Source organism: Dermacentor silvarum, chromosome 1, assembly GCF_013339745.2.
Source record: "Dermacentor silvarum isolate Dsil-2018 chromosome 1, BIME_Dsil_1.4, whole genome shotgun sequence".
In the NCBI taxonomy this organism is placed as follows: Eukaryota; Metazoa; Arthropoda; class Arachnida; order Ixodida; family Ixodidae; genus Dermacentor; species Dermacentor silvarum.
Window position 1 is genome coordinate 331429122 of NC_051154.1, and position 55313 is coordinate 331484434.

At 46.5% G+C, this 55313-nt stretch overlaps 1 protein-coding gene and 1 non-coding gene across 2 annotated transcripts; both read left to right on the forward strand.

Moving 5' to 3' along the window:
* The first annotated feature begins 24306 nt into the window (after positions 1-24306).
* Trnat-cgu (transfer RNA threonine (anticodon CGU)) lies at positions 24307-24378 on the forward strand. Its single transcript has one exon. It is a non-coding gene; the product is annotated as a tRNA-Thr (tRNA).
* A 14726-nt stretch (positions 24379-39104) lies between these two features.
* LOC119453476 (uncharacterized) lies at positions 39105-50756 on the forward strand. The gene is made up of 4 exons (XM_037715515.2): positions 39105-39187; positions 39668-39729; positions 49095-49234; positions 50376-50756. The coding sequence occupies exons 2-4, from the start codon at positions 39678-39680 to the stop codon at positions 50691-50693; spliced, it is 510 nt and encodes a 169-aa protein (XP_037571443.1). The 5' UTR covers positions 39105-39187; positions 39668-39677; the 3' UTR covers positions 50694-50756.
* Positions 50757-55313: the final 4557 nt, after the last annotated feature.

The following is a 55313-nucleotide window of genomic DNA, read 5'->3' on the forward strand; positions in this document are numbered from 1 at the left end:
AAACCACAAAAAAAAAACGGCGAAACTGGAGAACCACTTCGGGCCTCTCGCATCTCGTCTTCTCGTTTTTCTCTTTGGATGGCGCTGACGCCACCCACTCCCCTGCCACTGGTGGCGGTGCGTGTCAGCGAAAAGATAAAAATGCAAGAAAGAAAACACAAGGAAAGGGCGGTGGGAGCACACGTAAACAGCCTTGCTCGCATCACGTGCCGTCGACGTCACGGTGCCGTGACCCACAAGCAGTAGCGGAAGAAGGGAGGGAGGGGGTCGGGCCCGCTCCCTGTCGCGTGGGGCCGTGCATTGTCATTCATATTGCCGCGTTTCCCACGCTTTTTGTGTGTGGGTTTTTTTCGGTACCGCTGACGCGCCGCACCGCAAACAGAAGCGTGCGTTGCAGACGACGTGCGGCCCGTTGGCCCGTAGCCATGTTGGCTTTGCAAGCTTGTTGCTTCAAACCGGTGGGAAAGAGTGCGTTGGCGCCACGGGATCGGCGGGTGGAGGGGTACGTTTTGGGCGAAGAGGAATATAAGAAGTGACCACGCGGAGGTGTGCGGGATCCACTAATGACAGGCGCACGCCAAGAGTGCGACACGTTAATAAACACCGACTCTGGGAGCCGCACGCGGAAAACTAATAGCCGGTGTCACGTGACGTGGTCTCTTGAAGAAGCCGCCAGGCGTAACTGAATGCGCCTCGGAGCATGCCATGGTCTTGATGAGGCACGAGCAGTCTCCTGCGGAGTGTTCTCTGAACGTTTGGCCCAGAGAAACCTCATTTCGCTGTCGCAAATGGGCCAGTTGTCAAGTCCCCAGTGGTTAGGTGCACATTTAGTGAGCAGACTAGCCGTGCCCTTATTTCAGGTAAATGATACGGCTGCGACTTTCCGCGCAACTCTATCATCACGGAAGAGTGCGTGGTTGCATGTATCTGGCGCAGAATATGCAGTAGTCCATCGAGACATGTCGGTCCTATTGTGATACCTGAGCCAGGATAAATGTAACGTACGATTTATCCCCATCCCTAACACAGCATTGCCAAAAAAAAAAAATCGCGTTTTGGAGTGCTGACCCTCAAAGCCATCGCAGAAGTGGGCTCCGAATGCTTTGTCGCAGTTCATAAGGACAACAACCTGCACAGGAAAGTTCAGCACATCAAAGGTGGACTCTCCATCCTGTCTGGTCAAAGGTTGTGATCGTGTGTGTGTGTTCTGTATCTGAATGTGCTGAACTTTGCACAATACCGGTTACCGGAGGCTTCTAACGTCAGTGGTTGGTTGGTTGCGCCACCTCGTCATCATCTCAGTCTATATTTATGTCCACTGCCAGAACGAATGCCTCTCCTTCGATCTCCAGTTACCCCTGCCTTGCTCTAGCTGATCCCAACTTGTGCCTGCAAATTTCCTAACTCATCACTCACCTAGTTTCTGCCGTCCTCGACTGCGCTTCCCTCTATTGGTATCCATTCTGTAACTGTAATGGGCCGCCGGTTATCCATCCATACGCATTACATGGCCTGCCCAGCTCCATTTTTCCTCTTAATGTTAACTAGAATATCGGCTATCCCCATTTGCTTTCTGATCCACACCACTCTCTTCCTCTCTCTTAGCGTTAGGTCTAACAATTTTTCGTTCCATCGCTATTTGTGCTGTCCTTAACTTGTTCTCGAGCTTCTTTGTTAACCTCCAAGTTTCTGCCCATATGTTAGCACCGGTAGAATGCAGTGATTGCACACTTTTCTTTTAAACGACAGTGGTAAACTCCCAGTCATGATTGGCAATGCCTGCCGTATGCACTCCAACCCAATTTTATTCTTCTGTAAATTTCTTTCTCATGATCAGGGTCCCCTGTGAGTAATTGACCTAGATAAACGGACTGCTTTATAGACTCTAGAGGCTCACTGGCGATCCTAAATTAATGTTTTCTTGCCAGGCTATTCAACATTATGTTTGTCTTCTGCATATTAATCTTCAACCCCACTCTTACACTTTCTCGGTTAAGGTCCTCAATAATTTGTAGTAATTCGTCCCCATTGTTGCTGAATAGGACAATGTCATCTGCCAACCGAAAGTTGCTGAGATAATCGCCGTTTATCCACGCTGCTAAGCCATCCCAGTCCAAGAGCTTGAATACTTCTTCTAAGCATGCAGTGATTAGCATTGGAGAGATTGTGTCTCCTTGCCTGACCCCTTTCTTGATAGGTAACGTTCTACTTTTCTTGTGGAGAACCGAGGTAGCTGTGGAATCCTTGTAGATATTTGCTAAGATATTCACGTATGCCTCCTCTACTCCTTGATTACGCAATGCCTCTATGACTGCTGGTATCTCTACTGAATCAAATGCCTTTCATAATCTATGAAAGCCATATAGAGAGGTTGATTGTACTCCGCAGATTTCTCGATTACCTGATTGATGACATGGATATTATCCATCGTAGAATATCCCTTCCTGAAGCCAGCCTGTTCTCTTGGTTGACTGAAGTGTTGCCCTGATTCTATTGGAAATTATCTTGGTGAATATTTTATACAATACTTAAAGCAAGCTAATGGGTCTATAATTCTTCATTTTTTTAACGGCTCCCTTCTTATGGATGAGTATAATGTTGGCGTTCTTCCAGCTTTCCGGTGTGTTGCCAGCAGTGTTGCCAGGTCGGACGTGGCGGTGTAACCCAAAGTTAGAGAAATAGTAGCCCAAATGTAGCCAAACACAAAAAGAGAGCAAAATATTTCGTAGCCAAACGTAGCCAAATGCAGTTTTATTAGTTTATAATTTCAACTACGGGAATCCTTTTTTTGCACAACCCGTTGTAACCAAATGTCCTTGCCGCTATGACGGTCGACACCACGATTCCACACAGAACACTTGCACACAGAACTGCAGAGGGCGAAATCATAGTGCTTTAATTTTATGACAAAGAGGACTGAGTTGTTATATTTAGCTATATATAGTAATATTAACTACGAACTCTGTTTTTTAGCTCACGTGAACGCAAAATAATGTTCCGAATCATTGAGCTCCCGTATGACCCCCCCCCCCCCCCCCCCCCCCCCCCTGCCAACGGCGTAGAAAAACATCAGCTGTCCAGGGGTCTGCGACGTTGACGCGCGCACGGCTTCTTTTTTACGAGCGAACACCAGTGTATCGCGCTATGATATCTCGCGTTATTTGTCTCATCGTCCTATCTTGCTTTCTCGTTAATTAGCTTGGCCCGGGTTATCTGCGACAGACTCTATGTAGTTTCCATTTACATCAACCTGGCCGCCATCTTCGGTCTATAGCACGCCAAGAACATTCGTTAAAAAGAAGTGAGAGACAACAGATATGCCACACGCTGTCACAATCGCTGTAAGCGAAGCTTTGAACGGTTACTGCGCAAAACGGCACTCCAGTGTGAAAAGCGCGCAGTCGTTTGCGGCGACGAGCACGTCCCGAACGTAATTCGCTTGGAATGGCAAAAGCCGCGACGGCTTACAAAGAGCAAAGGTCAACGACAAATTGATAACAGTGGTAATCCTGTGAAATCCGGTTACTGTCAAAAAGCAAACCATGTTAATATACTAATAATTACTGGAGTTTTACGTGCCAAAACCCCGATATGATTGAGAGGCATGAAGCAGTGAGGTCTCTGGATTAATTCTGACCACCTGGAGTTCTTTAGCGTGCACATAAGTCTAAGTACACGGGTGTTCCTACATTTCGCCTCAAGCCAGCAGCGCGACACCTCTCCTGCTAAGCTAACACACTGGGTTATGTTCATGTGACGTGGCGCACTGATGGCATTGTGGCAAACATGTTTCGATATTAGCACAATAAGTACCTTCATCTGTCACGTTACGGACAAACCATCTATAAGTAAACGCACCAGGACCTATTTTGGGCTCGGGGTCTTGCTCCCATTCTTTTTTATACTTTCTCGCATACTTGACCCACTTCCCCATGGTTCGATTCTCCTCTCCGAGGAGGATTCGATCTTAAGTCTAACCTATGGAAATGAACATCTAATGTAAGCACAAACAAAAACTCATCTCTCAGGGAAAGGAAAATGGCAGTAAAGCTTAGCGTGAGAAACGTGAAGCAGGTCGAAAGCTGTGCCCGGCGCGACAGTTCACCAAGAAGCCACGGCCATGAACACACTGGAGCGTGTCATCTACCCGTGCTTCTTTCATGTCGGCGCCACGATCTCCCGACCCTATTTTATTGCTCAATGAGCATAGCGATGTTAGTACTACTGTGTACTGTAAAAACCCCTCTACTCCCAGGCTCATCCCGATGCCCGGGGATAGGGTGTCTTACGGTGAAGCGCGATGTAAGTTTAAGTACATCAAAGATCAAAGCCAACGGCGCAGAGAATGGAGGGGGAAGGGGGGGGGGGGGGCGGACGGCATTTCGAACACGCACACACGCACAGGCGCGCTGCCGACTCAGCCAGCTAAAACATAGCCATCGAGATTCGTTTCTACTCGATCAGAGCGACCTCTGGAGCGTTGATTAGGGCGCCACTTATAGCCCAAACAAAGCCAAGTCGCAGATTTTCTGTAGCTTAAATATAGCCACGTAGCCAACTCGTCAAAGTAGACAGCAAATTTTTTTTTTCTGTAGCCCAATTTGGCTATATATAGCCAAACCTGGCAACACTGAAGTCTTGAAGTCGTGAGGCATTGCGTATACAGGGCCGCAAGCTTTTCAAGCATGATATCTCCTCCATGTTTGACTAAATCGAGTGTTATTCCATCTTCTCCGACAGATTTTCCCCTGGTCATGTCTTGAAGAGTACCGAATGAGAAGAAGTCTGAGAACATCGGAGGGAGCGGGGGGGATTGAAGAGAATAAATAAGTTAAATATGGCGACATGGCGCTTGTTTGATCTGTTTGATATGTGCGGGCTTATTACATATTTTGGCGCAGCCGACAAGTGAACGAAGATGTGGGGGACTTTTTTCGTACAGAAGTACAACGACCGAGTGGTATTCAAAGGCTACCAAGTCCAGGATGATTCCCCGGTCGACCTCCCTTTGGACACAACAACGCGTGAGCTCCTGGATGTTGTTCTGGATCGAGCTTCGGTGTCGTCCGAAGAGCTTGTTAAACGAGGTTCGGCGAAGGTGAATATCCCAGTATTTAACCAGCTTGTACTCGGACGACCATTCGGTCGTGCAGCATCATGTGACGAGATATCAACAATTCTTCGGGCCATAACGACGCAACAGCAACAATTTTTGCAACAGAATGCCATGACGGAAACTCTCCTGTCTGCTTTACGCCACAAAAGAAACCACCCAATTGAAATTTTACGGCCTGAAACTTTTGACGTGTCTTCGGATAACCCGGAAGGGCTGATGACATTTTATGAGGCCGCAGCGAAATACAACGGATGGCTGTCTGACCAAGACCGGGTCTTAAACAAGCGACAATTTCTCAGCGGTGTAGCAAGAAAGTGGCATGAGTTGCGGTTCTTAGAGCATGTTTGCGAACCTTGGTGCAAGTAGAAAGAAAACTTCCTGTCTACATTCAAAACAAATAGCGTACAGCGATGGGACCAGGTGCTGGTCTACCGTTTTAGGTCTGGTTCACCGCTTGAATACTTCCTTGAGAAGCAGCGACTGCTTCGACTTGCTGAACCAGTGTTGCCATTAAGATCAGTCTTAGCACTTGTAATTCACGCACTCCCGAGAGATTCGCAACGGCATGCACAAATAAAAGGGCCGGAAACTCTCGAAGCTCTACTAGAGCTGCTACAAGTATTCCCTCACTACTGGTATGAGAGGAGCTGCAAGACCCGGCCAGATGTTCCCCGCCAGTCAGATACTCAGTCGAGCAACTCGGATGCAAGGTCGCCGCAACTTAAAGACAGTGCAAATATTATACTTTGAGCGACCGACTCACGACCCGTTGACGCCTTGCAGTCACCAGCACAGTTCAAACAGAAACAAATGCCACAAAAGCCTCAGTGTGTTCAAACGAAACTAAACGAGACCATCCTACTGATTTCTTCAAGTTTACTTCGCATACGCCTTGAAGTGAACGGACATAACCTGCAAGCTCTTGTCGACAGTGGAGCTTCACTATCAATACTCAAGAGAAGCAGAACAAATGCAGAAGACATATTCACAGGCAGATCAGTCCTTGTACGAGGGTATGACGCTCATGAAAAGGAACACTGCAAATGGATAAGCTTAAAGCTAACATATCAGTCGCAGTACGCGGAGGTGATACCTTGGTGATAGAAGGTGTCGAATACGACTTCCTTCTCTCTCGCCCGGACATGAAAGCGTTGAGGCTAAACATTCATTGGGATGACACTGTGTCTGTAAGCCCTGATGAAGAGAATTCCAAACCTTTGACTGATGCAAACCAAATTCGCAGGCAAAAGAAATGGAGACAGTATTCCGAAACTCTACCCGGAATTGTTCTGCTTGGGAGGCTATCCTACTGGTACCACCAAGTTTGAAGTCCCCTTTAAATTACAAGACATGGTCCGATAGTCCGGAAAAAGCCGTACAACCTATTGAGAGAAAAGAAGACATGGCTAAAAGAGGAGCTTCAAAAGATGTTAGGGGGTGGTATCATCCGTCCATCTGTATCGCCATTTGCATCGCCAATCACCATTGCCCCAAAAGAAGACCGTAGCCTCAGGCTGTGCACTGGCTATAGAGCGATCAACAACCAAACGCATTTGATCCCATTTCCATTGCCTCGGATAGACAGCATCATTGACGAAACAGGCGGCTGTACCTGGTTTTCCAGGATAGATCTGTGCAAAGGCTTCTGGCAAATGCCACTTCAAGAAGAAACCAAGCAATACACCGCCTTTGTGACTCCATTTGACATTTATGAATATAATCGTCTGCCGTTTGGTTGGAAAAACTCGCCCAGTTGGTTTCAGAAGATGATGAATACAGTTCTGAACCCTTTTATTGGTCGCTTCTGCAATGTATATGTGGACGACATCATTGTATACTCTAAGAGTGAGCAGCAACATGAAGAACAGTTTGCGCATGTTCTCACTGCTTTGTCCGAAGCCATGCTCAAGGTAAACTTCAAGAAGAGCGAGTTCTTTAAAAACAAAGTTACCTTTTTGGGTCGAGTATTGGATGGTACCACTAAAAATACCAAAGAAGAGTCCGTGGCGCGCATCGCTAAACTTGTGAAGCCTTCTGACGTCCATTCAGTTCGCGTGTTTATGGGACTAGCCGGCCATTTCAGAGCATTTATTCGAGACTACGCTATGAAGACACGGTGCTTAACAAGGTTGACGCAAAAAGATGTACCTTAATTGTCAATGGACAAGAGAATGCGATTATGCATACGAAGAACTGGTACAGCTAACTTCTTCTGACCCTGTGCTTTGCCTTCCGGACTTTTCGCTTCCATTTGAACTAAATACAGATGCGTCGCATTATGGAACGGGAGCGGTTCTGTATCAACGAGACTCCACCCGGGCAGCCAATCAGCAGCTTCGCGTGGTGGGTTACTACAGTTACACTTTCACTAAGACGGAAGTAAACTACACATCAACTGAGAAAGAAGCCCTCGCTGTCATAAAGGCCATTCGGTACTTCCGCTCCTACTTAGAAGGATAAAAATTCAAGCTTTATACTGATCACGAAGCACTGACACACCTTTTGAAGTTGGCGGAACTTAAAGGAAAAATCGCATGCTGGGTGAACGAGCTTCAGCAGTTTGACTTCGAAGTCAGTCATCGCCCGGGAGCTTCCATGAAAGACGCTGATGCTATGTCGAGGTTGGCGGTCACGCCTGTTTCATTTCACCAAGAAGCAATAAACGCCGCCAAACTTTGGGAAGGAACTGAAGCACTACAACCTACAGTGACGGGGAAAATTACAGTGTCTCCCACACTTGTGCCGAAAATCTTGGGATCTCTACCATGATAGCCCCCATACAGGTGGACACGATGGATTTTGGCGAACCTACATGGCCCCACATGAAACGAGACGGGAAGATGTATGTGCAATCATATCACGAATGTCAACTGAATAAGGTGCAATTCAAACAACCAACTCAACAAATGACATTGCCGAAACATTCAGGGACACCATTCGAAGTTGTCCACCTAGACTTCGCCGAACTCCGTAAGAAGTCGGAAGTTGTGAAGAAAACGCAAGCGTTCCTTGTGTGCGTGGATGAGTGCACAAGAATGGTAGCAGCGACGCCAGGAAGAGAGGACGCCAACAGCGTGATCTCACTGCTCAACCACAAAATGTTTGACAACGTCAAAGTTTTGGTACCGGATAATGGTCCAGCCTTCCGAAGCCATAAACTGCCAGGGATGGGCCGAACGACGAGGAGTAACACTGAGATTCACTGCCCCGTACCATCCAGCAGCTAATGGATTGGCGGAACGAACTATTCGGGACCTGAAGCAATACATCAACATGTACACAAGTTTTCGGGAGGATGGAAGTGCTGCCTTGAAGCAGCAGTATCTCATCATAACCGATCGCACACAACTGGTCTAGGATGTACACCACTCTTTGTTGCTACTGGAAAACCAACTTATCTTCCCGCTGATGTATCCTTGGGAGTCGACAAGATGGCACAGCTTACAGAAAGAAGAAGGACAGAAGACAGCCAAGCGAAATACCGTGAAAGAATGAAAAGAAACTTCGACAAGAAGCAAAACACAACGTTGCCAGAGCTGGAAGTAGGAGACTTGGTTCTCGTGAGAAAGGGACTATCAAATACTGGATCTGTCTATAAAGGACCGTATCGTGTCGTGAAAACTGCAAGTCAGCAAGGCAACTTAAAAACTGTCTGGTATATCGGCGCGAAGGAAAATGAAGAATCGGCTTCCATAGCAAATGTGTTTAAATACCATCCCAGGAGGGATGAATCAAAAAGGTGGGGGGAGTGTAGCGTACCGAATGAGAAGAAGTCTGAGAACATCGGAGGGAGCGGGTGGGGGGTTGGCGATTGAAGAGGATAATAAAGAAGTTAGAAATGGCGACATGACGCTTGTTTGATATGTGCGGGCTTATTACATGTCTTTCAATGCCCTTCTAACTTCATCGCTAGTTATAGAAGGAGCCTCTGTATCCTGTTCATCACTACTTCGAATGAAAGTAGCTTGGCTGCTCTGGGAACTGTACAGGTCAATATAGAATTCTTCCGCTTCTTTTACTATGTCATCGAAATTGCTGATGATATTACCCTGCTTATCTTTCGGCATATACTTTGCCTTGTCCTATGCCATGTTTTCTTCTCACTGATTTCATGCTGCGTCCATATTGTGCTGCTTTTACAATTATTTCGACGTTATAATTTCGGATATCCCTTACTTTCTTCTTGTTGTTCAGTTTCGACAGTTCAGCGAATTTTATCTGATCTCGAGTTTGACATTTTCATGTTTTGTCGTTTCTTTATTAGGTCCTTGGTTACTTGGGAGAGCTTACCGACTGGTTACCTTGGTGCCTTACCTCCCACTTCAATTGCTGCTGCTGAGATCAGCCTAGTTACGGTTTCATTGATTATACCTCTATGTTATCTTCATCTTCCCGTTCTAAAGCTGCATATTTGTTGGCGAGCACCAGCCTGAATTGGTCTGATTTTACCCTCACTGCGTCTAGGTTGGCCTTTTTCTTTTTGACTAATTTTATTCTTTCTCTCTTCAAATTGAGAGAGATCCTAGACCTGACTAACCTATTGTCACTGCACTTTACCCCACCTAACACTTCTACATCCTGCACTATATATGCTTGGATAGGCAGAGAATATGAAACGTATTTCATTCCTTGTTTCTCCATTAGGGCTTTTCCAGGTCCACTTCCTGTTGCTGCGCTTCCTGCAGAAGGTATTCATTATTCGGAGCCTATTCCTTTCCGTGAATTCTACCAACATTTCTCCTCTAGTGTTCCTATAGAATCAATGTCGTAGTTGCTAATTGCTTGTTCACCAGCCTGCCTTTTCCCCACTTTTGCATTGAAGTCGCCCATGACTACAGTATACTGAGTTTGCAGCTTTCTCATTGCTAATTCAACATCTTCATAAAACTGTTCTATTTTTTCATCATCGTGACTGGAGGTTGGGGCGTAGGCTTGTACTATCTTCACTCTATACCTCCTATTCAGCTTTATTACGACGACTGCTACCCTCTCTTTAATGCTGTAGAATTGACCAATGTTGCCCGCTATGTCCTTATGGACTAGAAATCCGACTCCGAATTTTCTCCTATCTGGAAGACCTTTGTAGTGGAGGACGTGGCCGTTGGTCAGCACTGTATAACCCTCACCAGTTCTTCTAACCTCACTAAGACAATAATATCCCAGGCAATACCTGATAATTCTTCAAGTAGTCCTGCTAAGCTAGCCTCACTCTATAGGGTGCGCGTGTTGAACGTTGCCAGGTTCAGTTTCCAGTGGCGGCCTGTCCGGACCCAGAGATTCTTAGCACCCTCTGCCGCGTCGCAGGTCTGACCGCCGCCTTGGTCAGGTTAGCCGCTGGGGACTGAGGGTACAGTGCCTAGAATCTATTCTAGGCACTGTACTGAGGGCCATGAGTGCGATAATGCGCCACCTATTGGCGTATTATCAAACCGGAGAGAACACAGAGCTATCGTTGCAGTGAAGAGAGAGAGAAAAGGTAAAGGAAAGACAGGGAGGTTAACCAGAGGTTATGTCCGGTTGGCTACCTTGTACCGGGGGAGGGGTAAAGGGATGCAGTGAAGAGCCATAATTGTGCTTATGTGCTGGTATAAAGCGTCGGCAGCGATGCAATCCTTAACGTGATGATTTTCTTTATTTTGCTTTTACAAGAACACCCATTTTTACACGTAAACGTGTCTAAGGCATTGTGGTTGCACAAAGCGCCACATGACGGCATTACGAGCGTTGCAGCTACATTTCAACTGGCCAGTTACACAGTATTCCGCAAACGTTTACGGACAAGCTAAAAGTCTCTGCTTTCACTCTTACATTTCTGCCTTCCCAGCCGCCTATAGCGTGGCCTATTTTAAGAAAACAAGCACGGAAAATGAAAATAAACCGTTAGGAAATAAGCAAACATTTACGCGCCCACTTTTTTTTTTTCATTTTTTTTTTCAATGTGAGGTCTATATCATTTACTAGAATGGGCTATAGGTGGCAGCACCGTCGCCGCGTTAGTGTGGATGGGCGGTCAGCGGCGCGCATTAAGATGTACAGTCAACCGCAAAAGTTTATGGGATGCGGTTCCCCCTGCAAATGTTAATTATTGCACTGTTAAGTCATGGCACTTGTGATTTAATGAATCACTGTGCATGTGGCGAAGGCTACTAAATGCTGGAACATTTAATTCGAGATTGGGTGACCACGTTTCGCGAGAATTCGGCTTCTTGGCAGATCCTGGGCGTCCCGTAAATGTTTGCGGTTCACGGCGGCGCTTCGATGTGAGAAGTTTGGGCCTACTTTCGGTAATGAAACGTGCTGACTGCAGTGAACTCATGACAAATGGCCCTCCAGTGCCGTATTCTTGCACGAAACGCACTGAACACTCCTACTATCTGTGAAAGGAGCGCAAAACGCAGCTCCTGTTCCTGTACATCCATGGTGCGTTTTGTTCGTGTTCGGCTTGCGTTCACCCTATTCCGTTGGCGCTGCTGTTGTGAAACTCAACTTTCTGCTATTCTAGAACTGGTTGTAAAAATGCTGCGCAATGAAGTTAAAGCAGCTAATTATTGTGGCTCTACTTCACCGCTTGTACGCATACATAACTACATTTTACTTCTTTTTCGGTTCTCTGTCAAAAACAAGATAGTTAAGTTAAATAAGGTACGCCACTACGAGTGATAGCGCAGTGGCAGGATCGTCATGGTACTTCACACACGTTACTGTATTTTTTTTTCTTTTTCTCTTCTATTTTTCATTTTTTCCCTTTCTGGTTGTAGCAGTAAAAACGTTGCATTTTCGCATAATTATGTTTTATGATTACGTGCATGAAAATGAGAATAATTTTGAATTATATTATGAGCCAACCTTATTACATTGTTTTCTTTAATTGTAAAAACAATATATGGCCGCTAATGAGCGCATTATATAGCCACTAGCAATTAGTTTTACGACGTTCTGTGTCCAGTGACTGCAATGGTATACAAGTGATCCTTTTGTAATACTATATTTCAGCTTCCCTTTTATATCAAATAATCAAAGTACCAAAGCACGAAAATTCACTTACGAGGCAAAATGATATTTGCGTAGTGGGATATATGCACATAATAAAAAAGCACCTCAGAAACAGCTAAGGATGGTCACATAACCATGAGAGTCACGTAATTATTCGCCTAAGGTCAACTGCATCCTGAGACAATATGAGCACTTAAGATTTTCTTTCCTACTGCTGAGTGATATCTCACGCCACGTCGTTCATGTTTCGTGAACATCATCAACACATCAACACAACACCGCAGTGACAACAACATCAACACATAACCGCAGTGAATAGCTAAAGGGCAGCGTTCAGGTATTGCAGCGACCACTCCGTTTGTTTCAAACGACGCCAAGTGTATTTTGCGAAGTGCTTGAATAACAACGCAGGATTAAAATTTTAACGATTGTGACTAACGGAGGGGCGCGAGGATCACAGATGGCGCGCTCAACACGTGCAGTCACTGAATTTATTGCAGCGCAATGGCTACAACGCTAAGCCTCTACATCGTGATAAAATACGCATACCACCATTTACGATTGCGCTACAACCACGCCACAAACAGACTTTGAGGGATGTGTGCGCGAACGTGTAAACAAGTACAGCGGCTAGCGGACGAAGCTACGCGTCATCCACACTATTGCGCTTCAGCCAGACTCCACTCGATCTCGCGGCCAATAGCATATCACCGTTCCAATTAGTTAATGACGTGGCCATGCGCTTTCCTCCAGTTGTGAACCTAATTGCTACGTATATGTACCATAGGTACCTCGATCCATATGCGGTTGTTGTTAGTTTCGAGGCGAATGATATCTGACAAGAACAATATATATATATATATATATATATATATATAATCATAAGAAGCTAACAAACAGTGACACCACGGACAACATAGGGGAAATTACTTGTACTTACTAATTTAATTAAAGAAATGATAAATTAATGCAAATTAAACATGGTGAAAAAACAACTGGCCGCAGGTGGGGAACGAACCCACGTCTTCGCAGTACGCGTGCGATGGTCTCACCATTGAGCTACCGCGGAGCCGTTTCCCCCATCCACTTTCTGGGGCATTTATGTATTACCACTAGAATTAACCCTGGGAGTGGTGTTAGCCAGCGCCACCGCTCACAAACCATGGCGGCCGATGTGGAACATACTTTCTGCCGCAGGCGTCACGAGTACGTGATCTTTTGGGGTGAAGGCAACTGATCAATAAACCCACATATGCTACCTGAAGGCATCAATGTTGCCGGATATATATATATATATATATATATATATATATATATATATATATATATATATATATATATATATATATATATATATATACAGTTTATTCCAGCTGAGCTCGAGCTACGACGCAGAAGAAGAAACTGGGCGGCTGATTATGACAAATACAGATGAGGAATTAGTACAAGTGATGATGATGTGTAGAGACGAAGAAGAGTAAGTCAGGGGTCGCGCTCACTATATATATATATATATATATATATATATATACAGGATGTCCTAACTATCATGCACCAACGTGGTTGCTCAGTGGCTATGGTGTTGGGCTGCTGAGCACGAGGTCGCGGGATCGAATCCCGGCCACGGCGGCCGCATTTCGATGGGGGCGAAATGCGAAAACACCCGTGTACTTAGATTTAGGTGCACGTTAAAGAACCCCAGGTGGTCCAAATTTCCGGAGTCCCCCACTACGGCGTGCCTCATAATCAGAACTGGTTTTGGCACGTAAAACCCCATAATTTAATTTTTTTTATCATGCACCAAGATTTTAAAATAACCAAACGCCACGTAGCTGGACAGAAACACGGTAATCTTGTTTGCCGTCGCTCGGACATACTCAGATTATTTCTTGCATTCCGCCTCATCAGATAATTAGTCCTAAATAATTAATAAACTTCTCAAATATTATGTTTGGATGAAAAGTGTAGATGGGAATATTGCAGAACAACATGAGAAACTCCCGATACACCTTTCTGTTGCTCAAAACGTACTACATGAAAGTGTTTTTCCGCGTGTGGAAGAAGCCAGCGAATACACGCAAAATTGTCGCGCGACGGGCCGCTCGAGTCACTTGGTTGTGATATATATATATATATATATATATATCATATCATAAGAAGCCAACAAACATTGACACCAAGAACAACATAGGGGAAATTACTTGCACACACTAATTGAATTAAAGAAATGATAAATTAATGGAAATGAAAACGGATGAAAAAACAACTGTCCGCAGGTGGGGAACGAACCCACGTCTTCGCATTACGCGTGCGATGCTCTCACCATTGAGCTACCGCGGAACCGTTTTCCCATCCGCTTTCTGGGTATTTATGTTTTACAACTAGAACTAACTCTGGGAGTGTTAGCCAGCGCCACCACTCACAAGCCTAGGGGCGGATGTGGAACATCCTTTCTGCCGCAGGCGTCACGAGCACGTGATCTTTTTGGGTGATGGCAACTGGTCAATAAACCCACATATGCTCCCTGAAGGCATCAATGTTGCCGGATTCGAGCCCTCGTTATGTAATGAACGAGAAGAAAGGGAACCGAGGGGCCCGATTTTATTAATCATATCATAAGAAGCCAACAAACATTGACACCAAGAACAACATAGGGGAAATTACTTGCACACACTAATTGAATTAAAGAAATGATAAATTAATGGAAATGAAAACGGATGAAAAAACAACTGTCCGCAGGTGGGGAACGAACCCACGTCTTCGCATTACGCGTGCGATGCTCTCACCATTGAGCTACCGCGGAACCGTTTTCCCATCCGCTTTCTGGGGTATTTATGTTTTACAACTAGAACTAACTCTGGGAGTGTTAGCCAGCGCCACCACTCACAAGCCTAGGGGCGGATGTGGAACATCCTTTCTGCCGCAGGCGTCACGAGCACGTGATCTTTTTGGGTGATGGCAACTGGTCAATAAACCCACATATGCTCCCTGAAGGCATCAATGTTGCCGGATTCGAGCCCTTGTTATATAATGAACGAGAAGAAAGGGAACCGAGGGGCCCGATTTTATTAATCATATCATAAGAAGCCAACAAACATTGACACCAAGAACAACATAGGGGAAATTACTTGCACACACTAATTGAATTAAAGAAATGATAAATTAATGGAAATGAAAACGGATGAAAAAACAACTGTCCGCAGGTGGGGAACGAACCCACGTCTTCGCATTACGCGTGCGATGCTCTCACCATTGAGCTACCGCGGAACCGTTTTCCCATCCGCTTTCTGGGGTATTTATGTTTTACAACTAGAACTCTGGGAGTGTTAGCCAGCGCCACCACTCACAAGCCTAGGGGCGGATGTGGAACATCCTTTCTGCCGCAGGCGTCACGAGCACGTGATCTTTTTGGGTGATGGCAACTGGTCAATAAACCCACATATGCTCCCTGAAGGCATCAATGTTGCCGGATTCGAGCCCTCGTTATGTAATGAACGAGAAGAAAGGGAACCGAGGGGCCCGATTTTATTAATCATATCATAAGAAGCCAACAAACATTGACACCAAGAACAACATAGGGGAAATTACTTGCACACACTAATTGAATTAAAGAAATGATAAATTAATGGAAATGAAAACGGATGAAAAAACAACTGTCCGCAGGTGGGGAACGAACCCACGTCTTCGCATTACGCGTGCGATGCTCTCACCATTGAGCTACCGCGGAACCGTTTTCCCATCCGCTTTCTGGGGTATTTATGTTTTACAACTAGAACTACTCTGGGAGTGTTAGCCAGCGCCACCACTCACAAGCCTAGGGGCGGATGTGGAACATCCTTTCTGCCGCAGGCGTCACGAGCACGTGATCTTTTTGGGTGATGGCAACTGGTCAATAAACCCACATATGCTCCCTGAAGGCATCAATGTTGCCGGATTCGAGCCCTCGTTATGTAATGAACGAGAAGAAAGGGAACCGAGGGGCCCGATTTTATTAATCATATCATAAGAAGCCAACAAACATTGACACCAAGAACAACATAGGGGAAATTACTTGCACACACTAATTGAATTAAAGAAATGATAAATTAATGGAAATGAAAACGGATGAAAAAACAACTGTCCGCAGGTGGGGAACGAACCCACGTCTTCGCATTACGCGTGCGATGCTCTCACCATTGAGCTACCGCGGAACCGTTTTCCCATCCGCTTTCTGGGGTATTTATGTTTTACAACTAGAACTAACTCTGGGAGTGTTAGCCAGCGCCACCACTCACAAGCCTAGGGGCGGATGTGGAACATCCTTTCTGCCGCAGGCGTCACGAGCACGTGATCTTTTTGGGTGATGGCAACTGGTCAATAAACCCACATATGCTCCCTGAAGGCATCAATGTTGCCGGATTCGAGCCCTCGTTATGTAATGAACGAGAAGAAAGGGAACCGAGGGCCCGATTTTTATTAATCATATCATAAGAAGCCAACAAACATTGACACCAAGAACAACATAGGGGAAATTACTTGCACACACTAATTGAATTAAAGAAATGATAAATTAATGGAAATGAAAACGGATGAAAAAACAACTGTCCGCAGGTGGGGAACGAACCCACGTCTTCGCATTACGCGTGCGATGCTCTCACCATTGAGCTACCGCGGAACCGTTTTCCCATCCGCTTTCTGGGGTATTTATGTTTTACAACTAGAACTACTCTGGGAGTGTTAGCCAGCGCCACCACTCACAAGCCTAGGGGCGGATGTGGAACATCCTTTCTGCCGCAGGCGTCACGAGCACGTGATCTTTTTGGGTGATGGCAACTGGTCAATAAACCCACATATGCTCCCTGAAGGCATCAATGTTGCCGGATTCGAGCCCTCGTTATGTAATGAACGAGAAGAAAGGGAACCGAGGGCCCGATTTTATTAATCATATCATAAGAAGCCAACAAACATTGACACCAAGAACAACATAGGGGAAATTACTTGCACACACTAATTGAATTAAAGAAATGATAAATTAATGGAAATGAAAACGGATGAAAAAACAACTGTCCGCAGGTGGGGAACGAACCCACGTCTTCGCATTACGCGTGCGATGCTCTCACCATTGAGCTACCGCGGAACCGTTTTCCCATCCGCTTTCTGGGGTATTTATGTTTTACAACTAGAACTAACTCTGGGAGTGTTAGCCAGCGCCACCACTCACAAGCCTAGGGGCGGATGTGGAACATCCTTTCTGCCGCAGGCGTCACGAGCACGTGATCTTTTTGGGTGATGGCAACTGGTCAATAAACCCACATATGCTCCCTGAAGGCATCAATGTTGCCGGATTCGAGCCCTCGTTATGTAATGAACGAGAAGAAAGGGAACCGAGGGGCCCGATTTTTATTAATCATATCATAAGAAGCCAACAAACATTGACACCAAGAACAACATAGGGGAAATTACTTGCACACACTAATTGAATTAAAGAAATGATAAATTAATGGAAATGAAAACGGATGAAAAAACAACTGTCCGCAGGTGGGGAACGAACCCACGTCTTCGCATTACGCGTGCGATGCTCTCACCATTGAGCTACCGCGGAACCGTTTTCCCATCCGCTTTCTGGGGTATTTATGTTTTACAACTAGAACTAACTCTGGGAGTGTTAGCCAGCGCCACCACTCACAAGCCTAGGGGCGGATGTGGAACATCCTTTCTGCCGCAGGCGTCACGAGCACGTGATCTTTTTGGGTGATGGCAACTGGTCAATAAACCCACATATGCTCCCTGAAGGCATCAATGTTGCCGGATTCGAGCCCTCGTTATGTAATGAACGAGAAGAAAGGGAACCGAGGGCCCGATTTTATTAATCATATCATAAGAAGCCAACAAACATTGACACCAAGAACAACATAGGGGAAATTACTTGCACACACTAATTGAATTAAAGAAATGATAAATTAATGGAAATGAAAACGGATGAAAAAACAACTGTCCGCAGGTGGGGAACGAACCCACGTCTTCGCATTACGCGTGCGATGCTCTCACCATTGAGCTACCGCGGAACCGTTTTCCCATCCGCTTTCTGGGGTATTTATGTTTTACAACTAGAACTAACTCTGGGAGTGTTAGCCAGCGCCACCACTCACAAGCCTAGGGGCGGATGTGGAACATCCTTTCTGCCGCAGGCGTCACGAGCACGTGATCTTTTTGGGTGATGGCAACTGGTCAATAAACCCACATATGCTCCCTGAAGGCATCAATGTTGCCGGATTCGAGCCCTCGTTATGTAATGAACGAGAAGAAAGGGAACCGAAGGGCCCGATTTTTATTAATCATATCATAAGAAGCCAACAAACATTGACACCAAGAACAACATAGGGGAAATTACTTGCACACACTAATTGAATTAAAGAAATGATAAATTAATGGAAATGAAAACGGATGAAAAAACAACTGTCCGCAGGTGGGGAACGAACCCACGTCTTCGCATTACGCGTGCGATGCTCTCACCATTGAGCTACCGCGGAACCGTTTTCCCATCCGCTTTCTGGGTATTTATGTTTTACAACTAGAACTAACTCTGGGAGTGTTAGCCAGCGCCACCACTCACAAGCCTAGGGGCGGATGTGGAACATCCTTTCTGCCGCAGGCGTCACGAGCACGTGATCTTTTTGAGCATCGCACGCGTAATGCGAAGACGTGGGTTCGTTCCCCACCTGCGGACAGTTGTTTTTTCATCCATTTTCATTTCCATTAATTTATCATTTCTTTAATTCAATTAGTGTGTGCAAGTAATTTCCCCTATGTTGTTCTTGGTGTTAATGTTTGTTGGCTTCTTATGATATGATTAATAAAAATCGGGCCCTTCGGTTCCCTTTCTTCTCGTTCAGTACATAACAGGGCTCGAATCCGGCAACATTGATGCCTTCAGGGAGCATATTGGGTTTATTGACCATTGCCATCACCCAAAAGATCACGTGCTCGTGACGCCTGCGGCAGAAAGGATGTTCCACATCCGCCCTAGGCTTGTGAGTGGTGGCTCTGGCTAACACTCCCAGAGTTAGTTCTAGTTGTAAAACATAAATACCCAGAAAGCGGATGGGAAAACGGTTCCGCGGTAGCTCAATGTGGAGAGCATCGCACGCGTAATGCGAAGACGTGGGTTCGTTCCCCACCTGCGGACAGTTGTTTTTTCATCCGTTTTCATTTCCATTAATTTATCATTTCTTTAATTCAATTAGTGTGTGCAAGTAATTTCCCCTATGTTGTTCTTGGTGTCAATGTTTGTTGGCTTCTTATGATATGATTAATAAAAATCGGGCCCTCGGTTCCCTTTCTTCTCGTTCATTACATAACGAGGGCTCGAATCCGGCAACATTGATGCCTTCAGGGAGCATATGTGGGTTTATTGACCAGTTGCCATCACCCAAAAAGATCACGTGCTCGTGACGCCTGCGGCAGAAAGGATGTTCCACATCCGCCCCTAGGCTTGTGAGTGGTGGCGCTGGCTAACACTCCCAGAGTTAGTTCTAGTTGTAAAACATAAATACCCAGAAAGCGGATGGGAAAACGGTTCCGCGGTAGCTCAATGGTGAGAGCATCGCACGCGTAATGCGAAGACGTGGGTTCGTTCCCCACCTGCGGACAGTTGTTTTTTCATCCGTTTTCATTTCCATTAATTTATCATTTCTTTAATTCAATTAGTGTGTGCAAGTAATTTCCCCTATGTTGTTCTTGGTGTCAATGTTTGTTGGCTTCTTATGATATGATTAATAAAAATCGGGCCCTCGGTTCCCTTTCTTCTCGTTCATTACATAACGAGGGCTCGAATCCGGCAACATTGATGCCTTCAGGGAGCATATGTGGGTTTATTGACCAGTTGCCATCACCCAAAAAGATCACGTGCTCGTGACGCCTGCGGCAGAAAGGATGTTCCACATCCGCCCCTAGGCTTGTGAGTGGTGGCGCTGGCTAACACTCCCAGAGTTAGTTCTAGTTGTAAAACATAAATACCCCAGAAAGCGGATGGGAAAACGGTTCCGCGGTAGCTCAATGGTGAGAGCATCGCACGCGTAATGCGAAGACGTGGGTTCGTTCCCCACCTGCGGACAGTTGTTTTTTCATCCGTTTTCATTTCCATTAATTTATCATTTCTTTAATTCAATTAGTGTGTGCAAGTAATTTCCCCTATGTTGTTCTTGGTGTCAATGTTTGTTGGCTTCTTATGATATGATTAATAAAAATCGGGCCCTCGGTTCCCTTTCTTCTCGTTCATTACATAACGAGGGCTCGAATCCGGCAACATTGATGCCTTCAGGGAGCATATGTGGGTTTATTGACCAGTTGCCATCACCCAAAAAGATCACGTGCTCGTGACGCCTGCGGCAGAAAGGATGTTCCACATCCGCCCCTAGGCTTGTGAGTGGTGGCGCTGGCTAACACTCCCAGAGTTAGTTCTAGTTGTAAAACATAAATACCCAGAAAGCGGATGGGAAAACGGTTCCGCGGTAGCTCAATGGTGAGAGCATCGCACGCGTAATGCGAAGACGTGGGTTCGTTCCCCACCTGCGGACAGTTGTTTTTTCATCCATTTTCATTTCCATTAATTTATCATTTCTTTAATTCAATTAGTGTGTGCAAGTAATTTCCCCTATGTTGTTCTTGGTGTCAATGTTTGTTGGCTTCTTATGATATGATTAATAAAAATCGGGCCCTCGGTTCCCTTTCTTCTCGTTCATTACATAACGAGGGCTCGAATCCGGCAACATTGATGCCTTCAGGGAGCATATGTGGGTTTATTGACCAGTTGCCATCACCCAAAAAGATCACGTGCTCGTGACGCCTGCGGCAGAAAGGATGTTCCACATCCGCCCCTAGGCTTGTGAGTGGTGGCGCTGGCTAACACTCCCAGAGTTAGTTCTAGTTGTAAAACATAAATACCCAGAAAGCGGATGGGAAAACGGTTCCGCGGTAGCTCAATGGTGAGAGCATCGCACGCGTAATGCGAAGACGTGGGTTCGTTCCCCACCTGCGGACAGTTGTTTTTTCATCCCTTTTCATTTCCATTAATTTATCATTTCTTTAATTCAATTAGTGTGTGCAAGTAATTTCCCCTATGTTGTTCTTGGTGTCAATGTTTGTTGGCTTCTTATGATATGATTAATAAAAATCGGGCCCCTCGGTTCCCTTTCTTCTCGTTCATTACATAACGAGGGCTCGAATCCGGCAACATTGATGCCTTCAGGGAGCATATGTGGGTTTATTGACCAGTTGCCATCACCCAAAAAGATCACGTGCTCGTGACGCCTGCGGCAGAAAGGATGTTCCACATCCGCCCCTAGGCTTGTGAGTGGTGGCGCTGGCTAACACTCCCAGAGTTAGTTCTAGTTGTAAAACATAAATACCCAGAAAGCGGATGGGAAAACGGTTCCGCGGTAGCTCAATGGTGAGAGCATCGCACGCGTAATGCGAAGACGTGGGTTCGTTCCCCACCTGCGGACAGTTGTTTTTTCATCCGTTTTCATTTCCATTAATTTATCATTTCTTTAATTCAATTAGTGTGTGCAAGTAATTTCCCCTATGTTGTTCTTGGTGTCAATGTTTGTTGGCTTCTTATGATATGATTAATAAAAATCGGGCCCTCGGTTCCCTTTCTTCTCGTTCATTACATAACGAGGGCTCGAATCCGGCAACATTGATGCCTTCAGGGAGCATATGTGGGTTTATTGACCAGTTGCCATCACCCAAAAAGATCACGTGCTCGTGACGCCTGCGGCAGAAAGGATGTTCCACATCCGCCCCTAGGCTTGTGAGTGGTGGCGCTGGCTAACACTCCCAGAGTTAGTTCTAGTTGTAAAACATAAATACCCAGAAAGCGGATGGGAAAACGGTTCCGCGGTAGCTCAATGGTGAGAGCATCGCACGCGTAATGCGAAGACGTGGGTTCGTTCCCCACCTGCGGACAGTTGTTTTTTCATCCGTTTTCATTTCCATTAATTTATCATTTCTTTAATTCAATTAGTGTGTGCAAGTAATTTCCCCTATGTTGTTCTTGGTGTCAATGTTTGTTGGCTTCTTATGATATGATTAATAAAAATCGGGCCCTCGGTTCCCTTTCTTCTCGTTCATTACATAACGAGGGCTCGAATCCGGCAACATTGATGCCTTCAGGGAGCATATGTGGGTTTATTGACCAGTTGCCATCACCCAAAAAGATCACGTGCTCGTGACGCCTGCGGCAGAAAGGATGTTCCACATCCGCCCCTAGGCTTGTGAGTGGTGGCGCTGGCTAACACTCCCAGAGTTAGTTCTAGTTGTAAAACATAAATACCCAGAAAGCGGATGGGAAAACGGTTCCGCGGTAGCTCAATGGTGAGAGCATCGCACGCGTAATGCGAAGACGTGGGTTCGTTCCCCACCTGCGGACAGTTGTTTTTTCATCCGTTTTCATTTCCATTAATTTATCATTTCTTTAATTCAATTAGTGTGTGCAAGTAATTTCCCCTATGTTGTTCTTGGTGTCAATGTTTGTTGGCTTCTTATGATATGATTAATAAAAATCGGGCCCTCGGTTCCCTTTCTTCTCGTTCATTACATAACGAGGGCTCGAATCCGGCAACATTGATGCCTTCAGGGAGCATATGTGGGTTTATTGACCAGTTGCCATCACCCAAAAAGATCACGTGCTCGTGACGCCTGCGGCAGAAAGGATGTTCCACATCCGCCCCTAGGCTTGTGAGTGGTGGCGCTGGCTAACACTCCCAGAGTTAGTTCTAGTTGTAAAACATAAATACCCCAGAAAGCGGATGGGAAAACGGTTCCGCGGTAGCTCAATGGTGAGAGCATCGCACGCGTAATGCGAAGACGTGGGTTCGTTCCCCACCTGCGGACAGTTGTTTTTTCATCCGTTTTCATTTCCATTAATTTATCATTTCTTTAATTCAATTAGTGTGTGCAAGTAATTTCCCCTATGTTGTTCTTGGTGTCAATGTTTGTTGGCTTCTTATGATATGATTAATAAAAATCGGGCCCCTCGGTTCCCTTTCTTCTCGTTCATTACATAACGAGGGCTCGAATCCGGCAACATTGATGCCTTCAGGGAGCATATGTGGGTTTATTGACCAGTTGCCATCACCCAAAAAGATCACGTGCTCGTGACGCCTGCGGCAGAAAGGATGTTCCACATCCGCCCCTAGGCTTGTGAGTGGTGGCGCTGGCTAACACTCCCAGAGTTAGTTCTAGTTGTAAAACATAAATACCCCAGAAAGCGGATGGGAAAACGGTTCCGCGGTAGCTCAATGGTGAGAGCATCGCACGCGTAATGCGAAGACGTGGGTTCGTTCCCCACCTGCGGACAGTTGTTTTTTCATCCGTTTTCATTTCCATTAATTTATCATTTCTTTAATTCAATTAGTGTGTGCAAGTAATTTCCCCTATGTTGTTCTTGGTGTCAATGTTTGTTGGCTTCTTATGATATGATTAATAAAAATCGGGCCCCTCGGTTCCCTTTCTTCTCGTTCATTACATAACGAGGGCTCGAATCCGGCAACATTGATGCCTTCAGGGAGCATATGTGGGTTTATTGACCAGTTGCCATCACCCAAAAAGATCACGTGCTCGTGACGCCTGCGGCAGAAAGGATGTTCCACATCCGCCCCTAGGCTTGTGAGTGGTGGCGCTGGCTAACACTCCCAGAGTTAGTTCTAGTTGTAAAACATAAATACCCCAGAAAGCGGATGGGAAAACGGTTCCGCGGTAGCTCAATGGTGAGAGCATCGCACGCGTAATGCGAAGACGTGGGTTCGTTCCCCACCTGCGGACAGTTGTTTTTTCATCCGTTTTCATTTCCATTAATTTATCATTTCTTTAATTCAATTAGTGTGTGCAAGTAATTTCCCCTATGTTGTTCTTGGTGTCAATGTTTGTTGGCTTCTTATGATATGATTAATAAAAATCGGGCCCCTCGGTTCCCTTTCTTCTCGTTCATTACATAACGAGGGCTCGAATCCGGCAACATTGATGCCTTCAGGGAGCATATGTGGGTTTATTAACCAGTTGCCATCACCCAAAAAGATCACGTGCTCGTGACGCCTGCGGCAGAAAGGATATGTTCCACATCCGCCCCTGGGCTTGTGAGTGGTGGCGCTGACTAACACTCCCAGAGTTAGTTCTAATTGTAAAACATAAATACCCCAGAAAGCGGATGGGAAAACGGTTCCGCGGTGGCTCAATGGTGAGAGCATCGCACGCGTAATGCGAAGACGTGGGTTCGTTCCCCACCTGCGGACAGTTGTTTTTTCATCCGTTTTCATTTTCCATTAATTTATCATATCTTTAATTCAATTAGTGTGTGCAAGTAATTTCCCCTATGTTGTTCTTGGTGTCAATGTTTGTTGGCTTCTTATGATATGATTAGTAAAAATCGGGCCCCTCGGTTCCCTTTCTTCTCGTTCTATATATATATATATATATATATATATATATATATATATATATATATATATACACTGTGCCGAGGAGAGCATATGTTGCCTTGAAGAAGACAAGTCCACTTATCGAAACGTTGGCTCCTACTTTCAGCTTGTTCTCGTGTTGCTCATCGTCTTGAATTTCCATCTCCCGCATTCCCCGTGTTTTCCCTCGTTCACGGGGTGTGTGACAGGCCATGATATCTCTTTTCAGTAGATACCAAGCCATTGTGGTATCATTGGAAATGTTGACGCAGATAAGGTCGCTCTTCAAACCAAGAAGGCCGCTGCGTCCCCATCCGTCTCAAAAGGACAGGCGCTGCGAGACAGCTTCGCAGTCTAGCACGCACACTCTCGTTAGCCGAGTGGAATACCTCACATACAAGGTGCACCAGACTGCGCAGACTAAACCGTTCGCTGCAACTCGGACCTCCGGCCGGACTCTACCGACGTGAAGTGTCTCTTCTGTGTCGGTTGTGTTTGGGATTGCCTTTACGAAAGCTTATTCGGCACTAATTGGACTGGCTGACAGTCCTAAATGTGATGTCTGCGGCTGCGAGGAGAACAGTGACCACATATTGTGCCGCTGTCCTCAATTTGAAGCACAAAGACGCGCGTTCAGGAAACTAGATAATCGTCGTCTGAGTGAAGAGACAGTACTCGAACACTGGCCCCACCGATCATCGGCTCAGAGGGCAGTGAAGGCACTTTTGTGCTTTCTGAAAACGTCTGGCATGTGCACGAGCCTTTGACTCTGTAGTGCTGTCGGTGCACCTCTCTCTACCTTCCCCCTCTCTCTCTCTCTTCTTTCTATTCCCCGTTTCCCTTCCCTCAGCGTAGGGCAGCCAACCGGACTCATGACATGGTTAGCATGCCTGCCTTCGTTTTATCTCTCTCTTTCAGCCTAAGTTACACACAATAGTAATAGATAAATTTTATTGTCTGATATTTGAACTGGACCGAAATAATTTCTTCCTGGGCATGTTGGTATACCCGTGGTCCCTAGCATCTGCGTTCGTGGTATGACCATAGAAGCCAACGGCGCCAACTCTACGGCTGTCTCCAAGATCCTTCGACAGACCGCTAATACATCCAGGCTGCTGAAACGAGTGACCAACCGACGAAGGGGTATGAAGGAAGAAAGCCTCATCCGCCTTGTCCAATCTTTTATCATCTGTCACATTACTTACGTTGCGCCCTTTCTCAACTGGTACAAAGCTGAAAAGACTAAACTGGACATCATCATCCGAGGAGCCTATAAGTAAGCCTTAGGACTACCCAACTACACCAGCACGGAACTTCTACTACAATTAGGTATCCACAACACCCTAGACGAGTTAATCGAAGCGCAACGTCGATCGCAACTGGAGTGGCTTAACCTCTCGGAAACGGGCCTCATCATTCCAACTAGCTTGATATCACCTACCACCGCCAACATGGAGACAAACACCCAATACCACGCGACATTCAGCAATAGATACACGCCGACCATACTCCCAAAAACATGCACCCAGACGACAACAAAGAGCGCAGGAAGGCACGAGCTACCGAAATAATTTCTTCCTGGGCATGTTGGTATACCCGTGGTCCCTAGCATCCGCGTTCTTGGTATGGCCATAGATCAAAGCTTATGCCAACACCGCGGGCGTCACCTTCGTCGACGCAGCTGAATACCAAGATGGACGTCGTTTTGCGGCGGTTACCACAGCAGGCGGCTTTCTCCAACATGCTGCCAGCATCGTTACCCAAATGCCGAGACCCACCCGATGCCGAGGAAGTCGCCATCGCCTTGGCCACTCTTGACCCAGCCTGTCACACCATAGTGAGCGATTCTCGCACGGCAATCAACTACATCAACGGTCGTATTTCTCAACAATCACTCCGTATCTTACATTAAGCCCCGCATTCGTCTGAAAATCAAATCACCCTCGTCTGGATCCCAGCACACGCCAGCGATGTCCACCCGCACCTCACCAACCTCAACGAGGTTACACACTCCGTAGCACTATAGAACTAATCAACCGTGCCGGAGATGGTATGCATGTGCACCCGCAGGACGCGACCGCCTTACAAGATACAACGACCTTGTGAAGTCATTTTACCTCGAAAGAAGAACCTCCAAGTTAAACCTCAGTCCAAGTTAAACAGGGGACAGGCAACCACCCTTCGCCTGTTACAGACCAATACATACCCCTCTCTCACACGCTATAACATCATATATCCCGACATCTACCCAAGCCACACGTGCAAGATCTGTAAAACCCAATCAGCAACACTCCCCCACATGATATGGCCCGGGACAGCAAACGGCAATACCCAGACCTTAAAGGGACACTAAAGAGAAACCGGAAGTTGAGCTTAAATGGTAGATTATCCTTTCACGATCACAGCCATGCCATTCTTACTGCAAACAGATGTTTAATAAGCGAGAAAATAGCGAAAAACTGAAGAATAGGTGCTGACGCCCCTTCGAAATTCCCGCACTACGTGATGTGACGTCGGAGATTACAAACGCAGGCCGGTCGCGATTGGTCGAGAGCGATTTATCACTGTTAATAAAATGCAAAATGAAATACACCTTAAACGTTCATAAACAGCATTTGCCAACTTTTTAAACCGTTTCAAGCGAGGAAGTAGAAGTTAAGCACAAAATTAAATAAATAAGAAAAAATGCCATGGCGATACATGCGGCCGTGATAGTTTCGTAGTTTCGTTTTTGGTCAATGCATCGTCGCGCGCGCCTGTTCCGCTCTCCGGTGTTTGGTTGCGTGTTGCGTGGCTCGAAAAACGTTGACTTCGCGGGAAACAGCCAGAAAATGCCTCGTGTGTGTAGTGTTGAGGGCTGTATAAATGGCCCAAGGCGCTTGATCAGGGGCAGCGGCAGTGTTGACTCCATTGTGTCCTTTCATGTGGCGTCGCGCGGAGAGCCCCGGCTCCCCGGCGTTCGCAATGGCTCAGTGCTCTGCCGATGATAAAACGGCAAAAGAGCCAGAGAAACCGATGGTGTGCTCTCTGCATTTCTCGCCCTCGGATTATGTGTATAATCTTGCCCTCGGAAAGTATCTTGGCGTGCCCCAGAGGCCAGTCCTTTCTCGAGCAGCTGTTCCCTCAATGCGGCCTTCATCAAACCTCCTACCGGTGCCCCTGCAGCAGCAAACTGGCGGCTCGGTGAGTGCTGAATGTCATTAAATAAATCCACGAAATAACCATACCGAGTACGTGCACAACTTTCTACGCTTGTTCTGTCGGGAACATCGTCGCCTGGCGGACCGGACGCTTCGCCTCCCGTCGACGAAAACGAAGCTCTGCATTCCGCCGGCGCGGCCGGCGGCTCACCGCCATCGCACGCGGAAACACCTACCGCTCGAGCACAGAGGATCATTTCGCGCTCCGTTTCACTGAATATCGCTGAAATGCAGTCCTGCTTTCCTGGCGAGCTCTTCGTTGCAAGGTTCAGCGGCAGCTACGGTATCCATCGCGGCGAACGCAAACGCAGCGACCATGCATGCAGCCATGATGCATCCAGCCCAGCGCCTCGCCCGTTTACGCAAGCGGTGACGTATCATGGCGCATTCTGATTCACTGAGAGCAATGCAATCTGTGACGACACTGCTTCAGCGCCAAATCTAGGGTGAGAGAAATTGAGGAAGAGATATTTGGTCTTTGTTTACGAATTTCTCCGCTAATAACTCATATTTTTGCACCCAACAAAAACGGCATGCATTTCTGAAGGTCCCTCTTTTATTCCAGCTGAACTTCCTGTTTCTCTTTAGTGTCCCTTTAATCCCCTGACCCTCTCGAGATGGCACGCCGCCCTGCGCAGCTCCCATCTCGACGACCAACTCTGGGCTACCCAGCATGCAGGCCTCAGAAGCGGCGAAGAGGCAAGACCTCGACGTCCCATCGTGGGAGGCCAGGCCCAGCCGACTAAACTGCTGGTTCTCAATAAAGTTCACTCTCTCCCTGTCATGGCATGTTGGTGCTTAGGCTTGAAGTAGACACTCTATGGACTTCTAGCCCTGCAATATGATCGCGATTTCATTGCCACATCGTAAACAAGCCGAATAACACTGCTCATGTCAACTGCAGTAAAGGTAACAATTTCAAAGCCAAAGGTATCACAATAACACCAATAAAAACACCGACGATTAGGATAGTCCCTAAAGCGAAATGTGACCGCAGCAGAGATACGTGTTTTCATTTCGACATATATTGGCTGGCGCGGACAATCGGTCTCGTGCGGCACGTTGCAAACGGAGCGAAATGAGGCGCGAATTCCTCGCTAATCTCGAGATCGCGAGAGCCAGCGCGTGCGGCCAGCACGCGGGTGACGCGTGGGCGCGATTTACAGCAGCTGCCGCCGACAGACCTCCCAGACGAACAGTGCTCGGGCATTTTTGTCGAGCTTGCTTGTGAAAGGCGCGCGCTACTCTGGCGCCATCTCGTGGCCACGTCGCTATACACTACGATTTTCTTCCGCTTTCTCTATTGAGCCTTTTCGCGGCGATCCCGTGGGCACTGCCATATTTCATCACATGGTGACGCGTCCATTGCTTGCCTCAACTGCCTCCGTTGCCTCCTTGTGTACAATGGAAGTGTATATATGACGCCGGCGCGGCTTAGAAAACCTCTGTTTTCGGAGATATCGTAGACGATGACTAGGTGGACGACACGAAGCTTTGATCACAGCTTCAGAGAACATGCAAAAGCGCTTTCGGAGGTGATTAAGCTATGTCCAAACGGCGCATGCAGCATGTATGGTGCTTATTCTAAAAGCGGGGCTAAATATGTATTCCAAGCTATCCAAGCTTTCTGATTATGAATTCAGTCAGGATTAGTGTGTTTTGCACTTTGTTCTTTATTCGCCAAATATTTTGAAGCAGTGGCTTGTTAGTTTCTGACTCAGTGAAGTTGCTCGGTGCGGCCACCATCTGATTATTTTCTGCCTAATCGCTCGCGGGTGTGCTCAGTTCTGATAGATTTGTTCTTGCTGCGCACAAGGCTTGAAATGTAGCTCTTTTGTACATTGTAATACCTTGTAGCAAATATATATTACAGCTAGAAACTCGCTTACTCTTGTGGACCGCCACGAAACATTCAGCTTCGACCATTAATTCGTACGCAATCGCTGTAGTCCTTCATTTATTGTGCGTATAGAGTGCGCATATATTCTAGTGTGCGCCCATTCACTTATTCTTGATACGTCGGCGATAGAATGGGCGTAAGTTTTCCTGCCATTTGGGACAAACGTGCGCGGAACTTACTGTGACAGGAAGCGGCGCTACTCCCTTTGTCATTGTTTAACGAGGGATACTCACTCTTGCCGATTGACGTTCTGGGGGTGAAGTCCTTTCTTTGTAGGTTAGCGATACAAGGCTGGCGGATGAGCAAATTTCTGTATCCTCGAGGAAAGCCGTACATCTCGGAAGTGCCGGTAACACGTTCGGACAGTTGCAGCTGCGGTTCGCGAACTTGGCCACAGAGATTCATTCAATTCCTTAACATGCCAGTCACTATTTTTGCAGCCAACTACTGCACACGTCTTCAATCGACATAATTCAATCTAGCATGATTGGAGCACAGTGTGTTAGCGAAAACTCAGTTGCATTTCCAACAGCTGATCGCACTGAAGCAAGGTGGAAGTGGTAATGGTTTCGTATTCGTGCGCGGTCACTGAGCAGAGGTATGGCGCGTGCCGCCGTGAGCACCATCTCGTTTCTCTAAAACAAACTGCTCCGCGAAAAGGGTCAATACGCTCCTCAGCTTTCCGCCTCATGGTTCACCTCCTCCACATGGTTACAGTGTACTAGAAGGGGGCAGTGGGCTTACTCTCTGGCGGAGGCTATTTGATGCGGCGGCTCCGCGAATGTCGCAAATATGAGCTTCTCCGATAGCCCGAGCGGCGGCGCTGGTGTCGGTTTCAATGGAACGCGGGTGCGACGGCGCAGCTGCCTAGTGCCCGCCCAGTGCCCGATCATATTAGTTGTAGTTGCTGAGCTGCGTTGTTTTTTCTGTGGACGTCGTCGCGTGGGTTTGTTTTTTTCCTTCAGTGTTTTTTCCGCGCATAGCCTGCAAGAGATTAGTATGCCTTGCAGTAACTGAGCCATGCCGCGGCATCGACAAAACCACTGTTACGCGCCTGGGTGCTAAACAGGCTATGTTTATGTGAAGGATGGGCCGAAGTTGTCCTTGTTTGGCGTCCCGAAGGATAAAAATAGGCGGAAAGAGTGGGAAAAGAACCTCCATAGAACCTCCCCGGGACGACACGAGCGCAGTATGCGAGCTTCATTTCGAACCACGTTTTGTGCTCATGTCCACCGCAGTTCCTGATCACTGTGAATTGTTTTTATTTTTATGGTCTAGTTAGGTCAGTTAGCGAAGGAAACTGCGAGGAAGGTACACTGGCCTCCTTACTGGAAGTTGACTCTTCGAAGCATCATGTGACAGAAATGAGTGCAGTCAAACTGCTGCTAGCGCTACTGCCACAGAGGCCACACAAACGTGGTACGTCCCAGCATTGCACGGGCCTGCGGGTTTCAAACGACCATAACCAGCACGTGGCCAGAAGCGACTCGAGGCTCACTTACCACATTGCGGGCTATGTTGCGCGGAAGTGTATTGTCAATTCCAGCACAAAATGCCAAGAATGCATAAAGCTGCTCACTATGACGCCACCAGGCGAAAGTTTTCAACTGGCCCGGCTAACAAACTTCTGTGACCGAGGACGCCTCCTTTATCCCTCCAGTCAGCTGTACGGCTTTGTGAAAATTCTAGAGGATCTTTTCACAGCTGCTTCTGTCAGAGTGAGCCACACTCTGACAGCGTTATGGACATGCTGGCAGTTAAGAGTAAGCTTCCCCTCGAAGTTGGCTGCAATGTGCACGTTCTTAGCCTCACAGCTAAAATAAATAGTTTTTAAATTGTCACACGTCTGCATTCTTATGTGAAAGGAATTAACTGTGACAAGGCAGGAAAGCGGCAGAGGGCCAAGCAGCTGAAGTTGAGCCATTGCACATGAGTTGAAGTGCACGAAACAATGGCTTGCTGTACTTCTTGCAAATAAAAGCTTTGTGTCAGCAACAGCCCTGTTAACTTCATTTTGCTTACCCTTATATAACTGTACATAAGCATAGGCCGGAGCCTTTGTCAAGTGAACTAGTTTTCACTTTTTGTTCAGGCCTCCCTCCATTTCTTTATGGAAAAAACAAGCCTGATTTGATTTAACAAATGTGTGCCGGCGTAATGATGGTTAATAATAAACGCAGAAGGCTACTGTGAAGCATGGAACAACTAAAGTGGAACAATGAAATATTTAAGCCATATATACCTATTCATTTTGGCCAAGCAAAGGCACAAACCTGGTTAGCATGCCTGATTTTTTTTTTTTTTTTTTTTGAGCCCAGCTGGAAAGTATGCACGCACTGTTTTCTGTCTGACAAAATTTTACACTAGGTCGACACGGCATAAAACCGTTTTCAAATTTTTTTTTTTACGATTGCCCGATAATTCGGAAAATTCGAAGGCCCCTTCCGCATAAGCAACATCCGTCAGCGACGAGCTCTTTGCACAAAAGGTCTGAGTTAGGATAGGCAGCCGTCTTCCTTTTCCACAAGGTACTATTATGGCAAATATCATGTGGCCTAAACAAATATAGTACTTGCTAAAGATATGTAAAGACTGTCAAGTATGCCAAAATTAAAAACAAATAAGAGTGTGAACTGCTTCGAACTGAACCGACAGAAACGCAAGGAAAGTCAAAGCTTCTGCAAGCAAAGCTTCCATTGAAGTTGCCAGTGGCGTCACCTCTTGGATGCGACGCTGACTGCGTCAGAGGAGCGGCTGTACCCCTTCTCTGTCCTCTGGATTGGATTGGTGCGGCTCGCTATGTGCTTGCGCTCCCATTTCCGCGCACAGATTGGTGTGCGCCTGATTTTCACACTGGGCTTTTAACAGATCGCTCGTTGCTCGCGCTAAAGTACAGTGTACTAGAATACTCTTCTAGTACACTGTACGCTAAAGAAAGGCTGCGAGTTGGGTGCCTCGATGCGCGCTCGCGCATCGCGGCACCCCAGCTAGCTGCCCCATGATGCGAGACGAAGTGAGCGTCGGCTAGCGCATGAGTGGTTTGCCGCGCGCTTACCGTGTAAGCAATCAGGAATGCCGGAAAGCACTCATACAAGGGTCAGAAAACTACGCTTTATTTTCTTTTACTTTGCGATGCACCTTCATACTGGGAGGCGTCGAGTGACGGCTTCTAACAGCCGCAGGAAAGAGTCTTGATACTGGGTAGCACGAGGGATCCGTGGCTTCTAACAAACGCAATGGTCTTTGCAGCGCACGTGGCCGTTGAGTGCCACCACATCCATCCCAGGTGGGACTCCAGCATCGGCGCAGTTACCCTGTACCCATCACTGAAGAGGTGGCGCTTCATTTTTTGACAATAACTTTCTATTTTTTGCGTGTGAACCCCCGTGATGGGGGGTCCACAAAGTTCACACTGGTTGACTGTCCCCCAATGCAGATTGAGGCATAGCCCCGTTAGCCCACGGTAAAACCACAAATGAGGCACTGCAGGGCGACATGAGTTGGGCCGCTTTTGAAGTATATGAGAAACGCAGAGAAAATTAGTTACAGGATCACGGATCAAAATTAATGGGTGGCTAAAGGGCAGAAGTATCTGTACCTGAAAAGCATGGACACAGAATGGAGGAAGAGGTCAAGAAAGTTCGCAACCAAGCACAGGGTAATTGAAACTGTAAATAGACAACCAGTAGTCATCAAAAGAACGTTAGAGAAACCGAGATAGCGAATGGGATAGGAAAAATGGAAACAAAAAGGACCATTACGATTTACAAGAACGAGACGAAAGAAATTAGAAGGAAACATATGTATGATGACGCAAAGCGTAATGCCTTGCTATTTGAGGCTCGAGCTAGTTGTTTAAGGACAAAAACATACCGGCGCAAATATTCGCAAGAACATGAGGGATGCGTATGCTGCAGCGAAAACCCGGAGACCACTCAGCACATCCTTATGGAATGCGAAGAGATTCACGCAGTGAGACCCGTATGTAACGTACACCTTCCAGAAGCGCTTGGATTTAATGCGGACGGAAGCATCAACCGGTCAATAGTCGAGGTAAGCAAGAGCCGTTTAGAGTGTTGGTGGAAGAAAAGCAGGCAAGAGATTGATACGACCGGGTCGGTTACAGGCATGTAGCGGTACAAGGTAGATAGAGAAGTCTTGAAGAACGAAAAAAAAAGATTAAGGAGTTGTATACAAAAATGCTAGGATGAAGAACATGTATAGCGTACCTGATTAAATCAAGCAGGCTAGGTGACTATTTGTCATCGCCCCGTTTCAAAGGGGATGCCAACAGATCATCCCCACCATCATAAATTATATTAATATTATAGTAATATTGTTACTATTTGATCTAAAATTGATATAAAATTAAAACAGATTAGAAGAAAGTAAGAAGCATGCAGGCAATTGCCACCAAAAAGTTAACAATGCCCGCCTATTTTTCAGGGACAAGGAGATAAAAACATAGAAATTGAAGATAGACAGAAAGAAAGCAAAGAAAGAAATAGCAGAAGCCACTATACGTTACATTAGCAAGACGTGGTGTGAAGAATTATTCTCTGGCGATGGGAAGGGTTCGCACGAATTGTGTTAATCTTCTGGGGCGGAATTTACTAAGCTGTGCCGCTTGAACGCAATTTCTTAGCACGATGACTGTGGACGGTAATGCGTTCATCATCGAACCAATATAACGATGCAACGCATTTCCAGCACCGAAACGCGTTATGTAACACGCGTGTACAGCAGTTGGACCCCTTTTGCGCTTTTTATTGCGATAGCAATTATATGGACACTCAAAAGCAGATTTCTGCCGTCGCCGTCGCCGTGAGGTTCCGTATGACGTCATTTGGAGATGAAATCGTCGCCGCGCGCCGAACGCTGTATGTGCGAGTGAAAGGGCGCGAGGGGCGCGTCTTTCACGGGGAGTGAACGCACGGCGGAGAACAAACGCGCGTTCTGCGCCGTGCTCGCTTAAGGGCTGCAGAAGTAGGCGTCTCTTTTCTCCTTTACAATCACCATATATGTAGAGCAAACGCGCCTTCTTCGGACGCGCGAGAGGCCGTGGGGGAGGGGGAGGGAAGGGAGGCGACGTTTAGCTGCGGCACCAAGTGCCTATTTATATCAGAGGCTCCAGCAACAGTCACCAACGCCGCACGCATTTTGAGCTAACGCGGGCAAAACGCCGATGGCGTCGACAACAGTTCTGCGTGTTGTTGCTACCAAAGCCGCTCACCTTACTTCGTATGACATTGCTGTGTTGCTATCGCATTCATTGCTTCGCCCTTAGGGCGAAACTGTGACATTTTTTAAGAACACTCGGTGCCAACTCTCTCTTTCTCTCTCTCTCTCTCTCTCTCTCTATATATATATATATATATATATATATATATATACATATAGTAGCGCCGCCGCGAAGCCTGCGCGTGGCCTCCAAAATACATGACGCACCGGTTCTTGGCAGCGCTGAGAAATGCGTCATGCGGTAACCGGGATCCTTTCTCACGCTTCTTTCTGGACACACAGCGTCATTAAGTCCGCGCCTGGCACCCCAGAGGAAAAGCGTCGCCAGGCAGTAAGATGAACAGGTGCGCCGATTTGCCTCACGCGGCGAATCGATGAGCCAGCAGCGTTGTGGCGCATATCATAGATGACGGGGACACGTGTTACTAACACCCAGAGCTGCATCGCCTGCAGTGGCGCAAGCGTGGCGTGCAGCGAGGCATAGCGGGCTTCCTTTGTGTTGAGTAATTCGTTTGTTGTAGAGATGTGCGTGCATTTCCGTGTTGCCCGCGTAGCGCTGTGAGTGTGCGTGCGCTAGCCAGCACCTCTTCTCGTGAAGCATGCCGAAATTCGCGGGATGTTTTGTTGCTTGTGAATGCATAAAATTGTCTACTCCAAGTGTATGTGTCATTGTAGCGGCCAATGAACAATCGGACTTCGTACCTTGGCATTCGTTTACTAAAGTTACATTTATTTGTTGATGAAAAAACCGCTGTAAACTGCCTCACGTCTCTGCATTCAGACTATCCCTCAGAGAAAATTTGATGTACAACTTTGGTTACTTGAGAGTGGTTTGGTGTATTCTGTGTTCATTAACTTCAATTTACGGCAGGTTTTGGGCCTGTGTGGAGGCACGCTTCAGCCAGCATGCTGTAAGTTCATATGAGTCCCTAGCTACAAGAAAAGATTTCATGCGTGTTTATGACACACTAAACCACCTAATGCTGCGACTGGTGGCAACGCTGCTCGAATATTAGCGAGGGCACACCGCAAGCCCTCAGGAACATCTGCACACTGTTGCCTGCTGTAACTCTGCTTAAAACAAATGCATTTTTACTCCAGTCATGGTCGTGAATGTACTTAGCAGACTGGCGCTCACGGGGCTCAAAGCATTCCGCATTGTTTTTCAAGCGAAGCTTGTATAGGCTAGCCTGTGCCGGCGATGTAACGCTAAAACTACTATGGCTCATACCCGCCCTGGATAGGCGGGTATGAGCCGGTGACAGAAGAATAAAGACAGAAGGAATGAAGGAAAGAAAGAAAAAGAAAGAGCAGGTGCGGGGAAAACTGCGCCGGCGCCGGATCACGTGACGCGCGCGACCCATCAGAGTTGTTTGGTGGGTCGCGGGGAGGGAAAGTGAAGGAAAAGGGGTTAGCGCGCTCCGCCGGGCTTCCCTCGCCTCAGATGAGTTTCGGTGTCCGGATGGGAAGGCCTCCGGTAGCGCCTTTCGCCGAGGAGCAGGCTGCGTTTGAGCAACGGCGCCGTGAACTCGCTCGGGAAAGGGCTCGTCGTCGACATGCATATTCTAGCTTGACGGTTTCCGAAGCCCAGGCGAGACCCAGAGTTGCGGGAGCGATGTTGACGCCAAACGTCAGCGAAGAGCCGCCTACCCTGAGTTTAGGGCAAACGAGGCGGAACGCTTGCAACAGCGTATCTTGCCACAAGCTTCGCTTACCCCCACTTGCACGAAGTGCGTTCTATTAAAATCAAAATTCGTTGATTTTAATGAAAAAAAAAACTTTCTGCAAGTCAACGGCACATCAATGGGCACTAAAATAGGTTCAAACTACGCCAACATATTCATGGGCATACTGGAATCAGAGTTCCTTGAGACATTTTCTAATAAGGTCTCACTGCGAGGAAGAGTTGTTGAAGTTAATTTCTCTGTTCAGTGCGGTCTATCCAGCCATCTCATTGTCCCATACATATATTCGGCTTCTGCAATCACTTTTCTGGATGTTAGTGTAAGTGTGCACAACAACACGCTTATCACATCAGTCTACAAAAAACCAACTGATAAGCACCAATACTTGCATTTCCACAGTAGCCATGTAAAGCATTGTAAAACAGCAATACCGTACAGCCAAGCTCTTCGTTTCAAGCGGATATGCACTAAAAAACGAGACTTTGCATCGAACTTTGAACAACTACGTAACTACTTATAACGCCAGCGTTATCCTCCCTAAGTTATCAGCGACGCGATTAAAAAAACAGACAACCTTGATCGTCGCGCGCGCTCATCAACAGCAAACCAACTCCCCCAGATTCGCGGACTAACCTTATCCTCACGTATCCAGCACCAAATCCTAACATTGAACGTATCCTCCGGAAACATCATATATACCATGCTCTTATGAGCGAGAGAATGTGCCAAATTGTTCCTGAACCTCCGCGGGTGGTATACAGACGGGCCACCAACCTCAGAGACGTTGTCACGTCCTCCAAAATTCACTCAGATAGCTTCAAAGGCTGCGCACCATGCGGAAAACCTCGGTGCAGGCTCTGTCCCATGATGAATACCGCTAATGTGGCCAAGAGCAACGCGTCCTGATTTTCATTCAAAATACGAGGGGAATACAACGGTGACACTTGCACCTTTGTATATCTCCTCGAATGCACCATTTGCCGCGCACAATACATCGGACAAACGGAAACCCCTTTCAGGCTACGCTTTAGTAATAACAAATCCCATGTAAAATCTATACCGCCGCTCCCCCTCTCCAAACATGGGAACACACTAGGTCATCCTTTCGAAAAATTTAAGGACACTATTTTGAAATCAGTATTCCCCACTCACTACGACAGAGAAGCTTGTGAGTAATTTCTAATACACAAGTTCAGCTCACTTTGAAAGGGAATAAATGAGAGCATAGGTAGGCTGACAGGCATGCCTCACGAATAAGAGGCATTTTTTGGCATGTTTGGCGCACCAATAAATTTTTTTCCTGGTTTCTTTATGAATTTCCTCACGATTATATACGACATGTGTAACAAGGCATATTTATAAAGTGATGTGTATATTTCCGCCTCATTTATTAGGAATTATCCTCACCCTGCTGTTATGTTGATGTTTATTACTTCACCTTGTCATATAATTTTCATTTATCTTTTACTTTATTTTTCACACACGCATAGTCATAAAAAGAACAGCTTACCCGCCAACACAAAGAACACCACTTCTATGGCGCTCCAATGAACATTTTTACTTGTTGCCTTATGCATTTCCTAGCGATCATATATGCATGATCGCTAAGAAATGGCATGTTTATAAAGTGATATGTATATTTCTGCATCATTATTTACAAATTCTTCTCACTCTTCTGATATGGCGATGTTTATTACTTCACCTTGCGATATAATTTTTTATTTGTCTTTTATTTTATTTTTGTACACACATAAACTTTGTATAAAAACAACTTGCCTGCAAATACAAAGAATTCCACTTGTGCAAAGAATGCAATGGAACGCAGGTCGTGCAATTCAGAGGTCAGTGGAAGTCAAAATACAGGTGTCCCATAACCAGGTGGAGGTGCACTGACCGTCTGTGTGGTCATAGAAAAGTTGCAGCAACCTCAAAAAAAAAAAAAAAAAAAAAAAAAAAAAAAAAAAAACCGGCAGATCCCACGCCCTGTGGAAATCGATGTTATGCGAAGCTGTGTGCGGGGAGCCTACCAAGTTAATGAAACGCCCAAGAGAGCACCAAGACGTAGGCGGCCTTTTCAGGGCCTACATGACACGCATATGTCATGACATTCAAGTCATGAATCCTCAGGAGTCCCTTTAGCTACACCTAAAAGACCTTAAGGCGAAAGCCTTAGTCATGTTCACGACTATGACTTCGACCATCAACCTTTAGACTGAATCTTCCTGGAAAAACTGTGAGATAACTACGTTTGCTCATTTAGAAATGCCCGTATCTGCATTTTGAAGAGCGCAACTGCTGATCTGGCCCTGATAATTGGCGGCTGAACAATGGAGCTTCCAACTTTCTTTCGTGCGTAATAGCAGGAGCCGGTTTTTTTCCCCCCCGCATGACAAGTATTGCACAACGCCCCCTTTTGTTATGCATTCTTATCCGCGGTCAAATAGGATTGTGTAGAGTTTAGGGGGGAAGCGGTAGGCGTAATCTTGTTATCATAATCAAAGATTGAGCACTCGAGCGAACGTTTACTCATCGCTCAGCATCCTATAAAACAAGGCACAGCCGCTGGCGCCCACAGGATCCAACTAGGACGCCGACACTCCAGGGTCTTTCTCGCACAAGTAAGTGTTCTATATCGCCACACATATTCTAATACGTGTATACGACGTTAACCGCTATTTAAACTGAATATTTAAACTAGGTAAGACAGACCGCGCGTATAACGTATACGAAAATTTATGCTGCTGTTTCTTAATTAGCGACTTATGCCTACCACTCTATGAACTGCTCTAATGTGGCAGTAGCCATTGAGCAGGCGCTATATAGCGCTACTTTTCGGAGCATTAGAACTCATGCGGCCTGGCTTGTCTGAATACATCCACATTGTTTTCATTTTTTTTCCCAAGCTTGCATCAGTTTGGAGCAATGGAGACGATCTATAGTAAATGTAATCCTAGATTATTCCTCAAACACATCTAATTCTTGGCGTTTATATGTACTGGCGGAATGAAAAATGTTGCGTCCTCAAACATAACACTAACCAAAGTTGTTGAAGAGGCCGACTTCTCAGGATAACTGTTATGTTCTTTATTTTCTTTCAGGGCAGGCAGAATGAAGGGAGCAGTCGTTGCTTTTCTCGCACTTTACGTCGTCGCAGTAACCTGTGAGTACAAGTACTGCTTACGTCACGTTGTTTTACAAACCTCGAAAAGATAATAGTAAGAAGTTTGTAGTTCTTACTTCTTGCGCATTTAATATTAACAAAAACATTAAAGAGTAACGACAGCATAATAGTAATTTGCAGGTCAGTTCACCACGGCATATATATAAGAAATAATTTTTTTTTCGTTTGATGAATAACGTGTTCCATTTGAAAGTGCAGTAAAACTTTAGACTCCAGATGTCCTGTATGTGCTTAATATGCTTGTGGCTGCTGGCGGGTGTTAAGAGGTAGGGCGGAAATGAAGGCGAAAAACAGGAAGAAATTGATTTACTGTAATCCCCACAGCGGGAGCTCCCCGATCAGCCGTTGTTCCCGAAATGCGTTAGGCCAGTTAACAAAAAGACAGAATAAAAGTACTATATCACGAATATCGTACACAGTGTTCCTTCAGACTTTGCGACAATGCAGGTATTTCCAAGTGACACAGCGTTGCAATGACGGATAAAAATTTGGTCCAACTAACGCAGACGTTAGGGCTATTTGAGTGTAACGAGTAACGTGGCCGTACTGAAAAATATACGTAATTTGAAAATACATTAAGACAAGCCCGGAGACGCAAACATATGTTAGTGTTAAAATTGATTTTGAGCTGTAGCCTCCCGACATTTAGATTGTTACAAAAGATGCATTGGAACACAGAGTAACTTAAGGCGGCAAAGTGAGAAGAGGATTCCACGTCGTATTCACTCTAAGGTTGTTGTCATGCTAACCAGTGTTTTCAGAAATCACATGACCACTCTAAGATAAAGGTTTGGTGGATTGATGCTAACAATATTCTACAGTTTCGCGTCCTGTCAACTAAAACGTGACATGGAAGCGATGCAGCTGTGTATGGTAAGCGTATGGTGACCTATTCACGGCACCATATGCTTCCTTCGCGGCGATTACTGTTAACGATAAGCAGGCTGCTTTGTATATACACTGTCCTTATTCAGCGTCAGCACAGGAGGCTTAGTACACTGTTTTATGTGCGACCTGTTTCGGAGCACTTAATTGTGCCGCGCAGGCGGGCGTGTCCCGTGATTCTTCTTTTATATAGCTATATATTTCGCAGGCATTACTAAAGTCAGAGAAAGATTTATTACGTAACAAGGAGAAAGTTATAAATTACTGAGCAAGAACAGGACTTATAGCTTAAGGTAAAGCTCTATGGCGGTTTACCTTAAGTTATACTGCACTAGATATTTCTTTGAAGGCTCTCCAACTTTGGCATTAGAAGTTTTGTTTTCAATTTAATACTTTCGAAATTGGTTAACTATTATTAACTTCTTATAGCATTAAGCTTAATACAAAAATGTCGCACTTTTGCAAGCATTGATTGCGATAGCAAAGTATTAGACAACCACACGAAGCAATGCTAGGAGTTTCATTGGCCGTATAAATTGCAGTAAACATTCGCTCAGTAAGTGCGTTACCAAGCGCGGTGTCATGCGTGCACAAGCAAGCATGAGCATATCTCCCTCGATGACCGCGAACACTCGCTTTGACAACACTGGCACGATTAAGAACCGCGGCGTGCGAATTACCCTTGGAGCTGTCTCCCTATTCACCGCGAAGTATGCGCACAACACTACAGCTCAGATGCAGCCATCAGCCCTCGGCGAGCGTGGCCTTTGTACCCACGGCAGATTACCTCCAAGATAGGGCGCGCGCGGTCGTGCTCTGCCCCCGTACTAGAGGAAACGCGCGCGAACCTGCCTTCTCCCCTCCCCAATCTCACCCACCTGTTCCCACCCTTGCACTTACGAAGAGAGGGCGCGCATCCGCCCCGCCACCCTCCCAGCTTGGCGCTGAGCCGTGCTCCCTCAAGGGCTGCAGAAGATAGCGCCAACCTTTTCCCTTTCCCAACGAACCACTTACTACTACTCCCAGCACGCGCAAGACGCCGCCGCCCCAAGCCGCCATCCTTCTCTGCTCTACCTCGCACCTACACCCCACGGTGCGCAACCGCTATCTTATCGCACTTGCAATTTATGCGGAACATCACGGCGACGGCAACGATGATGACGACGAAGATCGTGGAAATTCGCCTTTAGTGTCCATATGATTGATATCGCAATAAAAAATTCTGTCCTGCTCCCATTAAACGCCAACAGCATGCGTATCGTCGCGTTTTCCTAGAATATCCCTACATGTTTTAAAGCCCTGGCTAAATTTAGCTGGGACACCCTGCATATTGTTTCTATGAATGAATAGGAACAATAAGCTAGAAAAACAGCTGATCGAATTTTCTCTCTTAATCTATTCAGCCATCTTCGCGTTACTTAATGAGGCCTGTCCTCCGCTTAATGTCACGATAAGCAGGCGTTCATTCCTCCAAGGCTCATTTGTTATTTTCCAGGTGTTGTCCCCACAAGGCATCATTATGAGGCAATTCAGCGTCACTACAGCATGACGACTTCTCTCACTAAACTCTTGTTACCCCTCTTGGTTCACTTGACTCCACCATATGCCTGTAACATATTTTTTTATTAGTATCAACGCACCACCGCATCCTTTGCCGGCTTTGACTGCGTTTACCGTTCCTTGGCACCTATTGTGTTATTCTAGTAGACCACAGGTTCATCGACTGCTTGCAATTCATTACCCGCTCCGGTCCAGTTTCTAGTTTTTATATCAGCGAGAATATCGGCGACACCCGTTCTCTCTATTCAATACTTCCCTCGTCTGGTGTCTTATTTCTTTCCACTTATAGTTCCATGGTGTTTATTTTTCTCTCATAATTTATTTGTCATCCCCCAAGTTTAGGCGCCATATGGTAATACTGAGAGAACAAATTGTGCACATACGTGCCGTACTGCTGCTAAGGTTCCGCTGATGAGTGTTTCATGACACGTGCTTGGCATATGCGTGCGGATATTGTTGTACACTTTCTTTGCGTAATCATAGCCCTCTACTTACCACAGTAGTCCAGTTGCTACGGCGTCGCGTTGCAGAGCTCGAGGTCACGGTCGCAAAAATGCCTGATCATTTATATCTAAGTGCACGTTCGAAAAAACACACGTGGTGAAAATGAATTGCGAACGTCCCACTACGACGCCGATTATAATGAGAGCGTGGGTTTTGTACGTGAAACCCCATAATTTTATTTTCCAATCGCAATGCTCTGCGGGTGATTGATATCCGCAGGAATGCTCCTTCATATCTGCAAGAAGCTATCTACTAAACCCTGACTCTTGGTCTATATTTATAGACCTCACCCCCCCCCCCCCCTCCAATAGAATTTTTACCACTTCTCTGCAAATTCATCTTAAAAACGTACCTTTAGGCTGTCGTGGAAATCAAACACGCTCTTTCTCCAAAGATTCAGCAAAAACGCCGCATACAGTAAGATAAGTTCACACTGTACAGATTTCTGCCGCTTGTTATTGTGTGCGCTTGCTGTTTCTTTATATGCTGGCTTCGGGAAACCAATTCCTCAATTTTTTTTAATGCAATCGAAATAAAAATGTTCAAACGTCTTAAACCTCAGAAACCCATGGTAAACTGTGCTCTGCTGAATCCAAAAGTGTTCTCGGATGGCAGCTTCGACTCTTATCCTGAAGTGTCAGACAGACAGACAAAGAACTTTTATTCAGGTCCTGAGGAACTGCGTTGGGACGCCCAGGGGAAGTCGGTAGCAGTCGCGGGCCGCTCCCACGCAGGGACCGGAAGACCGTGGCCCTCCGCCCTCTCGCAGGCCCTCTGGACAGCCCGAAGTTGAACCGAGAGGTCGCCGCTTTTAAGGGCTTCCTCCCAGTCCCCTTTGTTGATGAACTCTGTGTCGCGTAACGCAGGACATTGCCAGAGCATATGGGCTAATGAGCAATACGCCTCTCCGCAGTCCGGACATTGCGGTTCGATGTTGGGCGAGAAGTGACTAAACCTGCCCCTCGAAGGGAAAGACCCCGTTTGGAGCATCCTCAAGGCCGACGATTGCGGTCGAGTGAGTCTAGGGTGAGGAAGTGGAAAAGCCCTCCGGGAAAGATGATAATGCGTCAAGATCTCTTGGAAAGTTAGGAGCAAGTCCCTGTACCTCCCAGCGTCCCCGCCTTCGAATCCACCGGGACCGCCGCGGTGAGCGAAACCTCGCGCACGGTCATGGGCAAATTCATTTGCGTTGGGAACATTGGGATGTACGTTGGCCCCCATGTGGGCCGGGAACCATTTTATGGTGTGAAACCCGGCTGCCCTCTCGCTGCCGAGGATGGCCGCTGCCTCCCGCGAGATCGAGCCCGAGGCGAAAGCCCTAGCTGCGGACCGCGAGTCTGTGAATATATTTGGACGCGATGGGTCCTTCATTGCTATAGCAATGACCACTTGCTCAGCCACCGTTGCCGAAACATTTCTAACCGAGGCAGAACATAGGAGTTTGCCAGTATGGTCGACCGAAACCACTGCGAGGCAATTGGAACGCCCGTACTGGGCTGCATCGACAAAGGCTGCGAGATTCCGACTATCTGCAACCGATTTCAATAAAGAACGCGCCCGAGCTATGCGGCGCCCTACATTATATTGCGGGTGGACATTTCTTGGAAGTGGAGCTACCGTAAACGTGCCTCTGATTGAGGACGGTAGAGTCACTTTACGCTCGTTAGTCTCCGTAAGACCGCAGCCTATGGATTCCAGGATGCGCCTGCCAGCCGGCGAGGACGATAGACGCACGATCTGAGCCATCTGCTGGGCCTCGATCACCTCCGAGAGGGAGTTATGCATGCCTAATTGTATGAGCTTTTCGGTACTGGTGGTGATAGGCAAGCTTAGAACTCGCTTTATACTTTTGCGCATTAGTGCATCGATTTTTGCCTCTTCCCTTTTGGACCAGTGCAGCGCCGAAGCGACGTAATTAATGTGGCTCATGAGAAACGCATGGTAGAGCCGAAGGAGATTGCTCTCGCTCAGCCCTCCCCTGCGGTTCGAGACCCTGAGTATGAGTTTAAGCATGTTCTCCGTCTTGGAGGTGATGCGGGCTATAGTCTGTGAGTTTCCCCCCTTGGACTCCAGTAGGAGTCCAAAGATCCTGATGGAGTCTACCCTGGGGATCATCAGCCCATCCCGCGTGTATATAGCTATGGGAATCTGCTCTAATGGAGTGAGGTTCCTCACCCCTTGTTGGGTGCGTCTGTACAGTAATAACTCGGACTTAGCCGGTGACAGGCTCAGGCATGAACCGACTATAAAGTTCTCCGTTATGTCTAGTGCCTGTTGAAGCGCCTGCTCTACCCCGGCGTCGGACATTCCCATGCACCACACGGTGATATCGTCCGCGTAGAGAGCATGGTTAGTCCCGCGCACCATGGCGAGTCGCTCCGAGAGGCCCTTCATGCCAATATTGAAGAGTAAAGGAGATATGACTGCCCCCTGTGGGGTTCCTCTCGCTCCCAAGGTAAATTCCTCGGATTTTACTTGACCGATCTTGATGGTAGCCCTGCGATCCCTGAGAAAGCAGCTAACGTATGCGTGGAAACGTTGTCCCAGCCCCATATCCGAGACTGCCTCAAGCATGAACTTGTGCGAGATATTGTCAAAAGCTTTAGCCAGGTCTAGAGCTAGTATGCCTCTAGTATCCCTGGTGTAGTTGTCAATAATTTGTGTCTTGTTAAGGAGCACGACATCCTGTGTGGATAGTGCGGGTCTAAATCCTACTATATTGTGTGGAAATAGCTCTTTGCATTCTATGTACCTGGATACCCGATTGTGAATCGCAAGTTCGGCCACCTTGCCCATGCAGGACGTAAGCGAGATGGGCCGTATGTTCTCCGGCGCTAGAGGTTTGCCTGACCTTGGGATGAGCACAACTGAGGCCGTCTTCCAGGATTCGGGGACTATAGCCCCGTCTTCCAGATTTTGTTGACTTCCTCAGTGAGCTCGATGGATTTACCGTCCAAGTTACGTAAGAGCTTATTTGAGATTCCATCCGGGCCCGGTGCAGAGGGCCCATTGAGCTCGTGGAGGACCTCCCGAATTTCAGGTTCAGTGAAAGGTGCGTCCAGCTCCTCAACCAGTCCCCCCGGGTAACGAGGATAGTCCACGTCCCCGGAAAGGCCCAGCGGAAGATATCTGTCCGCTAACCCCTGCAGGAGGGCCTTTTCGGACACCCCCTTCGCCTTTTGGCTATGAACTAATCTGTCAATAGCCAATCTCTGATTACCCTTGGACCGCGACTCATCAAGTAATTGTTTGAGGAGGTTCCATTTGCCTCCCACTCTCATATGTCCGTCAACAGAAGAACATACTTCGTTCCACTGCTGTTTCGACAGTTCAATAGAGTGGGTTTCAATCTCGCGATTGAGCTGCGCAATTTTATTTCGAAGTCTGCGATTGAATCTTTGCGTCCTCCATCGGGCTAGGATTGAATTCTTGGCCTCTAAGAGATGCGCAAGATGCGCATCCATCCGATCAACCCTCAGGTTCGTTTTGACAACCTTGGTCGCAGCATTAGCATCCTCCTTGAGCCTTGCAAAGAGGCTGTATAAGCTGTCGTATTCATCCTGGTCCTCCTTTCGCAATTTCCGAAAGGCATCCCAGTCCGTCACTTTAAATTCTCTGAGGGGAGCTGCATTGACTGTTAGGGTAATAGCCAATATTAAGTGGTCGCTAACTAGATTTTCTTGTAAATTTTGCCACCCTGCCACTGGGACGTTCTTGACGAACGCCAAGTCCGGAGTTGTGTCTCGGGCCACCGACGTGCCAGTTCTCGTCGGATATTGCTGATCCTAAAGTGTGTCTTCGGAAAGCATCCAGTATAAAGAAAAGGAGGAGGCTTATTATCAAGCGAAAACTGAAAAATGACCAAATAATCTGCTCGGCGGACATTGCATAAACTATCAATTAACTATTCTTGAATCTTGGAAAGCGATACATGCATGAAAATGAGTTACCGCATCGAAAGTTGAAGTCTGAAGTTGCTTATGGAGCTTGCAAAGTAATTACTCAATACTCGTTGCCTACCCCTTTCTTGCGTTATGCGAGGCGCATAGTTGGTTTTTCCGGACTTGCATGTCAACTAAACGAGGCAAATTGTTTATAGTTAGCTGAAATCGGGAACACGTTGCGGTTGACGCTAGATCAAAATTTAAATTCGGGAGGTTATTCATCGCGTTTGTAAAATATTATTTGTACAAGCGTTCCGCCGCATTAAAAGAGTATAATGCGAATCGCGTAGGAACTGTGCCCCATGTCCCAACAGACTACCCATTCAAGCTCTGCGGAGTGTTATAGTTATGTTTTGCGAGTTGCGTGGAATTTCACCCGACTGGCCTGACTTAATTATAACTGCCACCCATATACACATTCACACAAAATGAGGGGAATATTACGGATCAAATGCATGGGAAAGTAATTGTGTTCTGAATTATTATGGCCTGTGCAACAACTTTTCTTAATGAAGTGCTCGCTAGACTTATGCAGTAATTATCCGCTGTGTTTCCCAGTGTCGCGAGACAAGTGTGCGTCCAGTCAAGTTCATGCTCAAATTAAATTGGTACCCATCGTGGTGTGATGTGTGGGGAAAACTTGACGTTTCAGATGGTGTAATACGAGTGTTGGTAGTATTTACTGAATCAGCGTTTTTTTTTTTTCTTCTTTATTTTCTTGCGTAACAGAGACATTTCGTGAAGTTTCTTTTGTGTCTTCAGTGAACCAAATAATGAACTTTGGTTATATTTGGTGAAAGTAAGGGTCATGTTCTGGGAGAAGTGCGCGCAAGGTACAACACGTTAATATTGTTAATTTACAGCCGATGTAGTAAATTGCGCTTTCACTCTCTTCAGAGCAATAAAAATGCGTTTTACGAATGACGTAGAACTTATCTAGCTGTACTGGGGAGAGAAAGAGAGTGAAGGGAGATAGGAAAGGGAGAAAGACTAACCAGAGTTAGTCCAGTTTGCTACCCTACACGTGGGGAGGGGGATGGGGGAGGAAAGAAAGAGCGAGGAGAGAAGACGCGAGTCCTGATCGCACTTTCACATGCACTAAGCTTGGTGCAGCATGTGTACAGTCGAGCACTCAAGTCTGTCGCCTACACGCATTCAAGAAGAGTTTGAATGGCTTTCTGGGCTGATGAGCTGTCAGGCCAGGCTCCCAAGACCTTTGCTTCTGTAAATGGCGTAGGTGTACTGGAGGTATTATAACAGCCACCGATGTCCAATTTGTTAATAATGTCGGGAAGATGATGGTTGATATTCGTTCGAAATTGAATGCGTAGGTGAAGTGCAGCTTTTTCCAAAACGTCTCCTAATCAAGAGGTGGAAAGCGTTCCATGCGGTGAACGTTTTAAAAGGGTGGGGTCAACGAGTGATTCATATGCATACATTTTAAAGGGTGTGGCTTCAATTACAGGCGCCTGAAATTACTAGTGTACCTGCTCGAACGAAACTATTTCGCTGGAAATTGAGTCATAATTCTGCAAGGACGAAGAAGTCTGCTATATTTTTTCGTGTTCTTTTATCTCACTTAATTGTGTTACGGCTATTCCAACAAGCACAATGTGATCACAGAATTCTGCACAGAAGCTGTGAGTAACATTTAACTTTACATTTTGCTTGTATGCACTACTTTGAACCAACAGGAAAAGTTCAGAGAAATGAACTTTGTTTGTACGAACAGGGACTTGTTCTTTAACCCGTAAAGTGTATTATTATTTTGACCAAAAGTGACCTTATTTACCTTTTCTTTTCATGGCTTATTTTCAAGCGACATTCTATCAAAAACCATTTAAAACAAATTTTCTTCATGTTTTAAGCGCGAAAATGCGGCACCACTGTCCGGCAAAGTCAATGTCGTCTTCGATTTCCGAATAATTACTTTCGGTAGAAGAAGCGATATGAGAACACTATCATCATCCTATTCACTAGAAGAACAAAACGGGCACATCGCTTCATCTTTACCTTCCACTGTGAGAGTCGAGCAGCGACTTTCTATTGTACGCGCGACTCAAGTGCGAGTTTTCAGTGGCATAGGCCATTGTTCCAAATCTATCAAAAGGCGCAATAAGCGCGCGATTCTAAGAAAACAAATAGGCTATTGAGCGCTGACGAAATGACTACCATCTAAGTTGAAGGGAACGAAGCGTAGCTTTAAAAAAAAACAGCGGAATAACCACGTATTTTAAACGCTGCCTCTGCAGGTGTCTATGTAGTAGAAGAAAAACTGTGTGGACGTACAGAGTTCTTCCAAATCCCCTTTAAAGCGCCAATATTGCCGTTCACGAGCTGAGCTCTTCCAAAACACTTAATTGGTAAACGCTGAACCTAAATTGAGCTTCCAAAGCATGGATGGTGAGCGACATGAATCCAGTTCTAAGCATAAAGTTTTGTGCTTTCCAGGCTCGGCGCACGTACTGTCCCAGGAAACGAAGAAAACACAGGAAGGTGGTCTGAACCAGAACTTGGGAAACGAAGTCGAACTTGTAGGAAAGCTGCTGTTAGAGACAGCTGAAGTGCTCGCCAAGGACAACTCGAAACAGGTAACCTCACAGGAGGGTTGCAGACGATGGTTTCATCGGTCTGCTGCGTGCGTAATTGGGTTAATTTAACAAATAAATTCGGGCCAATTATTTCAGACTGCAAGGCCGTTCCGAATTGTTCAAACACGAAATTAGACTTTCATTACGACTTCCTCCAACATTTCAATATGAATATGCGCGTAATATATATAACTAAGGAGTTTTTAATGCCAATAATTTAGTTAGTGAAGTGAATGCTTTTTGGGGGGCAAATGATGTCCGCCTTAATAAAAGATTGATCTGCCCGGATTGTGGGGAGGAGTTTAGCACTCCAGCTCATATGCAGTGGCAGTGTCCTGCGTTACGGGATACGTCACTCACCAGCGAACAGGACTGGGACGAGGCCATCTCTAGTACGGAACTCAAGCTCCAGTCCATGGCCGTCCAGAGGGCCCGTGAAAGAGCGGAGAGGCTTGGCCTCCCGATTCCGACATGGGAGCAGCCAGCGGCGAGCCGGAGGCCCCAACGGGTCTCCGCCGGCTGGTCCCTCAGGACCTCAATAAAAGTTCATTGTCTGTCTGTCTGTGCTTACGAGATTCAAATAACATTTGTGGATAATTTTTTTAAGTGTTCGATGTAGAAAAAGACCACACTGTATATCCTTAGTCTATCGCATATCCATAGTATCTCGAGTTTGTTGCAAAAACTAACCACTGGCGACATCACGCAAAGAGTGAGTGCTTTCAAGCCACTCTTGAGGGATGGATACGATCATTGTTTTTTTTTTCTGGCGCAAAAGCCATATATCGCAAAGTATACTGAAAGAAAACCAGAACTTGGAGCCACCGTGGCTACATTCACACAGAGGTTCAATAACATAAAGGCCATGCATAAACATTTTAGTGATTAATAATAAAGTAAGCTTCAAGTAAATGTGAATTGGTGTTCTTCAGTTTCCTAAGTCCAAAATATTTTCATATAAACAGAAATAAGTTCTATCAATAAGGCGCCAGAAACAAATCAGCCAAGTGCTTCAGTGTTTTCAAGCATTTTTTTTTTTCAAATTAAGAAATGATACCTGTAAATTTTGCGGCCACAAGGTCAATATGAATTACTAATCGTTATATTATGTGTTTTTCCAATGATCATTGCATCAACGCAGGATGATGAGTACTTCCTAAGAGACCTGCTCGAAAAGGCAAGGGATGCCCTGACGAACGCTGGTAAGAAGATGACGGAGGTCGCAAAAAATGCCGTAGATGACGTGAAGACAGCCATGCAAAAGGCCTTTGAAAGGACCAAGCAGAAGGCATCGGAAAAGGCTCTTGAAATTCTGGCAAAGGTCATGGGCGATTCAATGGCTTCGTATGCTGCTGAAGATTCGGGCTCGCAGAGCGCTTTCCGTCAAACCGTAGTTGATAAGCTTCAGCTCGTTGGCAACAAATTTGTCGCCGCGGGCAAGAAGCTTTCAGGCCACTAAAGAAGTGAAATGTGTGTTCACAGGCAATTCGAACGAGCAACTTGAATAAAGTATTCTTGTTATTGCAAGTCGCGCTGTGGTTCTGCTGTCCTAATTAGAACAAGGGGTCTCATTCCGCGAAACAGCACTTTGTACAACTCGCCACCCTTTTCATCAGCTACAAAGGTGACACAACGGGTCTGTATCCTAAATATGTTAAAGCGACAGCGTCCTTAGCGCAATGGGAACTTCAGCATCGAATACGGCCAACTGCTGGATTGCGATTGCAACGACGTTGTAGCAAGGATAATTGGGATAGTGGAGGTTGCTAGGGAATTTTAACTGGGGTTATAACAAGTAACGAGTCGCGCGTACAATAGAAAGTCGCTGCTCGACTCTCACAGTGGAAGGTAAAGATGAAGCGATGTGCCCGTTTTGTTCTTCTAGTGAATAGGATGATGATAGTGTTCTCATATCGCTTCTTCTACCGAAAGTAATTATTCGAAAATCGAAGACGACATTGACTTTGCCGGACAGTGGTGCCGCATTTTCGCGCTTAAAACATGAAGAAAATTTGTTTTAAATGGTTTTTGATAGAATGTCGCTTGAAAATAAGCCATGAAAAGAAAAGGTAAATAAGGTCACTTTTGGTCAAAATAATAATACACTTTACGGGTTAAAGAACAAGTCCCTGTTCGTACAAACAAAGTTCATTTCTCTGAACTTTTCCTGCTGGTTCAAAGTAGTGCATACAAGCAAAATGTAAAGTTAAATGTTACTCACAGCTTCTGTGCAGAATTCTGTGATCACATTGTGCTTGTTGGAATAGCCGTAACACAATTAAGTGAGATAAAAGAACACGAAAAAATATAGCAGACTTCTTCGTCCTTGCAGAATTATGACTCAATTTCCAGCGAAATAGTTTCGTTCGAGCAGGTACACTAGTAATTTCAGGCGCCTGTAATTGAAGCCACACCCTTTAAAATGTATGCATATGAATCACTCGTTGACCCCACCCTTTTAAAACGTTCACCGCATGGAACGCTTTCCACCTCTTGATTAGGAGACGTTTTGGAAAAAGCTGCACTTCACCTACGCATTCAATTTCGAACGAATATCAACCATCATCTTCCCGATATTATTAACAAATTGGACATCGGTGGCTGTTATAATACCTCCAGTACACCTACGCCATTTACAGAAGCAAAGGTCTTGGGAGCCTGGCCTGACAGCTCATCAGCCCAGAAAGCCATTTGAACTCTTCTTGAATACGTGTAGGCGACAGACTTGAGTGCTCGACTGTACACATGCTGCACCAAGCTTAGTGCATGTGAAAGTGCGATCAGGACTCGCGTCTTCTCTCCTCGCTCTTTCTTTCCTCCCCCATCCCCCTCCCCACGTGTAGGGTAGCAAACTGGACTAACTCTGGTTAGTCTTTCTCCCTTTCCTATCTCCCTTCACTCTCTTTCTCTCCCCAGTACAGCTAGATAAGTTCTACATCATTCGTAAAACGCATTTTTATTGCTCTGAAGAGAGTGAAAGCGTAATTTACTACATCGGCTGTAAATTAACAATATTAACGTGTTGTACCTTGCGCGCACTTCTCCCAGAACATGACCCTTACTTTCACCAGATATAACCAAAGTTCATTATTTGGTTCACTGAAGACACAAAAGAAACTTCACGAAATGTCTCTGTTACGCAAGAAAATAAAGAAGAAAAAAATGCTGATTCAGTAAATACTTCCAACACTCGTATTACACCACTAGCCCAAATATGTGGCCAATACCTTGCGATAGCCAATCAAAAGCTAATCGATAAACGATCAATAATCAATAAATTCCGGGAAATGCTGGGGATGACTTGGTAGTGCTTAGCCTAGCCCGAAAGTCAAGACTAGTTAGGTGCCCATTAGTCCCGCCTCCAGTGCAAGCTACGCTAATTTTTTTTTTTTTTTACAGCGAAGCAATAGAAAAAAAACTAATTGGCCATATGCTGTATGTGCGATTGAAAGCGCAAGAGGGCGAGGGACGCGCGCTTTCACGGGGAGCGAACGCACGGCGGAGAGCAAACGCGACTTCCCAGTGGAAAGGGAGCGGTGGGCGAGGAGAGCATCGAGGAACCCTAGACTGTGCGTGTGCGTGCCCGCTCTCCCACTGCGGCGCATGCACGCAACCCTGCCGGTCTGTGCCGCCGACTTTCTCAGGGCTCTCGCCCTTCTCTCCCCAAACAGTGTCGACAACGGCAAACAGTGCCTGCCAATTAGTTCCCCTTGGCAGGCTACTTGAAACCGAAACTGGCCGCAAGAAGAGCGGCGTCTGTGTTGTCGATGTCGCCGCCTCCCTGCCTTTCGTCACGTCTCCGAGGTAAGCGCCGGTCCGGTCCGCGAGTAGCTTGCGTTATCTCCTTGCTATCTGTGGCGTTCTCAGTCGTTTGCGTTATCTCCTTGCTATCTGTGGCGTTCTCAGTCGACGCTACAGACGGATATGACGCCGTGCCTGTAGTATCTAAAATCCCAAGGAGCGAGGTTGGCGCTACAGCTCAACGTGGCGCCCGACGGAATGACGCAGTAAATTTGGCGGCCCGCCGGCATTGAAGCGTTAGACCAACGCCGCAGAGCGTATTTCTATTTGCGCCCCCGTACAGCACTCGACCGCTGGCGCCGCGCTGCGCCGCTCGCGCGTACCACGTTTCTAGCCGCCGCCGTTGGAACGGAGGTACACTGTAACGGAGGAGGCGTGGACGGAGAACACGCGGGGTTGGGGGTGACTAGCCTGCTGTTAGGGGATCGGTGGTATTCCTAAATAAACGCATCACTGTTTTGATGATCCAAATATAATCTCACTATCAAGGAGGGAGCAGTCTACCTGACTGGAGCAGTATTTTTTTTATTTGGGGTGTTGCTACGCTGCGCTCCGCAACACCCCAACGACCGCCGCTTCGCGTCGGCGCCCGGCACCACGGCTTCCGCCGTGGCGCCGGGGTTCAAACGACCGCGCTGGCAAACAGAGAGGAAAACAAAAGGAAAAGCGTGATATTAAGATAAAAAAAAAGAAAAAAGAAACGAGCCTATGCAGGATTCGAACCCGCGTACACATAATCCCGAAGCGAACGCCGTAACCACTCGGCCATACAACTACACTTATTAAGTCGGCAAGCATGCGAACCATATCATTGCGTTCGAGCGCCCTTGGCAAAAGCAACCACCTCAAAACGCGGTACGCGCGAGCGGCGCAGCGTGGCGCCAGCGGTCGAGCGCTGTACGGGGGCGCAATAGTAGTAATACGCAGCCCGGAAGGAGCACCTGTACTGTGCCTGGTGGGTTGCGTGGGATTCCTTTCATGTTGCATCAGCCATAAAATTGCACATGGTCGCCAGGTTTCACTGAAAAAAAAATAATATATATATATATATATATATATATATATATATATATATATATAATGCTCTTTGACGACGGCAGCCGCCATCGTTCGCACATTTCAAATGGTGGCGGACGTTCCCAATGTGCCCGATCTGATGAAGCCCGTAGTTATTTTCATCGTTGTGCAGGAACCTAAATGCACAAGAAAAAAAAAAACAAAAGAAAGAAAGATACAAAAGAAAGACTGTTACAAACCTAGCGCTTGCCGTGCACATAAAAAAATGTGCGAACGCGGCAGGAGAAACCGCAGCAAGCCATCGGCGTGCTCGTCCCCGTTTTCGTCCCCGGACGACATAGTGCCCTATTCCAGTACACCATAAGTGCCGCAATGATTTCGATTAGAGTGACCTAGAATAATAGGTCACTCTAATTTCGATGCCAACTGTGAGTCATGTGACGCTGCGGCACCATCAGACGGCGTCGCCTTCCGCGCATCACTAGAGTTGCTGTGCATGCTAGCAAAGGTATTTGGTAGCATATACAGTCACTCCACGCATCACGGACAGCGAAACCCACCGATTGCACCCACGGATTGGTTCTTTATTCTATGCCCGCAGTATCGTTCTCTTCGTGCGGGGGTGCCCCTCGCGTCGGTGCTGACGACGGTTGGCGCGCGTTCTCGATCGCAATACACGCGTCACGCGATTCCAGCTGACAGCATTTCTGGCGCTGTGTCTCCATGGCTGGGTTAAGCTCACTCACTGCGCTAAGCGCCAAGAAGGCTTTTGGTGGCCATAGCGTTCAGCTTCTAGCTATCAGCCACACTCCTAAAGAAAAAAAAATTCCGTAATTTTACAGGGAAAACCTGCGTAAAGTTTACGTAGACCGTTCGGGTTTATGAAAAATGGCGGGATTCTACGTAAAAAAAGACGGACGTGAGCTCTGTTTGTAAAATACGGCAAACCGTCCGTAATTCCTTGTGGAGGGCAACTGAACAGTTTACGAGTGAAAAATTACCACGCAAAGAATATAAAGAAAAGACACTGTCTCACCGCCAGTTACATAATGTCACCATAGATAACGCTGTTTGAACATTATTCGCAGGCGAGTAGTAAAGACACACACACACACAAGGATAAGTTTGAGCGGTGGCGCGGCTTACCACCCTCATCGCGCCTACACGCTAGGCTGCATTTCTCCGGCCGCGTATTTTGCTTTCCGCGGATGATTGCACACGCGAGAGAGAAAAAAAATTACGCCATCTTCCCGTAGGGGAA

Bases quoted from the DNA above. Each gene is read 5' to 3' on its own strand.
- LOC119453476 (XM_037715515.2), top strand. From the start codon at position 39,678: ATGAAGGGAGCAGTCGTTGCTTTTCTCGCACTTTACGTCGTCGCAGTA. The intron at 39,730-49,094 runs GTGAGTACAAGT...TGTGCTTTCCAG, and splicing joins TTACGTCGTCGCAGTAACCT to GCTCGGCGCACGTACTGTCC. The intron at 49,235-50,375 runs GTAACCTCACAG...GCATCAACGCAG, and splicing joins CCAAGGACAACTCGAAACAG to GATGATGAGTACTTCCTAAG.